Source organism: Phyllobates terribilis, unplaced genomic scaffold (assembly GCF_046119375.1).
Source record: "Phyllobates terribilis strain yellow unplaced genomic scaffold, ASM4611937v1 Scaffold_49__1_contigs__length_9717188, whole genome shotgun sequence".
NCBI classification, from domain to species: domain Eukaryota; kingdom Metazoa; phylum Chordata; class Amphibia; order Anura; family Dendrobatidae; genus Phyllobates; species Phyllobates terribilis.
This window is the reverse complement of record NW_027362809.1, coordinates 9,521,225-9,593,313: the sequence shown is the minus strand read 5'-3', so window position 1 is coordinate 9,593,313 and position 72,089 is coordinate 9,521,225. Positions and strand designations below refer to the sequence as shown.

Below are 72,089 nucleotides of genomic sequence, written 5' to 3'. Positions count from 1 at the left end.
TACAATAGGATATAGGGAATTATGCTGTACATAACTGGGATATAGGGACTAGGATATAGGGAATTATGCTGTACATAACTGGGATATAGGGACTAGGATATAGGGAATTATGCTGTACATAACTGGGATATAGGAACTAGGATATAGGGAATTATGCTGTACATAACTGGGATATAGGGACTAGGATATAGGGAATTATGCTGTACATAACTGGCATATAGGGATTAGGATATAGGGAATTATGCTGTACATAACTAGGATATAGGGAATTATGCTGTACATAACTGGGATATAGGGACTAGGATATAGGGAATTATGCTGTACATAACTGGGATATAGGGACTAGGATATAGGGAATTATGCAGTACATAACTAGGATATAGGGACTAGGATATAGGGAATTATGCTGTACATAACTGGCATATAGGGATTAGGATATAGGGAATTATGCTGTACATAACTAGGATATAGGGACTAGGATATAGGGAATTATGCTGTACATAACTGGGATATAGGGACTAGGATATAGGGAATTATACAGTACATAACTGGGATGTAGGGACTAGGATATAGGGAATTATGCAGTACATAATCAACAGGGAATGCTCAAATGGACCAACATTGATCCTATAGTAAATGATCAGTCTACAGTTTCCATATGTAGGAAGCTATTTAGATCACAGTTGGTAATTGTTTATATCCTAGTTAGTCCTATAGGACTTCCACCATCTCCTTCCTTAATCAGCAGTTCGCATCGGCTTTTACTGTCACCTCTACATCAGATCTCTTACACTTATGATCTGTAGCACTTATTGGTCATCCTGCTTTTCCATTGTCAGACGTCACTTGCCTCGGTTGTCTAGGAGGACGGCCGGACTATTCCTCGGTGCGGTTACGAGCATCATCCTATTCATATCGCTGTATTCACCTTCCAGACTGCGCTAAGCAAAAATAGCGACTCCTGCTATAACCAATATGTGGTAGAAGGACTCAGCCGCTGCACAGCAGAATTCATTCACATAGAGACAATATCGTAGGGGTTTCCTTAATCACGGTTTATCTCGACACTGAACAATAAAACACAATAATGAGTATAAAAAATGAAAATTAATCCAATTGAATATATTCCTGCTAATAGGCCGAATTGCATTCAGAAACTGAACAGGAAGGAGATTTACTGGATATAGAGACTGAACAGGAAGGAGATTTACTGGATATAGAGACTGAACAGTATGAAACCCCATGGATTAAATGAAATGTCTGAAGTGTTCCTTTAGATGTTAAGAAATCTACATATATGGTAATTTTGGAGATAGAAAGTCTGATGTGGAAGCTCCCTTAACATTAGTATTAATTGTAATAATTTAGATGATCTTTTAATAAGATATTTTATTGTAATATCTATTTACAACAATATTATCCATGATCTGTGACATGGTTTTATTAACCAATTGAAATAAATTAATTATTTTAGATAAAACCCTCGACCTTTCAGATTTTAATATTTAGTTCTTATATATATATTTCCTAGGATTTATTAAGATATATAATTATGGTACAATGATGATCTTTTAATATCCTATGTAGATTTTTTAGATGTCACAATTTTATCAAACCCCCGGACCATCAAGCATTTAGATCTCCATGAAGTGATTGTCTTTTTTTCTCAGAGTATAAAACTCCCCTCGTAATTCGAGTCACTACTGTTTTACCTTCCGAGAGAATCCATGTAGCAAGCACGGGATTCCTCTGATGTTCCCCGTCCTCTATTACCTACAGTCCCTGATAACGAAGGCTTGTAGTAAAAAGAAAGATCTCCCTGACCGGATCCCCCCGTGAGGTCACCGCTGCCCTCAGCAGATGAAATCCTTCCAAGTTAAGCACATGGCCATATATTTACTCCAGCGGCCGTATTCATGGACAGAGGTAAACCACACTCTCCCCATATTTCACCATCACATTGTATGAGAAACTAAGTAATTAAAAAAGGAAGCGTGGAAATAATTTATAATGATATTTATTTTCCCTCTGATAAAATTATACAGGAATTGATAAAACACACTGATATCAGTATAATGACACAAAATAATATTCTGACATATGAAACACGACAAATGGCCTGTAACAAATATAATAAACTAAAATAACATTTAGTGGAATTCGGATAAGAGCATTTTAGCTCATCAAAAAGACATTAAATAAAATAAAACAAGAATTTTTTGACATACAATGAACTACAAGTTTTTTACAAACGTTTCTCCTACCCTTGGATTTGCTTTTCTTTTTAATTGTCTGTTAATTCCTAAATACACATAGTGGCTTAACGAGTAAAGAACACAGGACACAGTGGTTTTCCCTATAGAGACATAGGTTCTAGCCCAACTCCTGCTATTAGAATAAGTGAATAAATACATTTATTTTAGCGAACATTTGAACTTATATATATATAATTCCTAAATAATGTTGAGTAGGTTTATAGTATATGAATTGTTATACATTTTTTTTAGGAGGTATTTCTTTGTATAATTGAAATACACACAATTTTGTTATTTTCCGATGTAATCGTTTGCCAATCCAGTGAACTTTGATACAACTCAGACAGTCATGTGTTGATTTGGTGTCTTAATTCAAACCTCAAGCCTTCACACTGTCTTGCAGGATTTTGTTTGTATGTGGTTGTTTCCTGAAGAAGAAGTGCTTGTCACTTTGAAGCGCATCAAATAAAAACAGCAATTTAATAAACCTTTCTGAATTGACGTCTTCAATAAACCAGCAGCCTGGGAAGCATCCACAAATATCTCCAGATCCTGATATTCAATGATCTACCCTGCCAAGTTAAGGGTGGTAGCCCGAGGTACTGTGCACTTTTTTTCAAGATTCATAAGCCCTTCACTGGCCGGATATAAATGAGAGGATCAAATATGAAATACACCGGGATCACATTCGGGATGTTACAAGTTGAAGATCCTGGGGTACAAACCCTAATTCTTCAAAAACACAGTGATCCGTGAGTATATGGGAAGAAGTGTGTCCCTGCTTGTTGGACAGTTCTCTATAAATGTTGTTGTTTCTTCAGGTCCTATTATGATTATATCACAGTCCTTATGTCTAATTGGGGTTGAATTATCCCCCAAGGAGACTTAAATTCTAGTCGAGATTCTCCCATATGTTCAACAGTGACTGACCCGCCATTTATTCTACTTTAAAAATGGAAATACTTCGCCCACCCGGAGAAAGGTGTTTTATATCTGCCTATTATGGTTGGGGTTTTATGGGTGGAGGTCTTTTTTATTTTTTGGGGTATGTTTTATATTGTCGACAATCTTGTAATATGCGCTTAACTAGCTATGTAAAATGGAAATGCTCTGCTGATAGGATATTGGAAAAGACATATAATACATTAAATATGGTGGGGTCAGTGACAATAGTTATCTGGAATGTAAGGGGTCTTTCTTCTAGTGATAAAAGACAGGTGATCTTTCAGTATCTTCAAATGGAAAAACCTGCCTTGATTTGTCTGCAAGAAACACATCTTACCTCTGAGAAACTTCATCTACTAAACAAGTAGTAGTTACAGGCCAACTATCACTCCACACACTATATTAGTTCAACCGTTAAACGGAAGGTGCCATCAAAAAAAAATATTTTTTCAACAATTGAAAAAATGTAAAGTATTAATGTTTTAATTTTTTTCAAAAAATATTATCATTTGTTTTTAATGAAGTAAAATATGAAAAATAATTTTAAAAGGTTTGGTATTGCCACTTTTAAACACTAGGGGGAGCAGCTGCTGAGATTTGCCATGAAAACCTAGTGTACAACTAGCTCACATTACGGACTGCAGTAAATGTGGGCTGGATCTGCTCTCATGTGTGTGATGTCGCTCCTCTCCTCCCCTTCTGGGTGTTTGTAACAGGATAAGTGAAGATGAAGTTTAGGGTCACAGTGTGGAGCCATTTTGTTGGTGACTGCCAGTGATATTGAGGAGTACTGTGTCACTAAGGACGGCTGGCAGCACCAATTCTGTTAGATGGTGCTGCTAGCTGTATCATAAACTGGGATTAGATATGCGGAGTGTATTGTGTGTGATTATATACGCTTAGAGTAACACGCTGGGAATAGATGCAGGTCTCAATGTAGTGTATCACATGCGGCTGATGTGGGGCCTGTGAGCCGGGTGAGGGGAGGGGCCCAGCTCTGGTTCCCCCGCCCGCCCTCACAAATTGAACTGTATCGACTTGTTGCCGATACGGTTGAAGCAATGTTGAGTGAGGGAGCGTGACGCTCCTATCAATCCCCCTCTGCGTCTTACGTCACTGATGAAGGCACTGACAGCGGGGGCTATGACGTGACTACATGGAGTCCACGGTGCTGAGATGTGTGGGCGTTCGCTATAGAGACCGGAGCAGCGGGAGAACAATGAGGAGTTCATTATACTGTATAGAGACCGATGGGGAGTGCATTCTACTCTGTGGAGGCCAATGGGGAGTGAACTCTACTCTGTGGAGGTTGATGGGGAGTGCATTCTACGCTGGAGGCCGATGGGGAGTGCATTCTACTCTGTGGAGGCCGATAGGGAGTATCGCGCATGATGATGGAATTGGCTACATCGGTTTGGGGAACAACGCAAATGATGATGGGATGAGATACACCAGTCTGTGGAGTATCGCGCATGATGATGTGATTAGATACACGGGTCTGGGGAGTATCACATGCAGGGATTAGATAGCTTTACACTGTATTTCTTACTTGAAGTTGCGATCATCTGATCTCTACTATACATAGCAAAATACACATGCGCTCATACAAACAGCAAAATAGAAAAATTCTCACACACAGGAAAATGTGCACACTCACACACCCAGAAAAATGCACACGCAGGCTCACACACAGAAAAATACACATGCACGCTCATACACACAGGAAAAAACACATGTACGCTCATACACACAGAAAAATACACATGTGGTGTAATACATGACCTCGCTCTGTCCACTTCTATGGGAGCTGTGGTGTAATATGTGACCCTGCTCCGGCCAGTTCTATAGGTGCAATAGTGTAATAAGATAGAATAGATAAATGTCCTGTAAATATATAATTTCACATGCCCCTTTTGGTCACCAGCCAAGGTAAAGCAGACAGCTGCAGGTTTATATTATCAGGCTGGAAAGGTACCTGGTTATTGGGCCCTAACCAGCCTAAAAATAACATCCCGCAGCTGCACCAGAAGTGTTGCATCACATTTGATGCGAGAATTCTGGCACTTTGTCCGCCTCTTCCTGATTACCCTGGTGTGGTGGCAATCGGGGTAATGGTAGTTGGGGTTGATGACAGCTGTGATTTGTCAAAAATCACAGCTGCCATCAACAACTGGGGTTAGTAATGGAGAGGCGTCTATCAGACACCCCCACTACTAACACACTAATGGAAAAAAAACAGAAAAATAAATGTTATTTGAATAAAGACTCCCCGATACTTTACCTGGTTCACCAATTTATTTTTTTTTAAAAAAAAACCCAAGCAGGTCTGTCATAGTCCATGGTGTTACCATGATGATCCCCGAAACCGAAGTCCAAAGGCTATGGAGCCTTGTTCAGAGAACGAGGCTTTATAGGCCATTGCAGCAGCCACTCCAAGGCCCACTGCGCTCCATGAGACCCGGCGGCTGTGATGAGCAGTGACATCAGTAACTACACCGCTCATCAGAGTCACTGAGCCCTCTGTATAAAGGACCCATATAGTGCTCCACAGTCTAATGGCCCCATATAGTCCTCCATACAGAATAATGGCCCCATATAGTCCTCCATACAGTATAATGGGAACACATAGTCCTCCATACAGTATAATGGTCCCATATAATGACCTACGTAATAATGGTCCCATATAGTGACTTACACTATAATGGCCCCATATAGTACACTATAGTATAATGGCCCCATATAGTGCACCATACTATAATGTGCCTCACATATTGCTCCACAGTGTAATGGTGTCATATAGTGCCCCACAGTAGAATGTGCCCCATAAAGTGCATCCTGGTGTATATGGCCCCCATCATCCTTCTCCCGGCATGTATGGCCCCATCATCCTTCTCCCTGCATGAATGGCCCCCATCCTCCTCCCTGCATGTATGGTCCCCATTCTCCTCCTACCTGTGTGTATGGCCCCCATCCTCTTCCTCCCGGCGTGTATGGCCCCCATCATCCTCCTCCCTGCGTTTATGGCCAACATCATCCACCTCCCTGCGTGTATGGCCATCATCCTCCTTCCTGCGTGTATGGCCCTCATCATCCTCCTCCCTGTGTGTATGGCCCCCATACTCCTCCTCCCTGTGTGTATGGCCCCCATCCTCTTCCCTGTGTGTATGGCCCCCATTTTCCTCCTACCTGTGTGTATGGCCCCCATCCTCCTCCCGGCATGTATGGCCCCCATCCTCTTCCTCCCGGCGTGCATGGCCCCCATCATCCTCCCGGCGTGTATGGACCCCATCCTCCTCCTCCCTGCGTGTATGGCCCCCATCCTCCTCCTCCCTGCATGTATGGCCCCCATCCTCCTCCTTAAGTGTATGGCCTCAATTTTCCTCCTATGTGGGTATGGCCCCCAACCTCTTCCTCCCGGCGTGCATGGCCCCATCATCCTCCCGGCGTGTATGGACCCCATCCTCCTCCTCCCTGTGTGTATGGCCCCCATCCTCCTCCCTGCATGTATGGCCCCCATCCTCTTCCTCCCGGCGTGCATGGCCCCCATCATCCTCCTATCGGCGTGCATGGCCCCCATTATCCTCCTCCCAGCGTGTATGGACCCCATCTCCCTGCGTGTAAGTGTCCTGCTCAGACACTTACACCCCCACCAGATTAAAATGGCAGCCCCCAGTGGCTGAAATAAAAATTTATAAATAAAAAAAACTAATAAAGTAGTACATTTAATTTTGTATTAAAAATAATTGATTATATAATTATAATATAATAAATATTAATACAAAATTAAAAATCGTGGCTCCTCTTTCAGACACTCCCAATGTGAGCATCTTAATAGATAATAGATGCAGAGGATCAGTACATATATTTGTTCTGCAAGTTATTACTAAATCTCTATTAATAATCTATCTACATACCACCACCATATTCCAGGAGAATCATACACAAAATTCTCACTATTATTTCTGGCTTCTCACAAATCCCCTATATCAGGGTTCCCCAACTCCAGTCCTCAAGGCCCACCAACAGGTCATGTTTTCAGGATTTCCTTAGTATTGCACAGGTGATGTAACTATTGCCTGTGCTGATGATGGAATTATCACCTGTGCAATACTAAGGAAATCCTGAAAACATGACCTGTTGGTGGGCCTTGAGGACTGGAGTTGGGGAACCCTGCCCTATATTATAATAGAGGACTTTAATAATATACCGGACTCTCATTGGGATAGAGGGAGACATGAAGCTAAGAGGGTAAAAGGCAATTGTATCCCTTTTGGTCACTTAAGGAGACAGCTGTAATTGCTCTTTGGAGAGCCCGTCATCCTAATGTATACCAATACTCCTGCTTCTCATCCACATTCTCCTCTTTGTGGAGAATGGATTTGGCTCTTGGAAATGAACGGATGAAGGGTCTTATATCTGACATCAGCTTCTGCGCAGAGCGCTATCCCATCATTCTCCTCTGTGTCTCCCTAAGCTTAATCTCCCAATGCAGTACAGACCCACAGGGAAATGAACCCCTTTTGGTTGCAAGTTATAGACCTTAAGGGGAAAATTGAAGGGAAACTAAAGGAGAATCTTGTGATTAATAAAAATACAACTTATTTTTTCTATGTATGGGAAGCCATGAAGGCCGACCTTAGAGGATTATTTATAAAAGAAATCTCAGCTGCTGAATCCGGTCTAAGCAGCAGGATCCATTGGTGTTTCAGGAATTGGGAGATGCAGAGAGTGCGATGATTACAGATCCAACGCCGGCTGCGCAAAACAGGCTGAAAGCAGCTCAGGACACGAGGAATCAGGGAACATTGCCGCTGCAGGAAGGAAGAAGATGTTTCACAAGATGCAATATTGTGAAGAGGGGGATAAAGCAGGTCACTTATATCTGTGATAGCTGTCACCCAGAGGGACTCTGCCTTTATATCCAGTCTGCAGACTAGGGAGGGTAATGTGGTACAGTCCACAGTGGACATACTGAAAGTGTTGGAGGAATATTATGCAAAGCTGTATACTTCTCAGGTTCAACCCTCTGAAGAACAGACCCAGACCTTCATAGATAAAGCTCAGCTCCCGATCCTTCCTTAGACTCTCAGAATTTATTAGATGAACTACTTGATATAGAAGAGCTGGAATGGGAACTGAGCTCAACGATAAAGCACTGGACGGTCTTCCAGTGGGTTATAAGCGATATAAGGAAGTATTACTACTAGTATTATGGGAGGTATACAATTCAAAGGAGGATCATTGCCACATCCATGCACGAAGCCATAATTACAGTGTTACCTAAACAAGGCAAGACCCCCAGCTTGCTGGCATCCTATAGACTCATCTCTCTTTTAACAGTAGACGTCAAACTTTTTGCTAACAGACTCTCAAAAGTAATCTCAATTAAACACCCCGATCAGTCTGGGTTCATGCCAAATTAGTCCACAGGGATCAATCTCAGAAGGCTTTATATTAATATACAAGCAAAGGCTGATAATATTGGTCATAGGGGGATCCTGTCTTTGGACTCCGCTAATGCCTTTGTCAGTGTAGAATGACAATATTTGTGAGCTACATTGCGGTAGATGGGTTTTGGTGACAAATTTTATATAATGGGTGCAATTGTTTTATTCGGACTCAAAGGCCAAAATAAGATCGAATGGTTCTATGGCTAATCGATTTTTGTTGCACAGAGGTACAAGACAAGGATGCCCCCTGTCTCTCTTATTGTTTTCAATAGCAACTGAACCTCTTGCAGTAATTAGTAAAATGTCTGAGATAAATGGATTTAAATATGGGACCAAGGAAGAGAAGGTGGCATTGTTTGCCGATGATTTACGATTATTCTTTGGGGATGCTCGGGGGTCTCTGGAGAGCATGATGATGACTATCTTTAGCTGACTTATTCCTTCCAAAGACCATACTAAAGACTAAGGAGAACTTATTACTGGTGGAGAAATGGCCATTCGGGCAAACAGGAAAGAGAAAGGAAAATTAAAAAAAATGGGGATGATCACCATAATTACAATTAAACGGCGAGGTTCCAGCAGACTGACTGATCCGACTGTTAGGCCACGGCTCCACGGTCAGTATTTTCCCTCGGGAGTGGCAGCCAAAACCAGGTGAAGAACAATCAGAGAAAAGGTATAATAGAAACAAGTCACCAATTCTACATTTATCACCCACTCCTGGTTTTGGCTCCCACTCCTGAGAAAAAATACTGACCACATACTAATAGTGGGGCGGTGGCCTTAAAGGCAAACCCAGCAAGAAGTAAGAATGAAGTCGCAACAAAACAATAAGCTGCAACAAAACACCTTAAAATTTGTTACAGAGATTGATTAGTCCTTTCTGTCTGACCATTGGTTTCAGGGTGGTAGGTACAGGAAAATAAATGAATTCCCAGTTTATTACAAAAAGCTCTGCAGAATTTGGAGACAAATTGCACTCCCCTATCAAACACAATGTTAAGAGGAATCCCATGTAGCCTTACTTTATGAGAAATAAAAAACCTGGAGAATGTCTCTGCATTAGGTAATCCTCTGACAAAGGAACAAAATGAGCCCGTTTAATGAATCAGTCAACGACCACCCAAAGACAGTCTTCCCACCAGACAGAGGCAAATCCGTGATGAAATCCATGGACAGATGACTTCACTGTCTTTCTGGAATTGCAATGGAGCCAATACTCCAACCGGACTGTTATGACAGACTTTAGCGTGTGCGCAAACTACACAAGCAGATACAAAATCTTTAATATAATTATTTATAGATGGCCACCAAAAAAGCCTAGTAATAGCTTTCTGCATAGCTGTGAACCGCGGATGACCACTCATGATTAAATCATGAAACTCCAGCAATAGACACAATCTTAGGTACCCAACTACAAATAATTTGGACCTGGGTGTGGAGAAAGGAGCAAACGATTGGACTTTACGGATCTCAGCTTCAACCTCCAAGGATATCACAGAAACCACAATGCCCTCAGGGAGAATGGAGGTTTTGAAGGAGAAACAGAACTAAAACTGCTTGGACCCCGGCCTGAAAGTGATAGAGAAATTGAATGTAGAGAAAAAAAAGCACCCTCTGGCCTGTCTAGGAGTTAGCCATTTAGCTGATTCAATATACGCTAAATTCTTCTGGTCAGTGACCACAGTGATTTCATGAACTTCTCCCTCCAGAAAATGTCTTCAAACCTTAAAGGCTAATTTAACAGTGAGTAACTCACAATTCCCAACAGCAGAATTTATTTCAGCAGATGAAAATTTTCTTGATAAAAAACCACATGGCCGCAAATTGGTCAGAGTCTTGGAATACTGACATAAAATGGCCCCTACCCCGACCTCCGAAACATCCACCTCCACAATGAATGGTTCTTGGAGATGGGGTTGGATTAGAACAGGAGCAGACAAACACTTCTTCAATTTCTCAAAAGCCCTCAGGCTGTGTGCCCACGTAGCGTTTTTCAAGCGTTTATGCTGCGGAATTTCCGCAGCGTAAACGCTTGTGAAACGCTAGGTAATCCGCCCCCCATGGTCCCCAAGGGGATTCCGCATGTTCTATGCACATGCTGCGGATTTTTCCGCAGCGTTTATGCTGCGTACAAAAATCCGCAGCATGTCATTTAATTTTGCGGTAGCGCAGCGGAACTCCCGCCATTGACTTGCATTGAGACACATAGAAACCGCGACTGTACATTTGTACAAGCGGCTTCTATGCGTCTCTATGTGCGGATGGTACCCAGTTCTGGAGGAGAGGAGACTCTCATCCAGACCTGGGTACCATTGTACCTGTAAAAAAAGAATAAAATAACAAATAAAGTTTATACTCACCTTTCCGAAGGCTTCTCTGCATGCCGGCATCGCTTGAGGACCTGCGGTGACGTCACAGTCATGTGACCGCAGGCCCTTCACCGCTCTGTCTCGCGATATGCCGGCAGCCGGGAACCAGCCAGGAAGCAGCGCTGCAGCCACGCCGGGGCCTCGGGGGTGAGTATAGCTTGATTTGTTTTAATTTTTACAGTTCACACTGTATAAATCCATGCTGTTTGCATGGATTTATACAGTGTGACCTAGTTGTCAAGCACTTTCCAAGTGATGCTATCGCCTGGAAAGCGCTTGTCAATCTGCATGCGGAAACGCATGTGAATCCGCATGTGGATCCGCATGTATTCTGCAGGAAAACCATGCACAATCTGCATGTACAATCTGCATGCGTTTTTTCTGCCAGGGAGATGCAGAAATGCTGCAGAAATTTTCTGCTTCATTTCTGCATCGTGGGCACATCGCCTAAAAGCATCCAGTGGCCAAACCTTGAGATCTGCCCCCTTACGTGTGAGGCCAGTAATCTGAGAAAAAAAACCTAAAGAATTTCCTATAATAGTTGGCGAATCCTACAAAATGTTGCAACACTTTCAGGTCACTAGGTTGGACCCAATCTATTATGGCTTTCACCTTCCCAGGATCCATCGTAAACCCATCAGCCGATAAAATGACCCGGGAATGAAACTTCCTGAACAGAAAAAAAAAACATTTTTCAATTGTAACAAACAAAGAATTCTCCCTCAACCTTTCTAATACAACACGGACATGTTCCTGGTGAGAATCCAAATCAGGAGAGAAAATTCTATATCATCAAGGAAAATCACAAGAAATCTCCCAATGTAATCAGAGAAATATCATTCAGAAAGTTGTGAAATCCTGTTGGTGCATTGGAGAATCCAAATGGGAGGACGAGATTATCGAATAAAACCTCCGCTCTGTACACCTCGTACACACACGGCTCTGCTAAGTACACCTCGTACACACGCGGCTCCGCTCCGTACACCTCGTACACACGCGGCTCCGCCCCGTACACCTCGTACACACGCGGCTCCGCTCCGTACACCTCGTACACACGCGGCTCCGCTCCGTACACCTCGTACACGCGCGGCTCCGCTCCGTACACGCGCGGCTCCGCTCCGTACACCTCGTACATGCGCGGCTCCGCTCCGTACACCTCGTACATGCGCGGCTCCGCTCCGTACGCCTCGTACACGCGCGGCTCCGCTCCGTACGCCTTGTACACGCGCGGCTCCGCTCCGTACGCCTCGTACACGCGCGGCTCCGCTCCGCACACCTCGTACACGTGCGGCTCCGCTCCGCACGCCTCGTACACGCGCGGCTCCGCTCCGTACGCCACGTACAGGCGCGGCTCCGCACGCCTCGTGCACGCACGGCTCCGCACGCCTCGTACACGCGCGGCTCCGCTCCGTATGCCTCGTACACGCGCGGCTCCGCTCCGTACGCCACGTACACGTGCGGCTCCGATCCGTAAGCCTCGTACACGCGCGGCTCCGCTCCGTACGCTTCGTACACGCGTGGCTCCGCTCCGTACGCCTTGTACACGCGCGGCTCCGCTCCGTACGCCTCGTACACGCGCGGCTCCGCTCCGTACGCCTCATACACGCGTGGCTCCGCTCTGTACATGCGCGGCTCCGCTCCGTACGCCTCGTACACGCGCGGCTCCGCTCCGTACGCCTCGTACACGCGTGGCTCCGCTCCGTACACGCGCGGCTCCGCTCCGTACGCCTCGTACACGCGTGGCTCCGCTCCGCACGCCTCGTACACGCGCAGCTCAGCTCCGTACACCTCGTACACACGCGGCTCCGCTTCGTACACCTTGTACACACAGGGCTCCGCTCCGTACACCTCGTACACACGCGGCTCCGGTCCGTACACCTCGTACACGCGCGGCTCCGCTCCGTACACGCGCGGCTCCGCTCCGTACACCTCGTACATGCGCGGCTCCGCTCCGTACACCTCGTACATGCGCGGCTCCGCTCCGTACGCCTTGTACACGCGCGGCTCTGCTCCGTACGCCTCGTACACGCGCGGCTCCGCTCCGCACACCTCGTACACGTGCGGCTCCGCTCCGCACGCCTCATACACGCGCGGCTCCGCTCCGTACGCCACGTACAGGCGCGGCTCCGCTCCGCACGCCTCGTACACGCACGGCTCCGCACGCCTCGTACACGCGCGTCTCCGCTCCGTATGCCTCGTACACGCGTGGCTCCGCTCCGTACGCCTCGTACACGCGCGGCTCCGCTCCGTACGCCACGTACACGTGCGGCTCCGATCCGTAAGCCTCGTACACGCGCGGCTCCGCTCCGTACGCTTCGTACACGCGTGGCTCCGCTCCGTACGCCTCGTACACGCGCGGCTCCGCTCAGTACGCCTCGTACACGCGCGGCTCCGCTCCGTACGCCTCGTACACGCGTGGCTCCGCTCCGTACGCCTCATACACGCGTGGCTCCGCTCCGTACACGCGCGGCTCCGCTCCGTACGCCTCGTACACGCGCAGCTCAGCTCCGTACACCTCGTACACACGCGGCTCCGCTTCGTACACCTTGTACACACAGGGCTCCGCTCCGTACACCTCGTACACACGCGGCTCCGGTCCGTACACCTCGTACACGCGCGGCTCCGCTCCGTACACGCGCGGCTCCGCTCCGTACACCTCGTACATGCGCGGCTCCGCTCCGTACACCTCGTACATGCGCGGCTCCGCTCCGTACGCCTTGTACACGCGCGGCTCTGCTCCGTACGCCTCGTACACGCGCGGCTCCGCTCCGCACACCTCGTACACGTGCGGCTCCGCTCCGCACGCCTCATACACGCGCGGCTCCGCTCCGTACGCCACGTACAGGCGCGGCTCCGCTCCGCACGCCTCGTACACGCACGGCTCCGCACGCCTCGTACACGCGCGTCTCCGCTCCGTATGCCTCGTACACGCGTGGCTCCGCTCCGTACGCCTCGTACACGCGCGGCTCCGCTCCGTACGCCACGTACACGTGCGGCTCCGATCCGTAAGCCTCGTACACGCGCGGCTCCGCTCCGTACGCTTCGTACACGCGTGGCTCCGCTCCGTACGCCTCGTACACGCGCGGCTCCGCTCAGTACGCCTCGTACACGCGCGGCTCCGCTCCGTACGCCTCGTACACGCGTGGCTCCGCTCCGTACGCCTCATACACGCGTGGCTCCGCTCCGTACACGCGCGGCTCCGCTCCGTACGCCTCGTACACGCGTGGCTCCGCTCTGTACATGCGCGGCTCCGCTCCGTACGCCTCGTACACGCGTGGCTCCGCTCCGTACACGCGCGGCTCCGCTCCGTACGCCTCGTACACGCGTGGCTCCGCTCCGCACGCCTCGTACACGCGCGGCTCAGCTCCGTACACCTCGTACACACGCGGCTCCGCTTCGTACACCTCGTACACACAGGGCTCCGCTCCGTACACCTCGTACACACGCGGCTCCGGTCCGTACACCTCGTTCACACGCGGCTCCGCTCCGTACACCTGGTACACACGTGCAGCTCCTCTCCGTACGCCTCGTACACGCGTGGCTCCGCTCCGTACGCCTCGTACACGCGCGGCTCCGCTCCGTACGCCTCGTACACGCGTGGCTCCGCTCCGTACGCCTCGTACACGCGCGGCTCCGCTCCGTACGCCTCGTACACGCGTGGCTCCGCTCCGTACATGCGCGGCTCTGCACCGTACGCCCCGTACACGCGCGGCTCCGCTCCGTACGCCTCGTACACGCGCGGCTCCGCTCCGTACGCCACGTACAGGCGCGGCTCCGCTCCGCACGCCTCGTACACGCACGGCTCCGCACGCCTCGTACACGCGCGGCTCCGCTCCGTATGCCTCGTACACGCGCGGCTCCGCTCCGTACGCCTCGTACACGCGCGGCTCCGCTCCGTACGCCACGTACACGTGCAGCTCCGATCCGTAAGCCTCGTACACGCGCGGCTCCGCTCCGTACGCTTCGTACACGCGTGGCTCCGCTCCGTAAGCCTCGTACACGCGCGGCTCCGCTCCGCACGCCTCATACACGCGTGGCTCCGCTCTGTACATGCGCGGCTCCGCTCCGTACGCCTCGTACACGCGTGGCTCCGCTCCGTACACGCGCGGCTCCGCTCCGTACGCCTCGTACACGCGTGGCTCCGCTCCGCACGCCTCGTACACGCGCGGCTCAGCTCCGTACACCTCGTACACACGCGGCTCCGCTTCGTACACCTCGTACACACAGGGCTCCGCTCCGTACACCTCGTACACACGCGGCTCCGGTCCGTACACCTCGTACACGCGCGGCTCCGCTCCGTACACGCGCGGCTCCGCTCCGTACACCTCGTACATGCGCAGCTCCGCTCCGTACACCTCGTACATGCGCGGCTCCGCTCCGTACGCCTCGTACACGCGCGGCTCCGCTCCGTACGCCTCGTACACGCGCGGCTCCGCTCCGTACGCCTCGTACACGCGCGGCTCCGCTCCGCACGCCTCATACACGCGCGGCTCCGCTTAGTACGCCACGTACAGGCGCGGCTCCGCTCCGCACGCCTCGTACACGCACGGCTCCGCACGCCTCGTACACGCGCGGCTCCGCTCCGTATGCCTCGTACACGCGCGGCTCCGCTCCGTACGCCTCGTACACGCGCGGCTCCGCTCCGTACGCCACGTACACGTGCGGCTCCGATCCGTAAGCCTCGTACACGCGCGGCTCCGCTCCGTACGCTTCGTACACGCGTGGCTCCGCTCCGTACGCCTCGTACACGCGCGGCTCCGCTCCGTACGCCTCGTATACGCGTGGCTCCGCTCCGTACGCCTCATACACGCGTGGCTCCGCTCCGTACACGCGCGGCTCCGCTCCGTACGCCTCGTACACGCGTGGCTCCGCTCTGTACATGCGCGGCTCCGCTCCGTACGCCTCGTACACGCGCGGCTCCGCTCCGTACGCCTCGTACACGCGTGGCTCCGCTCCGTACATGCGCGGCTCTGCACCGTACGCCCCGTACACGCGCGGCTCCGCTCCGTACGCCTCGTACACGCGCGGCTCCGCTCCGTACGCCACGTACAGGCGCGGCTCCGCTCCGCACGCCTCGTACACGCACGGCTCCGCACGCCTCGTACACGCGCGGCTCCGCTCCGTATGCCTCGTACACGCGCGGCTCCGCTCCGTACGCCTCGTACACGCGCGGCTCCGCTCCGTACGCCACGTACACGTGCAGCTCCGATCCGTAAGCCTCGTACACGCGCGGCTCCGCTCCGTACGCTTCGTACACGCGTGGCTCCGCTCCGTAAGCCTCGTACACGCGCGGCTCCGCTCCGTACGCCTCATACACGCGTGGCTCCGCTCTGTACATGCGCGGCTCCGCTCCGTACGCCTCGTACACGCGTGGCTCCGCTCCGTACACGCGCGGCTCCGCTCCGTACGCCTCGTACACGCGTGGCTCCGCTCCGCACGCCTCGTACACGCGCGGCTCAGCTCCGTACACCTCGTACACACGCGGCTCCGCTTCGTACACCTCGTACACACAGGGCTCCGCTCCGTACACCTCGTACACACGCGGCTCCGGTCCGTACACCTCGTACACGCGCGGCTCCGCTCCGTACACGCGCGGCTCCGCTCCGTACACCTCGTACATGCGCGGCTCCGCTCCGTACACCTCGTACATGCGTGGCTCCGCTCCGTACGCCTCGTACACGCGCGGCTCCGCTCCGTACGCCTCGTACACGCGCGGCTCTGCTCCGTACGCCTCGTACACGCGCGGCTCCGCTCTGCACACCTCGTACACGCGCGGCTCCGCTCCGCACGCCTCATACACGCGCGGCTCCGCTCAGTACGCCACGTACAGGCGCGGCTCCGCTCCGCACGCCTCGTACACGCACGGCTCCGCACGCCTCGTACACGCGCGGCTCCGCACGCCTCGTACACGCGCGGCTCCGCTCCGTATGCCTCGTACACGCGCGGCTCCGCTCCGTACGCCTCGTACACGCGCGGCTCCGCTCCGTACGCCACGTACACGTGCGGCTCCGATCCGTAAGCCTCGTACACGCGCGGCTCCGCTCCGTACGCTTCGTACACGCGTGGCTCCGCTCCGTACGCCTCGTACACGCGCGGCTCCGCTCCGTACGCCTCGTATACGCGTGGCTCCGCTCCGTACGCCTCATACACGCGTGGCTCCGCTCCGTACACGCGCGGCTCCGCTCCGTACGCCTCGTACACGCGTGGCTCCGCTCTGTACATGCGCGGCTCCGCTCCGTACGCCTCGTACACGCGCGGCTCCGCTCCGTACGCCTCGTACACGCGTGGCTCCGCTCCGTACACGCGCGGCTCCGCTCCGTACGCCTCGTACACGCGTGGCTCCGCTCTGTACATGCGCGGCTCCGCTCCGTACGCCTCGTACACGCGCGGCTCCGCTCCGTACGCCTCGTACACGCGTGGCTCCGCTCCGTACACGCGCAGCTCCGCTCCGTACGCCTCGTACACGCGCGGCTCAGCTCCGTACACCTCGTACACACAGGGCTCCGCTCCGTACACCTCGTACACACGCGGCTCCGCTCCGTACACCTCGTTCACACGCGGCTCCGCTACGTACACCTGGTACACACGCGCAGCTCCTCTCCGTACGCCTCGTACACGCGCGGCTCCGCTCCGTACGCCTCGTACACGCGTGGCTCCGCTCCGCACACCTCGTACACACGCGGCTCTGCTCCGTACACCTCGTACACACACGGCTCTGCTCCGCACGCCTCGTACACACGCGGCTCTGCTCCGTACACCTCGTACACACGCGGCTCCGCTCCGTACACCTCGTACACACGCGGCTCCGCTCCGTACACCTCGTACACACGCGGCTCTGCTCTGTACACCTCGTACACACGCAGCTCTGCTCCGTACACCTCGTACACACGCGGCTCCGCTCCGTACACCTCGTACACACGCGGCTCTGCTCCGTACACCTCGTACACGCGCGGCTCTGCTACATCCACACTGTAAACCCCTCCTGACCCCACACATAAACTTCAGCTCATCCAGCACCATGACAACCAGCACAGCAGAGTCCTGCATCCACTGAGGCCCCTGATCATGTGACCCCTGACTCCTCCCCTCCTGTGACCTCATCACAGCTCCTGTGCGCACAGAGCAGCCATATATGTGGTGGCGGCTCTGCAGGTGGAGGTATGTGGAGACCCCCATTACTGGGCGCAGGGGGCATTAACCCCTTCAGCACGGAGACTCTTTTGGGGTCTTGTGTTGCCCCTTTATAAGAATCATAAGGTTTTTGTTCTGTTTCCTGTAATAGATACATACGACCCAACTATGGAGGCAGGAAGTGAGGAACCGTATTGTCCTCATAGTACAGGGCCCTTTCTTGGCCCCACGTAGTGTAATGTTCCCATAGTACTGCCATCCCCCCACACAGTATAATCAGAGGTACAGCTAAGGTCTGATGGGACACGTTGTGAGATTTCGACCACCCCCCATCCTGATATATACAGTGGGTACGGAAAGTATTCAGACTCCTTTACATTTTTTCACTCTTTGCTCATTGCAGCTATTTGGTAAATTCTATAACGTTCATTTTTTTTCTCATTAATGTACACTCTGCACCCCATCTTGACTGAAAAACATGTAGAAATTTTTGCAAATTTATTAAAAAAGAAAAACTGAAATATCACATGGTTATAAGTATTCAGATCCATTGCTCAGACACTCATATTTAAGTCACATGCTGTCCATTTCCTTGTGATCCTCCTTGAGATGGTTCTACTCCTTCATTGGGTCCAGCTGTGTTTAATTAAACTGATAGGACTTGATTTGGAAAGGCACACACCTGTCTATATAAGACCTCACAGCTCACAGTGCATGTCAGACCAAATGAGAATCATGAGCTCAAAGGAACTGCCCAAGGAGCTCAGAGACAGAATTGTGGCAAGGCACAGATCTGGCCAAGGTTACAAAAGAATTTCTGCATTACTCAAGGTTCCTAAGAGCACAGTGGCCTCCATAATCCTTAAATGGAAGAAGTTTGGGACCACCAGAAGTCTTCCTAGACCTGGCCGTCCTGCCAAACTGAGCAATCGTGGGAGAAGAGCCTTGGTGAGAGAGGTAAAGAAGAACCCCAAGATCACTGTGGCTGAGCTCCAGAGATGCAGTAGGGAGATGGGAGAAAGTTCCACAAAGTCAACTATCACTGCAGCCCTCCACCAGTCGGGCCTTTATGGCAGAGTGGCCCAACGGAAGCCTCTCCTCAGTGCAAGACATATGAAAGCCCGCATAGAGTTTGCTCAAAACATGAAGTTCTCCCAGACTATGAGAAATAAGATACTCTGGTCTGATGAGATGAAGATAGAACTTTTTGGTGATAATTCTAAGCGGTATGTGTGGAGAAAACCAGGCACTGCTCATCACCTGCCCAATACAATCCCAACAGTGAAACATGGTGGTGGCAGCATCATGCTATGGGGGTGTTTATCAGCTGCAGGGACAGGACGACTGGTTGCAATTGAAAGAAACATGAATGCGGCCAAGTACAGAGATATCCTGGATAAAAACCTCTTCCAGAGTGCTCTGGACCTCAGACTTGGCAAAAGGTTCACCTTCCAACAAGACAATGACCCTAAGCACACAGCTAAAATAAAAAAGGAGTGGCTTTAGAAAAACTCGGTGACCATTCTTGACTAGCCCAGTCAGAGCCCTGACCTAAACCTAATTGAGCATCTCTGGAGAGACCTGAAAATGTCTGTCCACCAACATTCACCATCCAACCTGGAGAGGTTCTGCAAGGAAGAATGGCAGAGGATCCCCAAGTCCAGGTGTGAAAAACTTGTTGCATCATTCCCAAGAAGACTCATGGCTGTACTAGCCCAAAAGGGTGCTTCTACTTAATACTGAGCAAAGGGTCTGAATACTTATGACCATGTGATATTTCAGTTTTTCTTTTTTAATAAATTTGCAAAAATTTCTACATTTCTGTTTTTTTCAGTCAAGTGGGGTGCAGAGTGTACTTTAACCCTTTAAAAGCCGAGGGCGTACTAATACGTACCTGCACCCTGGGCTTTAAGAGCCAGGTATGTATTAGTACGTCCTGTGGATTTCGCCCGCACACAGGCTGTGCAGGCGCGATCGCCGCCGGGTGTCAGCTGATTGTCACAGCTGACACCCGATGCTATGTGCTGGGAGCTCCCGGCACATTAACCCCCGCAATGCGGCGATCAAAGTCGATCGCACCATTGTGGGGGCAAGTGGAGGTGATCGCCGATACTCACCTCTCCTGCCGGCGTCCAACGTTGTTTGCCGCGGCTTCCAGGATGTTGCTATGACGACCCGATGCTCAGGGGAAATTGCACAACAAATTTTGGCGTCCATTTTTTCCTGTTATCACTGCGAGAAAAAAAAAAAAATTGGGTCTAAAGTAACATTTTTGTGAAAAAAGTTAAATGTTAATTTTTTTCTTCCACATTCCAAAAATTCCTGTGAAGCACCTGAAGGGTTAATAAACTTCTTGAATATGGTTTTGAGCACCTTGAGGGGTGCAGTTTTTAGAATGGTGTCACTTTTGGGTATTTTTTGTCATAAAGACTAGAGATGAGCGGTGTTCGACTCAAACTGTTTGCCAATCTCAAATTCGAGCTGTTTTGGGCGGTCTTCGAGCCGTTCGACGAACCCGAACGATTTGCAAAAAATTCGGCTGTTCGAGGTTATGTTCGATAACTGTTCGTGCACCAAAATCATAACTGGATTTTTTCATAGTAATACTGTTAATCAATGTTAATAGACAGTTTCAGTGTAGAGTGGGCGGGGGGAGGGGCAGGGGATGGATCTCTGCAGAAATAAAGCCGATCTCCATTTTTTCTTCTTTCCCACATTTACAGTGGCGCGGTGCAGTCTGTCAGCCTATCAGCAGCGCACACACGCAGCGAAGTGCTTTTTTTTCACACAAGCAAGGGCATGTGTCATTGGCTGTGTATGTCACATGTCCTTGCCCTGTAAGACCCAGCCATTTTCCCCGTCGCCACCATTTTCTCACTGCTGCAGCTGAGTGTTAGACGGCACCACTGCTGCTGTGAGAGCTATACAGTATAACTGTGTGAATTGGGAGCGAATTTGCTGTTAAATAGAGAGAGAGGTTTAGGTAGTAGGGACTAGTTGTAATTGCAGCCCTTTTGAGGGCTAGGTTACAGCAGTTCCTAGCACTTTTTGCCAGGCAGGTCTGTGCCAGTGCTGTGCCAGTGTTTTTCACAGCATTTGGCTAAATGTAGCTAAGCCAATCCTTTTGGGCCTGTAGAAGTGTCTGTTAGTCATTGGAGTAGCCCATCTGAACCAAGCTACACCACCTGTGTATCTAATGACAATTTTTTACTGCATCTAGCCCAGTAAATCTTTTTGGGCCTGTAGCAGTGTCTGTTAGTCATTGGAGTAGCCCATCTGAACCAAGCTACACCACCTGTGTATCTAATAACAATTTTTTACTGCATCTAGCCAAGTAAATCCTTTTGGGCCTGTAGCAGTATCTGTTAGTCATTGGAGTAGCCCATCTGAACCAAGCTACAAAACCTGTGTATCAAATAACAATTTTTTACTGCATCTAGCCCAGTAAATCCTTTTGGGCCTGTAGCAGTGTCTGTTAGTCATTGGAGTAGCCCATCTGAACCAAGCTACACCACCTGTGTATCTAATAACAATTATTTACTTCATCTAGCCAAGTAAATCCTTTGGGGCTTGTAGCAGTGTCTGTTAGTCATTGGAGTAGCCCATCTGAACCAAGCTACACCACCTGTGTATCTAATAACAATTTTTTACTGCATCTAGCCCAGTAAATCCTTTTGGACATAGTAGCAGTGTCTCGTAGTCAGCGGAGTAGTCCAACTGTGAAGCAAGCTACACCTCCTGTGTATCTAATGAAATTGTTTTACTGCATCTAACCCAGCCAATCCTTTTGGCCTAGTACCACAGTTTGGCCACTCAGCTCTGCTCGGTTTCCATCCATCGTTTTTTGTGCAAACAACTACAGAGTTGCCAATTAGTTAACCACCAAAATGAGTGGCAAAAGGCCTGCTGCTGGTGGAAAGGGGAATAGGTGTGTTGGAAAGTGAAAAAAAACTTGTGTCCGTGGGGTAGGTGTTAAAGCAACAGTAACATGTGCAGAAGAAAGACCATCTTCCAGCCAAACTAAGATGTCTACTTCTTTTCGTGGACAATGTGATACGATCCCTTTCTTACGAACACGCCCATCGCTACAAATTCCAGATGAGGCACAAAAACAGCAGGTGCTTCAACGGATATCAAGTGCTCCTTCAAGTGGGCTCTCCTCCACCTCAACTTCAACATCACAAATACTCCAGTCCTCAGAGGTGTCACCCCAATCGAACTTGCTTCCTCACAGCTCCCAAATCTACAGCTGCCCGTCTGAGTATGGGGTAACACAGATGGTTGAGTCTGCAGAGCTGTTTACTCATACTATAGCCTGGGAACCAGAGCTTCTGTGAATCCAGACGAGGAAATGATCTGCACTGATGCCCAGAATGTTTGAGTCGGATCCAGGCCCAGATGAAGAAGGTTCTGAGCATAATGTAGACCCTCGTTCCCAAACTGTAACTCCTGTTGGTGGAGACAATGAGGAAAATGATGATGAGACTCAGATACCTGATTGGAGCGACAACTTGACTTTTCGGTCAGGGCAGGAAGAGGTTGGCTCTGAGGACGACGGGTGTGAGAACACACAGGGTGATGATGACGAGGTTAGAGATCCCACTTACTGTCAACCCACAGTCAGCCAGTCGATGAGGTCAGCAGAGGAGGTGGAGGAGGATGCTATTGACGACGAGGTTAGGTTGCGCCTTCCTGGACAGAGACGGAGTACTGGAAGCACGTCAACAACTGCATCCTCAACCACAACTCTGCCTCTGACCTCAAGTTGTGGTGGCTCTTCAGGTCGCATGAGCTCTAAGCCTTGCATAGCCTGGGCATTTTTTCAGATCGATAAGGATGACCCAACTCATGTTATCTGTAACAGTTGTCACCAAAAGCTAAGTAGAGGCCAAAAAATCCATAGTTTGAGTCCTTCATGCATGAACCGTCACATGGATATGAAGCATAAGTTGCAGTGGGAAGCTCACTATGCTACAATGCGGCCTAGCGAGCCGGGCCAACCACCGTCTGCCCTATCTTGTGCATCCGCGGCCTCTTCATCCTCTGTGACTGGGGGGACAGCAGTCACACATGTGTTTGGACGCAGACCTGCCACCTCTTTACCCGCAACATCCAGTGTGATTGGCAGGTCATCAGTTCATTTGGAAGTGGAAACACCAGCTGGTGTTGAGCCCTCTCCGACATCAAGAGCACCACCTTTGGATCAAGGCAACCTAACATGTCTGCCTGCATCTTCCTCACAGACCGGCAGTTTGCCGGGGACACCCTACTCAACCCCGTCTAATTACAACAGCCAGCCCTCGGTCCCTCATCTGTGGACAAGTAAAAGACCATTTCCTCCTAGCCATGACAAAGCTAAGAGGTTCAATTTCACCATCTGCAAGCTGTGGGCTACAGAAATACTGCCTTTCCGCCTGGTGGACACAGAGGATTTTCGAGACCTTATGTCCGTCGCAGTGCCCCAGTACCAGATGCCCAGTCGCCACTACTTCTCAAAGAAAGGTGTGCCTGTGCTACACCAGCATGTCGCACACAACATCACGGCTTCTTTGAGAAACTCTGTGTGTGACAGGGTGCATTTCACCACACACTTGGACGAGTAGGCATGGACAGGGGCGTTACATGCCGCTGACTGGGCACTGGGTAACTATGGTGACAGCAGGACAAGGGGCTGCTGTCCAAGTCTTGCCATCCCCACGAGTTGTGCGTCAATCCTTTTTCTCTAGAAGTTCCTCCACTGCTTCTGCCTCCTCAACCTCCTCTCGGTCCTCCACCTGCACCCAAAGCCTGTCTGGTAATGCTGCCCGTGTTCTAACTGCGCAGAAGGAATCCTGAACACCTCCTTACTATGCTGGCAGCAGGGCTCAACGGCATCAGGCGGTGTTTACTTTGAAATGTCTGGGAAGTGTGAGTCACACAGCTGAGGAGTTGTGGTCAGCTCTGGAGACCGAGTTTTATGAATGGTTGGCTCCACAGGACCTGCAGCCAGGGAAGGCCATGTGCGACAATGCTGCAAACCTGGGTGTGGCCCTTCGCCGGGGCAATGTCACACACGTGCCTTGTATGGCTCATGTGTTGAACCTGGTTGTCCAGCAATTTTTAGCCCACTATCCCGGACTAGATGGCCTTCTGCAGAGGGCACGGTCGCTGTGTGCTCACTTCCGCCGTTCGCATCTCGCAGCTCTACAGAAGTCGTTGGGCCTGCCAGTTCACCGGCTGAAATGCAACGTGCCGACACGGTGGAATTTAACTCTGCACATGTTGCAGCGATTGTGGCAGCACCAGCGATGAAGATGTTTAGTGCTGAGGATGCCATTATCAACATGACTATTCTGGTCATTTACATGCTGGAGAACACGTTAAACAGAATTCGGAGTCAGGTAGTGGGATAAGAGGAGGGGGAGGAAGTGGAGGAGGAGTCTTATGCTTAAGGGATAACATCTCCAAGGTCCAGACGGTCGGCAGCACCAAGGCAGCAGGCATGGGAGGGCAGGGGAGAGGGATTAACGAGGGCGCATGGTAGCAGCCAAACTGTTGAGGAAGGTGCAGGAGCTGAGGAAGAAGTGGAGGACGAACTGGCGATGGGCATGGAAGACTCATCAGATGCGGGAGACCTTGATCACATTTCTGTTGTGTGAGGTTGGGGGGAGAGGGCAGAGGAAGGAAGCATGATTCTTACCTCGCCACCAACACAACAAGGACTTGGTCCTCCTGGATGCGCAAGACTCATGAGTGCTTTCTTGCTGCAGTACCTGCAACATGACCCTCGGATTGTCAGAATTCGAAGTAATCCCGACTACTGGGTTGCCACACTCTTAGATCCACTGTACAAAAGTAAATTTGCCAAAATAATTCCTGCCATAGAGAGGGATTCACGCATGCAGGAGTATCAGCAGAGGCTGTTACAAAATCTTACATGCCCTTTTCCACAAAACACCAGTGGTGCACGTAGTGAATCTCACAGTTCTAACTTGCCAACCGTGGGACTGTCGAGTCTTCATCACTCAAACCGTAACAGTAACACCGTATCTGCTGGTAACAGCAATTTTGTGGAATCGTTTCACCAATTTTTTTTAGACCATCCTTTGCAAGGCCACAGGAGACAAGAAGTCTGACACGTAGTCAACGCCTAGAGAGGATGGTATAGGAGTATCTCCAAGTGAACATCGAAGCCATAACTGTGTCACTGGACCCTTGCTAATTTTGGGCTTCCAATCTGGAAAAATGGCCTGAACTCGCCACTCACGCCTTGGAGATCTTGTCATGCCCCGCAGCCAGCGTTCTCTCTGAACGTGTGTTCAGCGCTGCTGGTGGTGTGCTGACAGATAAGCGCACGCGGCTGTCCACTGACAATGTAGACAGACTCACGTTCATAAAGATGAACAAATCATGGATCCGCAAAGACTTTTCTACCACTGTGTCATCCTGTGGAGACTAAAAGCTTGAGGATTTGTGAAAATCACCTCACCAACCATTTTAAGCAACTCTGGGGCAATTGATGCCACTTAAGTGGTGTCTGTGCCACAATTTTTGGAAAAAATGGAGACTCTTTTTGGAGTCCCCTTGCTGTGTTTTACATGACGTTGGCATCGTCAATTCCAGGTGGGTCGGGTCGCCCCCCCCCCCCCTTTAACCGTAAGAAACTACATACACTATGGCTTGTGGTAACACAGATGGTTGAGTCTGAAGAGCTGTTTACTCATACTATAGCCTGGGAATCAGAGGTCTGCTCCAAAGCTTCAGTGTCTGCTAGTCAGCGTAGTAGCCCAGCTGTGAAGCAAGCTACACCGCCTGTGTATCTAATAACAATTTTTTACTGCATCTAACCCAGCCAATCATTTTGGGATAGTAGCAGTGTCTCGTAGTCAGCGGAGTAGCCCATCTGAAGCAAGCTACACCGCCTTTGTATCTAATAACAATTTTTAACTGCATCTAGCCCAGGCAATACTTTGGGCGTAGTAGCAGTGTCTGCTAGTCAGCGGAATAGCCCAGCTGTTTTGCAAGCTACACTGCCTGTAGATCTAATTAAAAATTTTTAACTGCATCTAGCCCAGGCAATACTTTGGGCCTAGTAGCAGTGTCTGCTAGTCAGCGGAGTAGCCCAGCTGTTAAGCAAGCTACACCACCTGTGGTTTGGACACTTAATTTTCTCAAAGGAAATGCTTCGGGCCCCGGGACACTCAGTGAAGAGCATCGGGGAGGCGCCCGAAGGAAAAGGGGCTGGGACTGGCGGTAGCACGCCTTGCGGCGGACCGCCAAGCTCGATTCTCATAAAAGCTTTTTAACTGCAGCAGCTTTAGTGGACGCTACTGGAGCTGGAATTACCGCGGCTGCTGGCACCAGACTTGCCCGCCAATAGATCCTTGTAAAAGGATTTAAAGTGTACTCATTCATATTACAGAGCTTAGACCTGCCTCCACCGCAGGGGGTCTTGACCCACCAGTGGACAGGCACCAGTATTAGGAGAGTGGGACTGGCCGTCAGGGTCCACCGCGGCTCTGGCACAAACCCAGCGACACGGAGGTCGCATGGGCAGGCGTGTCGGCTTCGCACTCCAGCGTAGTCCCTCTGCCCGCTCTTGCCCGTAACCTCAAAGGGATGCGCAAGCGGCTTTTCTTCCCAGGGCTGTTCCCCGCACAGTAGGAGGAACGTGGGGGAGCTCAGGTCGGCCTTCCACCGTACTCCCTTACCTCCTTTGCCCTCTTTCCTTCTTCCGCTCTCCATCTAACCCCTCGGCTCTGTGGTGTCCGCTCTCCCTCCAGCTCTCTCCTTCTCACAGGTGGACTACCACGTGTATTTACACTGTGGCAAATCTTTTGGGCCCAGGCACAAGAAGTCATCGAGCTAATGGATAATATATGCCCCCTTAGAAACGTCCATGACGACCCATTCGAGGAAGCAACTAAGCGCCTCAAATAGTGAGCAGGATCTGGAGCACCCCATGGGCAAACAGCGATCTATATAGTATGCTCCTTCCCAGAAGCAGCCCAATAGGCGGACACTATTCATAGGCACAGGTAGTAAGTAACCAGAACGCCCCCTCAATGTCTGTTTTGGCCATTAGGGTGCCCCTTCCCAACTTCTTGACCCACCTGATTGCCTTGTGAAAGGATGTACAGTATATACTACTGTACTTGGTTCTGCGTCGATGTTGTCGTTTACTGACCTGCCCCTTGGATATGACAAATGGTGGATTAGTCCGAATGTATTGGGTTCCGTTTTTGGCACAACTCTCAACGGGGATACCACTACGTCTTGTAAGGAAAGTGTTCTGAATGGAGCCGCCATTCTACCTAAAGATATTTATTTTTTTAATTTTCTTGTCACGACGTTTGGGTGTTGGTAGGCTGATTTTAGATTTTTAATCCAGCCTTTCTTGATTTTAGAAGGGCATGACATGCCTATATCTGTGTCTCCTCCTCCTTTTACTCCTCCACCTCTTTTCTTTTCGCATGACTATATGTACTTGTCACTTTTTCATGTGTTAGTTGTGTCTTCTGAGCAGTTTGTCAGCTTTTGGACACCTTTGAAGGTGTTTTCTATGTGTTTCTATGTCTTTTTGTTTGCCTGCCATTGGTTTTAATGGTGTTCGACGAACAGTTCGGTGAACATACCGGTGTTCTACGAACCGAACCCGAACACTACAGGGGTGGCTCAACTCTAATAAAGACCCCTTAAAGTGACTTCAAATGTGTTGTGGTCCCTAAAAAAATGGTTTTGTAAATTTTGTTGGAAAAATGAGAAATCGCTGGTCAACTTTTAACCCTTATAACTCCCTAATTAAAAAAAACATTTTGGTTCCAAAATTGTGCTGATGTAAAGTAGACATGTGGGAAATGTTATTTATTAACTATTTTGTGTGACATATCTCTCTGATTTAAGGGCATAAAAATTCAAATTTTGAAAATTGAAAAATTTTCAAAATTTTTGCCAAATTTCTGTTTTTTTCACAAATAATCGCAAGTGATATCGAAGAAATTTTACCACAATCATGAATTACAATATGTCATGAAAAAAACAGTCTAAGAATCAGGGGGATCCGTTGAAGCATTCCAGAGTTATTACATCATAAAGTGACAGTGGTCAGAATTGTAAAAATTGGCATGGTCATTAACGTGCAAACCACTTTGGGTTGTAAAGGGGTTAATGAGAAAAAAAAAGAACTTTTTTGAATTTACCAAATGGCTGCAATGAAACAAAGAGTGAAAAATTTAAAGGGGTCTGAATACTTTCCGTACCCACTGTATATGTATGTCCCTTATCCTTGACCCCAACCTGGTATATGTCCTCCGTTCTGCCTCTGTTCTTTAGTGTACAGAAAAAAATAAACTATTACACTCACCAGGGGCAAACATAGAAGTGATGGGGCCCCATAACAGAAGTATAATGCACTCCCCATAATCCTCCATACAGTATAATGCACAGCCCATAGTCATCCATGTAGTATAATGCACAGCCCATAGTCATCCATGTAGTATAATACACAGCCCATAGTCATCCATGTAGTATAATGCACAGCCCATGGTCCATACATGTAGTGTAATGCACAGCCCATAGTCCATACATGTAGTGTAATGCACAGCCCATAGTCCATACATGTAGTATAATGCACAACCCATAGTCCGTACATGTAGTATAATGCACAACCCATACATGTAGCATAATGCACAGCCCATACATGTAGTATAATGCACAGCCCATAGTCCACACATCTAGTATAATGCACAGCCCACAGTCATCCACTTAGTATAATGCACAGCCCATAGTCATACATGTCGTATAATGCACAGCCCATACATGTAGTATAATGCACAGCCCATAGTCCACACATCTAGTATAATGCACAGCCCACAGTCATCCACTTAGTATAATGCACAGCCCATAGTCATACATGTAGTATAATGCACAGCCCATAGTCCGTACATGTAGTATAATGCGCAGCCCATAGTCCGTACATGTAGTATAATGCACAGCCCATACTCTTACATGTAGTAGTGTGGCCAAGGGCACCGTGTACTCGCTGATTTAAAAAAAAACAAAAAAAACATTATACTCAGCTTCTCTCCACTCCCTCGCCTCACGGTGTCTTTTTGCTGGAGCTGCCAGCTGACTTCAGCCCCTAATGACGTACATGCCGATGTCAGCTGCTGGCCTCTGATAGGTCAGCAGCGTGTATTGTGGCACTTCAGCGGAATGTCAGTCCGAGAACACACATCCAGCTGAAGCAGGGGTTGGTGTTGGCTGGGCCCGGTCGCAGGAGCGACTGCGGTCATTAAGCCTCTCAATATAATGCTCTCATACATAGGCGGATTATAATGAGGGCAATCCAGGCTCTTCGGCCGGGCCAGCACTGCAGCAGTTAACTTCCCTGTGCTGGCCCGGCCGCGTCACAGCTAGGAGACACAGCCCTGTGCGCGGCTGTGTCTCCTAGCTGTGACGTCACGCAGTGCGCGCCCGGCCTGCACTGCTACTTACCACTGGAGAGGAGCAGGAGCCAGGAGGGCTGGAGCCGAGCCGGGGGATGGTGAGTGTGTGTGTCTGTGTGTGTGTGTCTGTGTGTGTGTCTGTCTGTATGTGTGTCTGTCTCTGTGTGTGTGTGTGTGTGCAGGCAGATATCATTGTGTGATGTCTGTTTATATGTATTTTTGTGTTTCAAATGTGTTTATGCGTGTATGTATATGTTTGTGTGTGTGTGTGCGTGACTGCGTGCGGCCTCCTGCTGAGTATAGATGGCGCCGTGCGGCCTCCTGCTGTCTCTGGGGGGGCGCCGTGCGGCCTCCCGCCGTCTATAGATGGCTGCGTGCGACCTCCTGCCGTGTATAGATGGCTACGTGCAGCCTCCCGCCGTGTATAGATGGCTACGTGCGGCCTCCCGCCGTGTATAGATGGCTACGTGCGGCCTCCCGCCGTGTATAGATGGCTACGTGCGGCCTCCCGCCGTGTATAGATGGCTACGTGCGGCCTCCCGCCGTGTATAGATGGCTACGTGCGGCCTCCCGCCGTGTATAGATGGCTACGTGCGGCCTCCCGCCGTGTATAGATGGCTACGTGCGGCCTCCCGCCGTGTATAGATGGCTACGTGTGGCCTCCCGCCGTGTATAGATGGCTACGTGCTGCCTCCCGCCGTGTATAGATGGCTACGTGCGGCCTCCCGCCGTGTATAGATGGCTACGTGCGGCCTCCCGCCGTGTATAGATGGCTACGTGCGGCCTCCTGCTGTGTATAGATGGCTACGTATGCTCAATATTGAGACATACAATTAATGTAAGGCTATGTGCCCACGATGCAGAAATGCTCCGGATTTTTTTTGAGCATTTCTGCATCTCCCTGGCAGAAAAAACGCATGCGGATTGTACATGCGGATTGTACATGCGTTTTTCCTGCCAGGGACATGCGGATGTGAAGCGTTCTTCACATGCATTTCCGCATGCGGGTTATCAAGCGATTTTAGCATCACTTGGAAAGTGCTTGACAACTTGGTCACACTATATAAATCCATGCAACCGGCATGGATTTATATAGTGTGACCGTAAAAGAATGGTAAAACATAAATATACAATTACCTTCTGATAGCCTGCCGACGTCAGCGGTCGCGTGACCCATCACATGACTAAATGACGTCACGGCGGGTCCTTTTCAGACCATCGTGAGCTGCCGGCAAGCCAGGACGCATCGGATAAAGACACTGGGGGCCATCAGAAGGTAAGTATGATATTTATTTTTTATTTTATTCTTTTTTTACAGGTTCCATGGTACCCGGGTCCAGAGGACAGTCTCCTCTTCTCCAAACCTGGGTACCATCCGCACATTGAAACGCATGGATTCTGCATGTACAGATGCAGTGATGCGGATTCCATGTGTTCCAATGCACGTCAATGGCAGTGAAAGCGCCGCGCTTCCGCAAAATAATTGGTAGTGCTGCGGATTTTTCCACAGTGATAATCCGCAGCGGAAATTTCCGCAGCATGTGCACAGCACATGTGGATTATCATTGGGGAACATGGCAGACCTTCTACCAAGCGTTTTTTTAAGCATTTCTGCAGCGGAATTGCCGCTGCGGAAATGCTTGAAAAGCGCGTAGTGGGCACACAGCCTAAAAAAAATTATTATAATTAATATTGTGCCAAATTAATTTCACGTGAACTATCACATGATCTATCACAGGGGATCATGTGACATGTCACGTGATACATCAGGTGTGTGTGTGTGGGAGGGGGGGGGGCCCGCGCCTTCTAAACTGCCCGGGGCCCTTGCTACTCTTAATCCACCCCTGCTCTCATAGTACCTCTATTTCCCCACACCGTATAATGTTCTCACAGTACCGCCATCTTCCCACATACAGTATAATGTACCCACAGTGCCGCAATCTTCCCACATACAGTATAATGTTGTCACAGTCCCGCCAACCCCCCATATACAATAATAATATTCCCATAATACCACCATCCCCCCCACATACAATATAATGATCCCACAGTACCACCATCCCCCCACATACAATATAATGATCCACAGTGCCGCCATCCCTTAATTTTATTTTATGTTTTTACACTTGGTTTTCTTTTTTTTAGTGTTTTTCATGTAATATATGGAAGCTAACATAAAAATGCTAAAAGAAACATAATATCCAGGAAAAAAAACACTGTACAAGGAGACATTAGCATCAAATAACTCCTGTCTTGGTGTTCTTACAAACAAGCTCTTATAAATGAGATGTAACGTGATAAAAGATTACAACCTGGGAAAGACGGGAAATATTCATCCAGACAGCCGGTGATGATGTAGTTAGTGACGGACTCTGGTCAAATTTGTTTCTAGAGCCGTATTAGAAGATGAAGATCTCATCCTCATCATGAAGTTGTTATTTCTCATGCCATGTGTAATGTACAGTGGTGGCTAAAAGTATTGGCACCCCTGCAATTCTGTCAGATAATACTCAGTTTCTTCCTGAAAATGATTGCTATCACAAATTCTTTGGCATTATTATCTTCATTTAATTTGTCTTCAATGAAAAAAACACAAAAAGAATTGTCCTAAAGCCAAATTGGATACAATTCCACACCAAACCTAAAAAAGGGGGTGGACAAAAGTATTGGCACTGTTTGAAAAATCATGTGATGCTTCTCTAATTTGTGTAATTAACAGCACCTGTAACTTACCTGTGGCACCTAACAGGTGTTGGCAATAACTAAATCACACTTGCAGCCAGTTAACATGGATTAAAGTTGACTCAACCTCTGTCCTGTGTCCTTGTGTTTATCACATTGAGCATGGAGAAAAGAAAGAAGACCAAAGAACTGTCTGAGGACTTGAGAAACCAAATTGTGAGGAAGCATGAGCAATCTCAAGGCTACAAGTCCATCTCCAAAGACCTGAATGTTCCTGTGTCTTCCGACTAAAGAACCTCGACTAACATCCAAACAAGTTCAAGCTGCCCTGCAGTCCGAGGGTACAACAGTGTCAACCCGTACTATCCGTCGGCGTCTGAATGAAAAGGGACTGTATGGTAGGATACCCAGGAAGACCCCACTTCTTACCCCGAGACATAAAAAAGCCAGGCTGGAGTTTGCCAAAACTTACCTGAGAAAGCCTAAAACGTTTTGGAAGAATGTTCTCTGGTCAGATGAGACAAAAGTAGAGCTTTTTGGCAAAAAGCATCAACATAGAGTGTACAGGAAAAAAAAAGAGGCATTCAAAGAAAAGAACACGGTCCCTACAGTCAAACATGGCGGAGGTTCCCTGATGTTTTGGGGTTGCTTTGCTGCCTCTGGCAATGGACTGCTTGACAGTGTGCATGGCATAATGAAGTCTGAAGACTACCAACAAATTTTGCAGCATAATGTAGGGCCCAGTGTGAGAAAGCTGGGTCTCCCTCAGAGGTCATGGGTCTTCCAGCAGGACAATGACCCAAAACACACTTCCAAAAGCACTATAAAATGGTTTGAGAGAAAGCACTGGAGACTTCTAAGGTGGCCAGCAATGAGTCCAGACCTGAATCCCATAGAACACCCGTGGAGAGATCTCAAAATGGCAGTTTGGAGAAGGCACCCTTCAAATATCAGGGACCTGGAGCAGTTTGCCAAAGAAGAATGGCCTACAATTCCAGCAGAGCATTGTAAGAAACTCATTGATGGTTACTGGAAACGGTTGTTCGCAGTTATTTTGGCTAAAGGTTGTGCAACCAAGTATTAGGCTGAGGGTGCCAATACTTTTGTCTGGCCCATTTTTGGAGTTTTGTGTGAAATGATCAATGATTTGATTTTTGCTTCATTATCTTTTGTGTTTTTCCCTTGCAAGCAAATTAAATGAAGATAATAATACCAAAGAATTTGTGATTGCAATCATTTTCAGGAAGAAACTGAGTATTATCTGACAGAATTGCAGGGGTGCCAATACTTTTGGCCACCACTGTATATGACGAGAATTAGCTTTCTGGAAGATGAGTCTATAAGAAATGTATTCAGCTGCAGACTCCGAGGAAGAAACTGCTTGTTGTCTGTGGCCTAAAATATATAGGTTTTATTAGTATGTCAGGGACAAAAGCAGAATGTTGTAAAATAATAAAAATACCATTGCTGATTGGGTTTCTGGGTGATTCTTACTGAAGCAGTGGCCAACTTAGTCAGTGATTGGAAGTATGGAAGAGATGTCTAAGTCAGCCAATCAACTTATATTCCACTCCATAAAAGATTAGAGAATACAACACCTACACATTCTATCTTCTGATATATTTCCCTTATTGTCTCCAGTAATTGTATTAATACACAGAATTCTTTACGATGTTCCATCGGCTCATCTTCTCCTCATTCAGGTCTCTACAATATCGGATCCTCTCAGTGAAGATATTCTATATTAAGAGAATTTTTCTGAATCACCTATCAAGGATGGATATGGACAGAGACAAGATGGCGGAGCGGATATTACACCTCACCCTAGAGATCCTCTTCCGGCTTACTGGAGAGGTGAGAGATTCTGATGACGTCACATTACATCATTCTTATCTATGGGAATAACAGATGGACAGAACTGGAGAGGTGAGGACTCTGGAAATGTCTGGAGGGAGATTTATTAATGTGTCTCTCCATAACCAGGATTACACAGTAGTGAAGAAGACCTCTAGTGATCGCTATCAGGACCCTGTGTCTGAGGGATGGGGAAGACCCCTGAGCTCAATCACAGGGCCCCCACCTCACCCCCTGATACATGAGGACATCAATGACCAGAAGATCCTAGAACTCGCCTACAAGATGATTGAGCTGCTGACTGGAGAGGTGACACTGCTGGGAATGCTGGGACATTATACAGTAACGCTATGAAGGGATCGGGGGGATGACGATATCATTGTATGTGTCAGGTTCCTATAAGGTGTCAGGATGTCACTGTCTATTTCTCCATGGAGGAGTGGGAGTATTTAGAAGGACACAAAGATCTGTACAAGGACGTCATGATGGAGGTTCCCCAGCCCCTCACATCTCCAGGTAATAGACAGGACTAAATACACACAGCCTATAATTATCTTATCTAATTATATGTAAAAAATTAATTCAGTCCCTGTATGTTTCCTCCAGATATATCCAGTAAGAGGACAACACCAGAGAGATGTCCCCGTCCTCTTCTTCCACAGGACTGTAAACAAGAAGATCCCAATGTTCCTCAGGATCATCAGGTAGATGGAGAGAAGGTGTCATGAGATCTCCCCTATGATGTATAGACGGCTGTGATTGTCTTGTGCTCAGTCTTGTTTTATCCACCAGTATTATATGTTTTATACTTGTGTAATGAGAACGGTGGAGATGGCAGGATTAGAGCTGATCATAGATGTGACTTCTCCATCATCTGTCTGTGACTTTTACAATATTTGTTTCAGGGTGAAGATCTGACCCATATTAATACTACAGAGACATATGTGAGGGGTGATGAGCGGTGTAAAGAGGAGATTCCTACATATGACTACCCAGGTGAGTAGTGACCACTAAATGCAGAGAAGTCACAGATTCTTCTCAGTCCCCGTCTGTGGCTGTTTTATCGGTGGTGTAGTCCGGCCGTTTCACAATCGTGTGATCACCATTTTACTTCTAGATCACAACATTTTAGTCCATCCAAAAATGTTCACATTACTTTGTGTAATTGTAAAAGACCTTTTCTGTAGAACTTACAACCTGGAGGATCCACCTACCCCGTGGGATTAGGAAACGCTGACCGTTACCTGCCCAGATCTGTAAACTACAAAGCCAAATGGCAGCATACGTAGAATGTGCTGACAAGTTAGAAGATCACTTGACGAAAAATTATAATGGACCTCTTAGAGAAAGCGGAGGGTAATGATGGTGTTGGCTTCCTAGATCCCTGATATCTTATTGGATGAATCTACCTTCTCTCCCTTCTGTGCTGCTGAATGTCCTCATATGGTCCCTACAAGACCAGGTCCAGTCTTTCTGGCCAAACTTCACTTTTATTATCGACAACATTAAATGTGCAGTGAGGGCCAAGTGTGAATTTCTGTACAATAACAACAAACCTTCCCTTTATCCTGACTTTTCAGTTTCTTATCAAACCAACTAACTTCAATAGTATTGCGATAAACTACATAAAAAACATTACACCTGTGCCATGATACATATCTAAGCTGTGCGTGGCTGATGGCTGTAATATACATTTATTCACGCCTGCAGGAGATGTGTTGGCATGGCTCCAGCCCTGGTTTCATAGATTCACTTCACGCCATAAATTCCATTATGTTTTCAGTCCTAAAGAATTCAGATTACTGCACAATCTCTCCTGAAATGGGGGCACTAATACTTTCTCTACTGTTCTGGTCAGAACTCATAGTAGCTCCAATGGTCCACCATAAATGAGTGCAATTCCGGTTTAGATCTGAAGTTCTCTCCCCTGATAAATACGTTGTTGTTAGGGATGTAACATATCTTTTATTCTGTATTTTTTTCCAGGTTCATTTTGTATGATAGCTTTAATGTGGTGGGATTGGCCTCTGTAACTCCCTTTAAAAGAAGGTCTCCATTACGTCTTCTCAATACCCGAGGGCTAAATTTAAGACACCTCGGCTCTGCACTATTATAAAAAGTTCTCCTTCAATGTCTAATATTTCTTCTTGAAACTCGTCTGACAGAAAATTTTGGCCATTATCATAGTTTAGATTGCCAAGAGCCACCGAGCCCCATACTCTAATTACCCCAGAGAGGTTTCACCACTAGTTACTCATTTTTTACTGATGGAGACTGTTGAGTTTGATCATTTCAGTAGATGTGTTATTGTCTATACTCATAGTTTTTGACTACAGTAGTTAGTGCCCAAAATACTCTGATTTAACCCCTTCCTGCAGTTTTGTGTTCCTAATCAGGCCCCATTTTTTAAATCTGACGTGTGTCACTTTATATGGTGATAACTTTGGAATTCTTCACAAATGATAATAGGAAACAAATGGACCTTACAGATTATTTTCCAACTTCTCTTGAATCTGACAATCCCCTATATACGGTTGTACACTACTGTCTGGGCACAAGGCAGGTTAAGAAGGGAAGGAGCGCCATTTAGCTATTTGAATGCAGATCTTGCTGGAATAGTTTGCGGACACAAAGTATTGGGGGCACTGTTCATGGTCACCTGGCAGCGCAAAAGATGGCCACCACGAACAGGCTTGGCTCTATCTACTCCAGATCCCAGGGATTGCCTTGCTCATCACCCTTTAACGTCAAGAAGAATAGTCAGGTAGCCGGGTCAGAACCAGGAGGGCAGAGAAAATACAAAATCAGAAGACACCAGTAGTCAGTAAACGGGCCGATGTCACAACTGGAAACAAATACACAAGCCGGGAGCTGAGCACAGAGGACTGAACCAGAGGAGAACAAGGCTGTATCTGGCAGCCCCCAGCAATATGCTTCCAGCTTTAGTAGGGTGCGGTGCTCTCCAAATGGCTGAAGCAGGGAGCAGATTACTCCAGCTGGACAGCACACACACCCATACTGCCAGACTGGAGGGTACTACTGGTCCCAGCAACCCTAATCTTAGTGGCTGGACAGAACCTGCGCTGCCCAGAGCTTCTGGTTCTGACGTCTCCTCCATCACCAGCGCCGCCTGCAGAATGAATAAGACGCTTCCTGGTGACAGAAGCAGATGTCTCAGGAGCAGATCCCACAGGAGATGGGACATACCATTTGCGGAAGCCCTAATATAACAAAATGGTAGAAAACCAGAGCAGTAGAAATCCTCATAAAGTGACTCCATTTTGGAAATTATAACCCTCAGTGAATTAATCTATAGACGTAGCGATTATTTTGATTCCACAGGCACTTTCCAGAAATTAGCACCCAGTGGATGTTAGAGAGTGAAAATTGCACATTTGCCATTTCATTACCCAACACATTGTGCCCAGATTGTGCTCCAGGAGACACACACCGTAAATTAAGTGGGTTCTTCTCACTATAGTAATGCCAAATACATGGATGCTGAATGTGTTTTGGACGCACTGCAAGGCTCAGAAGTGAGGGGGAGATCTGACTTTGGGAGAGCGGATATTGCTGGATTGGTTTATGGAAGTGACGCGCCCCCTGGGCCGTAGGCTACTAGGTAGCCGTCCTGGTCGATGCTGGGAGAGGTCACGGTGGTGGTGACCCGGTCCGTGACCCAGGGTGGTCAATTAAAGGGGAAAAGTAAAAGGGGAATAAAGTTTTTAGAGATAATGTTCGTGACGCCACCTGTGGTATGCGGCTATATGGAGCCGCCGCTGCGGTGCAGATCCTCTGGAGCTGATGGTGACGCAGCAGAGTTGGTTCAGCTCTCCACAGGCAGAGCTTAGCTCCAGGGCAGTAGATGGGGATTTTATGAGGTAGATGTTTGTTGGTGCAGTGTAGTGCAGGGCTGGTGATGGCGCAGCAATTATTCAAGGACACAGTGGGGTGCAGTCTTCAGATTTTACTCACAGTTGTTAAGTTCCTCAGGTTGCACTTTCCGGATTATAACCGCCCATACCGTCCTGTGTCCTCCGGGGTAGTGATCCAGCAAACTCTCAGGTATTTCAGGATAACTTGCACGGGACCCCGTTCTATGTACCTTTCCCGGTTGTCTCACTGCTCTGGCTCTCACCCTCCCGCCCTGCGCCTCACAATCAGTGTCCCAAGCCAGTAGCCTCGGGTCTTGCCGGGCGACGTGCAATCCCCTGGACCCTATGTGGCCACCTTTTCGGCGATGTAATTGTGGTTGTTGGCTGCAGCACCTTGAAAATGCAGCAGCCTCCGGTTATCTAGCTGAGCCTGGTTGTTCTCTACTAGTTTAGGGGCCAGTCCCCTCTCTGCGGCCTGATCCCTCCACGTCCGTGTAGATTCGGGTGCACAGGTGGCATCCGCACTCTCCGTGCCCCTGGGATCCCCTCACTTCCTCTTGGAGCCCTCCTCACCGCTCCTCTCTTCTCTTCAGTCTCTCCTCCTGGGCCTCTCAGACTGGGCCCTGTTCCTTTCTCCACTCCTCTGACCTGAGCTCCTGCTCCCAACTCTCTCTCCTCTGAACTGGACTGACTGAACTCCTAGATGGTTCCCCTACTTCTTATACTCCTTCTGTCGGTGCTCCCTTGATCTACTTCCTCTTCCCATACCCACTACATGGTTCCACCCTCCAGCTAGGGACCAGGGACTGTGCTCTCCCTTAGGAGCAATCTCGCCCTTCCCTACTGAAGTGGAGTGTATTGGATGCGTGTGTGTGGGTCCCGGGTAGTACTCCCACCTTACCTGAGAGTGGGGTACCACACCTCTGGGTGAGATTCAGTACCTCTGTGGCAACTGAACCCGCAGGGGCGCCACAGAAGCCATGTTGATTCTCAAGACCCTTTGAGAATCTAATAATGTGGAATTTTTATTGGTATCATTTTTGCCTACTGTAAGAGGGCCGCCGGACATGTCCTTGAGGGAAGATATGTGTCGCTGAAGTTGGCAGCTTCAGTGATGTGAAACCGGGAAAGCATGCTCCAGCACACATAGTGCTGATAGTTTTAATAGGGCGTATCAGGGCCTTTTTTTTCGAGCAGTCATAAGAGATGGGGGGATTGGCTGCTCACATATCCCCGCCCCAGGGCGTGTGTATAAAATGGAGACCAAGTGTCTCATTCAGTGTCTGTGGCTGGAGGTGTGGAGACCTCCAGAGTGTTTGAGGGTAAAAAGACACTGATTGTGAGCGGGTGAACCCGCCATATTGGATGGACTGTTTCCTTTCTGTTTTGTTACACTGTGCTGAACAAGGTTTTCTTTTGTTTACTTCTGGAAGTGCGGTTTATGCAGCATAATAAACCTGCCTTGGACATTTTTAAAGAGACAGTGTCCCGTGCCTACCTCTAACGTGGCTAAGTGAGTACCGAACCCTACACTACATAACATTGTTTGGCTTTTTATTCCAGATTTTGGAGGCAGAATGAGCAAACAGTTGGACACAACGCTCTACTGGTTCATCCTATGAGGTTTTCTATTAGACTGTGAAATGTCATTCGGTCAATAACTTCCCATTTCTACAGACATTTTAAGTACAATTAACACAAGAATCCCATAGAAAAATAAATAAAGATTGCATACCACTTCTAAATCAATCTAAACAAACACATCCCTGGGCTACATGCTAGTCCAGGAAAATGAAGAGATATATGCTCAAGTTTAAAAATCTATTTAATTAGACACAAATCTAAAAAATAGAGGAATATTTAAACTTGAGCATATATCTCTTCATTTCCCTGGATTAGCATGTAGCCCAGGGATGTGTTTGTTTAGACATTTTAAGTAGAAATGTTCAAAAATATAAATTTCAAGGATATTTTATTCAAAATTAATAATTGTTTTTATCTTGGCAGATGACTGTACCAGGAGATCAGAGGGACAGGAGATTTTTAAATCTGACGATCTTGAGATCCCACAAGATACAATTGAAGTGAATGCCATTACTCCAGATATACCATCATCCCTTCACAGCAAACATCAATCATCTGATCCTATGAAACAGATCCTGTCTTCTGATTCATTACCGACTACTAAGGAAAATCAAAATAAAATAAGCATTAAAGAACAAACTGCTCCTAAAACAAAGAAATCATTTTCACGTTCAGAAAATGGAAATAGTTTTACCCTCGAAAAGTCTATTCTAAAACATCAAAAAATACACACAGCGGACAATAGATTGTTTTGTTCCAAATGTGGAAAATGTTTTAACCAGAAATCAGTTTTTGTTAATCACCAGAGATCCCACACAGGGGAGAAGCCTTTTTCATGTTCAGAATGTGGGAAATGTTTTAACCAGAAATCAGCTTTGGTTAAGCACCACAGAACCCACACAGGGAAGAAGCCTTTTTCATGTTCAGAATGTGGGAAATGTTTTAACCAGAAAGCATATCTAAATAACCACCAGAGAACCCACACAGGGGAGAAGCCCTTTTCCTGTTCAGAATGTGGGAAATGTTTTAACCAGAAATCAACTTTGGTTAAGCACCACAGAACCCACACAGGGGAGAAGCCTTTTTCATGTTCAGAATGTGGGAAATGTTTTAACCAGAAAGCGTGTCTAAATAACCACCAGAGAACCCACACAGGGGAGAAGCCCTTTTCCTGTTCAGAATGTGGGAAATGTTTTAACCAGAAATCAGCTTTGGTTAAGCACAACAGAACCCACACAGGGAAGAAGCCTTTTTCATGTTCAGAATGTGGGAAATCTTTTAACCAGAAAGCATATCTAAATAACCACCAGAGAACCCACACTGGGGAGAAGCCTTTTTCATGTTCAGAATGTGGGAAATGTTTTAACCAGAAAGCGTATCTAAATAACCACCAGAGAACCCACACAGGGGAGAAGCCCTTTTCCTGTTCAGAATGTGGGAAATGTTTTAACCAGAAATCAGCTTTGGTTAAGCACCACAGAACCCACACAGGGAAGAAGGCTTTTTCATGTTCAGAATGTGGGAAATGTTTTAACCTGAAAGCATATCTCAATAACCACCAGAGAACCCACACAGGGGAGAAGCCCTTTTCCTGTTCAGAATGTGGGAAATGTTTTAACCAGAAATCAACTTTGGTTAAGCACCACAGAACCCACATAGGGGAGAAGCCTTTTTCATGTTCAGAATGCGGGAAATGTTTTAACCGGAAAGCGAATCTTGATAGCCACCAGAGAACCCACACAGGGGAGAAGCCTTTTTCTTGTTCAGAATGTGGAAAATGTTTTAATCGTAAAATGAATCTTGATAGTCACAAGAGAATTCACACAGGGGAGAAGCCTTTTTCTTGTTCAGAATGTGGGAAATGTTTTAATCGTAAAATGATTCTTGAAAGTCACAAGAGAACCCACACAGGGGAGAAACCCTTTTCCTGTTCAGAATGTGGGAAATGTTTTAACCAGAAATCAGGCTTGATTAAGCACCAGAGAACCCACACAGGGGAGAAGCCCTTTTCCTGTTCAGAATGTGGGAAATGTTTTAATCGTAAAATGATTCTTGATAGTCACAAGAGAACTCACACAGGGGAGAAGCCTTTTTCTTGTTCAGAATGTGGAAAATGTTTTAATCGTAAAATGAATCTTGATAGTCACAAGAGAATTCACACAGGGGAGAAGCCTTTTTCTTGTTCAGAATGTGGGAAATGTTTTAATCGTAAAATGATTCTTGAAAGTCACAAGAGAACCCACACAGGGGAGAAACCCTTTTCCTGTTCAGAATGTGGGAAATGTTTTAACCAGAAATCAGGCTTGATTAAGCACCAGAGAACCCACACAGGGGAGAAGCCCTTTTCCTGTTCAGAATGTGGGAAATGTTTTAATCGTAAAATGATTCTTGATAGCCACAAGAGAACTCACACAGGAGAGAAGCCTTTTCCTGTTCAGAATGTGGGAAATGTTTTAACCAAAAATCAGCTTTGATTAAGCACCAGAGAACCCACACAGGGGAGAAGCCTTTTTCATGTTCAGAATGTGGGAAATGTTTTAACCAAACACCAGCTTTGATTAAGCACCAGAGAACTCACACAGGGGAGAAGCTTTTTTCCTATTCTATTTTTTTTTTTAATCCAATAAATTTTTATTGAGATTTTTTTCATTTTTTTTTTTACAAAACAAGAAACAAGGACATACAATAATAAAATAACATACCATAGGGATGACATACATGCATCTCTCCTGTATATCCTTTCAGCTTGCCCATTACCGTCTGATAACTTGCAATTACTATATCTTACAATTAACATTCCACATTCTTGAAATCTTTTATATAACCATAATATTGTAATAAACATTATAATCCTATACACATATAGGTGTGCTATATTACCCATACCACATGTTAAGGAATTCCAATGCACATTACAATGAAACATTAGACCTCCCAATACCCCCCTCCCCCATAAGTCATTGTCTCTCCAACAATAACCCCCTTGATGGCATTCCAGGTGTATCCAATCATAAGCCCCATATTTTCTCAAATGTATTCATTCAGTTTTGTTTTTTATCTGCCCCTTTTTCTAATCTAATAATATTATTTATCTTATTTTTGAGTTCACTCATTTCTGGAGGTGAGGGGTTAATCCATTTGGATGCAATATGTTTCCTAGCTTGAAATAAAATATGTGAAATCCCTATAGAAATTGGATCAAATTCCATATCATCTTCTAATATACCTGATAGGCATTTTTGGGTCTGGTTGAATATCTATTTTTATATACCCTCTTTATATTAGACAAAACTCCTTTCCAGTATTTACCGTATTTTTCGGACTATAAGACGCACCTTTTTCCTCCAAAAGTTTGGAGGAAAATGGGTGCGTCTTATAGTCCGAATGTTGCTGGGGGGGGGGGGTATAGTGTGTATGTGTGTGTGTATATATATATATATATATATATATATATATATATATATATACATATAATACTGTGGTGGAGGAGCGGGGCACAGGAGGCAGCAGCCGCCTGCTGCAGCCTGCACTGTCCCCGCTGCTGAAGAAAATGAAAATTCACTGCTCCCCACGCCCGTAGGCGCTCCTTAATAGCGGCACACAGTATATCAACAGCTCAGTGTCTATTCCCCTTTTTTCTCCCTTTCCAAAGTTTTTTTCTATTTTAATGGTCCAGATCTTATTATATGACACCACAAGTGGGTTATAAACTTTTCCCCTGTTTTTCCTTTTTGCATTTTTTTCTCTTTTGATTTAATGATTCTCAGGCTCCCTATGGAGTATTTTCGGGTACACCATATTTACTTACACCTTTGCTTTTGATGAGGCTTGATCATCACGCTGCATTGTACTATATCATTGAATATTGTATTACATTGTGATTATAGTAGAGATTATCCTCCACATGCTCTAATGAAATGATTTATTGTCCGTCTTTCCTGTATGATGTTTTTGAATTCTACCCTTTCCCTTATTTTTTATCCACATAATGTTTCTGTACATATATTTTGTTTTTTTGTATGCATTAGAGTCTGATGAAGGTCGTGGCTGAACGACCGAAACGTCACATGTTGTGGATTGCATTTTTCATGAATCTCTAAAGGAACTTTAATTATTTGATTAAGAATTATATTTCATACTACTGAATGAGTGCCGGATTCTATATTCACAGTGTATCAGCAGCCCGGCTCCTGCTGCTGAGCGATCGCGTGTGCCCGCTATTAAAGGGCATGAATATTCACCCCCTCTGCACGCCCATGATGGAAGGTTTGCACTCAAAATCTCACGATACATGGTCCCATTCATTCTTTCATATACACGGATCAGTCGTCCTTGTCCCTTGGCAGAGAAACAGCTCCAAAGCATGATGTTGCACCCCCATGCTTCACAGTAGGTATGGTGTTATTTGGATGCAACTCAGCATTCTTTCTCCTCCAAATACGACGAGTTGTGTTTCTACCAAACAGTTCTACTTTGGTTGCATCTGACCATATGACATTCTCCCAATACTCTTCTGAATCATCCAAATGCTCTCTAGCAAACGTTAGAGGGGCCCGGACATGTAATGGCTTAAGCAGGGGGACACGTCTGGCACTGCAGGATCTGAGTCCCTGGCAGCGTAGTGTGTTACTGATGGTAGCCTGTGTAACATTGGTCCCCGCTCTCTCATTCACTAGGTCCCCGCGTGTGGTTCTGGGATTTTTGCTCACCATTCTTGAGATCATTTTGACCCCACGGGGTGAGATCTTGTGTGGAGCCCCAGATCAAGGGAGATTATCAGTGGTCTTGTATGTCTTCCATTTTCTAATTATTGCTCCCACAGTTGATTTCTTCACACCAAGCTGCTTGCCTATTACAGATTCAGTCTTCCCAGCCTGGTGTGGGGCTACAATTTTGTTTCTGGTGTCCTTCAACAGCTCTTTGGTCTTCACCATAGTGGAGTTGGAGTGTGGCTGTTTGAGGTTGCAGACTGGTGTCTTTTATACTGATAACAAGTTCAAACAGGTGCCAGTACTACAGGTAATGAGTTCAGGACAGAGGAGCCCCTTAAAGAAGAAGTTACAGGTCTGTTAGAGCCAGAAATCTTGCTTGTTTGTAATTGACCAAATACTTATTTTACTCCAAAATTTGAAAAAAATTTCTTTCCAAATCAGACAATGTGATTTTCAGGATTTGTTTTCTCATTTTGTCTCTCATAGTTGAGGTCGACCTATGAAGTCAATTACAAGCCTCTCTCATCTTTTTAAGTGGGAGAACTTGCACAATTGGTGGCTGTCTAAATACTTTTTTCCCCCACTGTACATTAGTGCATTAGGAATCGCCAAAACACCAGATTCCTTGTCACTTTGTAGATATTCACATTTTATCCTAGCCGATTTCTTTTTCCATATAAGAGAACGAAACTTGCTATGAATTTTCTGAAAATGGGAATTATGGATCCAAATAGGGGCATTATGCAGAATGTATAAGAGTTGGGGCACCAATATCATTTTTAATAAGTTTCCCTCTTCCTACAGACGATAATGGTAATCTGCACCACACATCTATTTTCTTTTTATACTTTTCCAGAAGAAGATATAGATTCAGTGCAATGTAATCCGGAGTTCTTTTTGTTATATTTATACCAAGGTATTAGAATTTCTCAACCCTTTGTATTCGTGCATGTTCTAATATGCTGGAATTAGGGATATCATCAAATGGTAGAATAACAGATTTATCCCAAATAATGGACAGTTCTGACCATTCACCAAACTCTCCAATAATGTTCAGAATAGGATCAGTAGACTTCTGGATATCACCTACTGTACATATATAACAGTTTGTGTATTATACAATCACTGTATTTTATGTAGTGTGGGCACCCGCTTCTGCAGTGCCACCATGTAACCAATTGCTTGTGAAATAAAGGTTTTTGACCAAACTCATGTTTGGTGTTTCTGCTTTGGGTTTCTGATTATTCCCAAATGTTCTGCCATTCATATCCTAGTATAGATATGTCACCATCTTATTGGTACTAGACAATTGTCTGATACTTTTGATACTTTCCTTTGGTTTAATATATATTATTTGCTCCATTTAATTTTTGTTTTTGTTGTGTTAACCCCTTTACCCCCAAACGTGGTTTGCACGTTAATGACCAGGCCAATTTTTGCAATTTTACAATTCTGACCACTGTCACTTTATGATGTAATAACTTTGGAATGCTTCAACGGATCCCACTGATTCTGAGATTGTTTTTTCGTGACATATAGTACTTCATGATAGTGTTAAAATTTCTTCGATGTTACTTTGTGAAAAAATCTGAAATTTGGCGAAATTTTAATTTTCATTCGGTTAAATCAGAGCGATATGTCACTCAAAATAGTTAATAAATAACATTTCTCACATATCTACTTTACATAGTTCCTAAATAACAATTCCCACATGTCTACTTTACATTAGCACAATTTTTAAACCAAATTTTTTTTTTGTTAAGAAGTTATAAGGGTTAAAAGTTGACCAGCGATTTTTCATTTTTCCAACATAATTTAAAAAAAATTTTTTAGGGACCACATCACATTTGAAGTGACTTTGAGGAGCCTTTATGTCAGAAAATACCCAGAAGTGACACCTTTCAGGTGCTTCACAGGAAGTTTTGGAATGTGGAAGAAAACAATAAACATTTAACTTTTTTTCACAAAAATGTTACTTTAGAAATTATTTTCTTTTATTTTTGCAAGAGTAACAGGAAAAAATGGACCACAAAATTTGTTGTGCAATTTCTCCTGAGCACACCGATACCCCATATGTGGGGGAAAACCACTGTTTGGGCACATGGCAGGGTTCGGAAGGGAAGGAGCGCCATTTGACTTTTTGAATGTAAAATTTGCTTGAATAATTAGCGGACGGCATGTCACATTCTGGGAGCCCCTGATGTGCCTAAACAGTGAAAAAAACCCATAAGTGACATCATTTTGGAAAAAGAACCCCTCAGGAAACTTATCTAGATCTGTGGTGAACATCTTGAACCTCCAGGTGCTTCACAGAAGTTTATAACATTGAGCCGTAAAAATAACATTTTCACATTTTTCACACAAAAATGTTTTTTATCCCCCAATTTTACATTTTCATAAAGGTAACAGGAGAAATTGCACAATACCATTTGTTGTGTAATTTCTCCTGAGTAAGCTGATGCCCCATATGTGGGGCAAAACCATGGATTGAGCGCATGGCTGGGTTCGGATGGGAAGAAGCACCATTTGACTTTCTGAATGTAAAATTTGCTTGAATAATTAGCTGATGCAATGTCGTGTTTGGGGAGCCCCTAATATGCCTAAACAGTGGAAACCGCCCCATTTTGGAAACTAGACTCCTCAATGAACTTATCTAGATGTGTGGTGAGCACCCTGAACCCCTAGGTGCTTCACAGAAGTTTATAACATAGAGCCGTGAAAATAAACAAAACTTTTTCCACAAAAATGATCTTTTAGCTCCAAATTTTTTATTTTCACAAGGGTAAGAGGAGAAAATGGACCTCAAAAACTGTTGTGCAATTTCTTCTGAGTACGCTGATACCCCAAATGTGGGGAAAAACCACTGTTTGGACGCATGGAAGGTTCAGAAAGGAAGGAGCACTGTGTGACTTTATGAATGTAAAATTGGCTGGAATCGAGAGCGGACGCCATGTCGCATTTGGAGAGCTCCTGATGTGCCTAAACAGCGGAAACCCCGCACAAGTGACCCCATTTTGGAAACTAGACCCCTCAGGGATTTTATCAAGGGGTATAGTGAATATTTTGAACCCAGACATGCGACACAGAATTTTGATAACATTAGGTCATCATATTGAATAAGTTGTCATTAGTCTTGAGCACAAGTACTTGCTACTAGAGTTTGCATCGGGTACCTGGGTATGCACCAAGTATTGTGGGTGCGCAAGTGACATGATCGAATCCTCGCCCCGCATGTTTCACGGTTGTTAAACACCCAAATAAAACATGCGGGGATTGCTCATGTATGGCAGGCACCCACGATACTCGGAGCATACCCAAGCACCCGATGCAAACTCAAGTAGCGAGCACTTGCGCTCAACACTAGTCGCTATATCGTCATCATATTTTTCTTTACTTTTGAAAAAATCCCAGCCCTAACAAACCCTAACCTTAAAACAACCCTAATCCTAACTGTAACTCTAATCCTAACCCTAACCCTACCCCGAAGTATCCATTCACTATAAAGAGGCAGCAGAGTTACTCTGGACTCTATCTGGCCTCTGTTTAGCGGTGTCCTTTTTTTCAGAGGTTCACAAAACTGTGGCTAACGGCACTTTTATGCACATCTAATTAAAAGACAGACACCGTGGGATCACAGGCCAGACTGCGTCCACGGTGCCTCCATCTCACTCATTACAGGGAGTCTTCCGCCGGGGGTTCCGTCTCAATCACGTATTTCAGAGATTTACACAGAAACCCCGGTGTAAGGCCTCAGTGCACAATGCAGGATATGTGTGAGCCGAGCCTTACTTCGATCTTTGGGAGGCATAAAGAACAAATCAGCAGCAGGTGAAGAATTGATTTTATTTATTTTTTATGCCGTTCTTCATGATTAGACTACTTTATTCTTTGGGTCGGTGCGATTACAGTGATACCAGATTTATATCGTGTTTTTATGTTTGGCTGCTGTCACACACTAAAATACACTTATTTTTGCAAAGACTAGTTTTTGCATCGCCATATTTTGATGGCTATAATTTTTCCATATTTCGACCGACAAAGTCATGTGAAGGTTTGTTTTTTGCATGACAAGTTGACGTTTTCATTGGTACCATTTTCGGGCACACAACATTGTTTGATTGCTTTCTATTCCAATTTTTGGGAGGCAGCATAAACAAAAACCAACAGCTCAGGAATTGTTTTTTTTTGCACTGTTCCGCATGTAGGGTAACACCACTGAATTTAAATTTTTGGTGATACTGAACTTTTTTTGATATATTAATTATTTCTGTCGTTACAGAGTGTCCAAGTAAAAAATTGTTTGATTAAATCCAAAATGGATCATAACCCCTTAACAACATCTGACGTACTAATACGCGTCTGTGCCCTGGGCTTTAAGAGCCAGACCCGTATTAGTACGTCATGGCGATCGTGCACGCACACAGGCTGTGCGGGCGCGATCGCCGCCGGGTGTCAACTGATTGTCACAGCTGACACCCGATACTATGTGCAGGGAGCGATCCTGCACCGCTCCCAGCACATTAACCCCCGCGATGCTGCGATCGAAGTCGATCGCAGCATTGCGGGGGCAAGGGGAGGTGATCGCAGATACTCACCTCCTCTTCCGGCTTCCAGCGCTGTCTGCAAAGGCTTCCCGGGTGTTGCCATGACGACCCGATGTCGTCATGACAACATCCGGGTCACCAGACAGCAGGAAGATTGTTTGGACATGCGCAGTGCATCTCCAAACAATCATCTCCTTGTCCAACGCTGATAGCCTGCATGGCACAGGGATGGTGCTGCATTCCTGTGCCATGCAGGCGATCAGAGAAAAAAAAGTGAAAGTCCCAGAGTGGGACAGATTAAAAAAGTGTCAGAAAGTGAAAAAAAAAATTGCAAAAATATAAAAAAAAAATAAAAAAAATAATCCACCAAAAATAAAAATATAATGTACCCATCAATAAATATTATTATTAAAAAAAAACAAAAAAAACAATAAAAGTACACATATTTGGTATCTCCGCGTCCAGAACAACCTGACCTATAAAACTGTCCCACTAATTAACCCCTTCAGTGAACACGGTAAAAAAAAAAAAAAAAAAAAACGAAGCAAAAAACAATGCTTTATCACCATACTGCCAAACAAAAAATGGAATAACACGCGATCAAAAAGACAAATATAAATAAAAATGGTACCGCTGAAAACGTCATCTCGTCCCGCAAAAAACAAACCAACATACAGCTCCATCAGCCGAAAAATAAAAAAGTTATAGCTCTCAGAATAAAGCTATGCTAAAAAATTATTTTTTCTATAAAATTGCTTTTATTATGTAAAAGTGCAAAACAGAAAAACAATATAAATGTGGTACCGCTGTAAACGTACTGACCCGAAGAATAAAGCTGCCTTATCAATTTTACCACACGCGGAACAGAATAAAAAAAAAAAAAAATTCCTGAATTGTTGGTTTTTGTTTATTCTGCCTCACAAAAATCGGAATAGAAAGCGATCAAAAAATGTCACGTGCCTGAAAATGGCACCAATAACAACGTCAACTCATCCCGCAAAAAACGAGCCGTCAAATGACTGTCTGCCAAAATCTGGAAAAATTATAGCTCTCAAAATATGGCGATGCAAAAACTAGATTTTACAAAAAATGCGTCTTTTAGTGTGTGACAGCTGTCAGTCATAAAAACCCCATATGATTCTGGTATTGCTGTAATCACACCGACCCGAAGAATAAAGTCGTCTAATCATTTATACCGCACGAGGAACGGCGTCAAAAATAAACTCTTGGGTTAGGATTGGGCTAGGGTTAGGGCTGGGTTTGGGGTTAGGGTTGTGCTAGGGTTAGGGTTGTGCTAGGGTTAGGGTTGTGCTACGGTTAGGGTTGTGCTACGGTTTGGGTTGTGCTATGGTTAGGGCTGGGGTTGGGGTTGTGATGGGGTTGGGATTTTTTTCAAAAGTAAGAAAAAAAGATGACGATATGGCAACCAGTGTTGAGCGCAAGTTGCTTGAGTTTGCATCGGTGCTCTGGTATGCATTGAGTATCGTGGGTATTTGAGTGACATGCTCGAGTCTCTGCCCCATATGCTTCGCGGCCAAAAAAACTTTACGGGGATTGCCTGCCATGCACGAGTGATCCCCGCATGTTTTTTTTGGGGTGTCTAATAACCGTGAAACATGCGGAGCAGGGACTCGAGCATGTCACTCGAGCACACGCTGTACATGGTGCATACCTGAGTACCCGATGCAAACTCAAGTAGCGAGCACTTGCGCTCAAGACTAATGACAACTTATTCAATATGATGACCTAATGTAAACAAATTCTGTGTCGTACCTCTGGGTTCAAAATGTTCACTATACACCTTAATAAAATCCTTGAGGGATATAGTTTCCAAAATGGGGTCACTTGTGGGGGAGCTCCACTGTTTAGGCACATCACGGGCTCTCCAAACGCGACATGTTGTCCGCTAACAAATTGAATGGAAAATCGGCTCAAATTGTTAGCGGACGCCATGTTGCATTTGGAGAGTCCCTGTGTGCCCAAACATTGGAGCTCCCCCACAAGTGACCCCATTTTGGAAACTAGACCCCCCCAACGCATCTATCTAGATGCATAGTGAGCACTTGGAACCCCCAGGTGTTTCACAAATTGATTCATAAAAATGAAAAAGTGTTTTTTTTTTCACTTTTTCATTTTTACGAATCAATTTGTGAAGCACCTGGGGGTTCCAAGTGCTCACTATGCATCTAGATAGGTGCCTTGGGGTGTCCAGTTTCCAAAATTGGGTCACTTGTGGGGGAGCTCCAATGTTTGGGCACACAGGGGCTCTCCAAACGTGACATGGTGTCCGCTAACAAATTGAATGGAAAATCGGCTCACATTGTTAGCGGACGCCATGTTGCGTTTGGAGAGCTACTGTGTGCCAAAACATTAAAGCTCCCCCACAAGTGACCCCATTTTGGAAACTAGACCCCCCAAGGCATCTATCTAGATGCATAGTGAGCACTTGGAACTCCCAGGTGCTTCACAAATTGATTCATAAAAATGAAAAAGTGTTTTTTTTTTCACTTTTTCATTTTTACGAATCAATTTATGAAGCACCTGGGGGTTCCAAGTGCTCACTATGCATCTAGATAGGTGCCTTGGGGGGTCTAGTTTCCAAAATGGGGTCACTTGTGGGGGAGCTCCAATGTTTGGGCACACAGGGGCTCTCCAAACGCAACATGATGTCCGCTAACAATTTGAGCCGACAATTTGTTAGCGGATACCATGTTGCATTTGGAGAGTCCCTGTGTGCCCAAACATTGGAGCTCCCCCACAAGTGACCCCATTTTGGAAACTAGACCCCCCAAGGCACCTATCTAGATGCATAATGAGCACTTGGAACCCCGAGGTGTTTCACAAATTGATTCATAAATATGAAAAAGTGTTTTTTTTTCACTTTTTCATTTTTACGAATCAATTTGTGAAGCACCTGGGGGTTCCAAGTGCTCACTATGCATCTAGATAGGTGCCTTGGGGTGTCCAGTTTCCAAAATAGGGTCACTTTTGGGGGAGCTCCAATGTTTGGGCACACAGGAGCTCTCCAAACGTGACATGGTGTCCGCTAACAAATTGAATGGAAAATCGGCTCAAATTGTTAGCGGACGCCATGTTGCGTTTGGAGAGCTACTGTGTGCCCAAACATTAAAGCTCCCCCACAAGTGACCCCATTTTGGAAACTAGACCCACAAGGCACCTATCTAGATGCATAGTGAGCACTTGGAACCCCCAGGTGCTTCACAAATTGATTCATAAAAATGAAAAAGTGGTTTTTTTTTTCACTTTTTCATTTTTACGAATCAATTTGTGAAGCACCTGGGGGTTCCAAGTGCTCACTATGCATCTAGATAGGTGCCTTGGGGGGTCTAGTTTCCAAAATGGGGTCACTTGTGGGGGAGCTCCAATGTTTGGGCACACAGGGGCTCTCCAAACGCAACATGATGTCCGCTAACAATTTGAGCCGACAATTTGTTAGCGGATACCATGTTGCATTTGGAGAGTCCCTGTGTGCCCAAACATTGGAGCTCCCCCACAAGTGACCCCATTTTGGAAATTAGACCCCCCAAGGCACCTATCTAGATGCATAATGAGCACTTGGAACCCCCAGGTGTTTCACAAATTGATTCATAAATATGAAAAAGTGTTTTTTTTTCACTTTTTCATTTTTACGAATCAATTTGTGAAGCACCTGGGGGTTCCAAGTGCTCACTATGCATCTAGATAGGTGCCTTGGGGTGTCCAGTTTCCAAAATGGGGTCACTTGTGGGGGAGCTCCAATGTTTGGGCACACAGGGGCTCTCCAAACGTGACATGGTGTCCGCTAACAAATTGAATGGAAAATCGGCTCAAATTGTTAGCGGACGCCATGTTGCGTTTGGAGAGCTACTGTGTGCCCAAACATTAAAGCTCCCCCACAAGTGACCCCATTTTGGAAACTAGACCCACAAGGCACCTATCTAGATGCATAGTGAGCACTTGGAACCCCCAGGTGCTTCACAAATTGATTCATAAAAATGAAAAAGTGTTTTTTTTTTTCACTTTTTCATTTTTACGAATCAATTTGTGAAGCACCTGGGGGTTCCAAGTGCTCACTATGCATCTAGATAGGTGCCTTGGGGGTCTAGTTTCCAAAATGGGGTCACTTGTGGGGGAGCTCCAATGTTTGGGCACACAGGGGCTCTCCAAACACAACATGGCGTCCGCTAATTATTCAAGAAAATTTTACAATCAAAAAGTCAAATGGCGCTCCTTCCCTTCCGAGCCCTGCTGTGCACCCAAACAGTGTTTTTTCCCCACATATTGGGTATCTGTGTGCCCAGGGGAAATTGCACAACAAATTTTGTGGTCCATTTTTTCTTGTTACCCCTGTAAAAATAAAAAAAATTGGGTCTAAAGTAACATTTTTGTGAAAAAAGTTAAATGTTCATTTTTTTCTTCCACATTCAAAAAATTCCTGTGAAGCACCTGAAGGGTTAATAAACTTCTTGAATGTGGTTTTGAGCACCTTGAGGGGTGCAGTTTTTAGAATGGTGTCACTTTTGGGTATTTTCTGTCATAAAGACCTCTCAAAGTGACTTCAAATGTGATGTGGTCCCTAAAAAAATGGTTTTGTAAATTTTGTTGGAAAAATGAGAAATCGCTGGTCAACTTTTAACCCTTATAGCTTCCTAACAAAAAAAAAATTTGGTTCCAAAATTGTGCTGATGTAAAGTAGACATGTGGGAAATGTTATTTATTAACTCTTTTGTGTGACATATCTCTCTGATTTAAGGGCATAAAAATTAAAATTTTGAAAATTGCAAAATTTTCAAAATTTTCGCCAAATTTCCGTTTTTTTCACAAATAAACGCAAGTGATATCAAAGAAATTTTACCACAATCATGAAGTACAATATGTCACGAAAAAACATTCTCAGGATCAGGGGGATCCGTTGAAGCGTTCCAGAGTAATTACCTCATAAAGTGACAGTGGTCAGAATTGTAAAAATTGGCCTGGTCATTAACATGCAAACCACCCTCGGGGCTTAAGGGGCTAAAGCCAGAGAACTGGTCTGGCAATCTAAGGCTATAGAAATTTTTTAAAAAGGTAGTACATGTGGTTTTAGTGACACCTCCACTTCAAATAAAGAAACTATACGTCAATACAAAAATCTATTATTCAAGAAAACCAAACTTTGGTGGACCAAAACTTCACTTGAGATCTAGATCAAAAAATAATTCCTAGGAGTCTGAGAATCCAGCTTTTTCCCACTTTTGAACTTGAAGATGAAACCCTTGTTAGTAAATGGATCACAGTAGCAACTACATGTTCCATTTTGTTCATTAAGATCAAAGTGGACAAAAATACCTCTCTATTGGTGGAAATGGATAATGAGATTGAAAAAATAGAAAAAGTCATGCATAAAGATATGTCAACTAAGAATCTTGAAAAATGCCTAAAAGATACTGAGAAGGACTTGGAAAAATGGGAACATAATATAAGTCAAGGCAAATTGAAAAAATTCGCCAGAGATCAGGCGGATTATGAATCCAATAAAGTATACAGATGGCAATTCAAGAAATTGAATAGAAAAACATCCTTGACGCGAAGTATATCCTCAAATTCGCTGTCCTCAGCAGCAGAAAGCACATCATCCAATAGGGACCAGGATGGACCGGATGGTGCCAGTTATAGTGGTCAGAAAACGAGATTTTTTGATAAGAAAAAGAAATTTGGAGCACCTACCTAGGAGGAGGTAGAAACCAAAGGAATGATAAACTTAAGGTGATTAATCTCTTGACCTATATTCTCACAGAGGCACAAATAAATGTGTTAGAAAAATGATTAACCTTTTCTCCGTCTCAACCCTTAGACCCATTTCTAGCAATCAAAGATGTTCATTTCTTCGCCAGAAAACTTATATTGAAAAAACTTCATCATAAAACCAATAATGAAGAAATTTTTACCACTAAAGAAGAAATTGAGGCTTTACAGATCTTGGAATCACTAGCAGAAGAAAACACGACTATTGCAGCAGAGGTAAGTACTTTCCCCATACAACTTTTCAATAAATCCAAAAAATTTTCGGCTCTAAATTTATGTCCAGCAGTAGACATTTTCACCAAACTTGTATCAGCAGAAATTAGGCAACTTAACACTAAAAATACTTTCTCAAATTTGAGCAATGCAGACAGAACAGCATTAAAAGAAATGCAAGATTGGAGAGATGTTGTATTTAAGGGGGCAGATAAAGGTGGTAACTTAGTTATCTGGCCCAATACTGTGCATGAAAAACAGGCATATAAATTGTTGAATGATACCAACTGTTACAGGAAATTACCAGCTGAACCTATGTCGGCCTTTCAGATGGAATTGATCAACATTCTAGAGAGATCTTACCAAGAAGGAATGATCCCTAAAAAAATGGCCGATGTGATCAAAGAACTAAATCCCAGATTGCCAACTCTATATCTAATTCCGAAAATTCAGAAGGATCCAATGGATCCCCCTGGAAAACCCATTGTAGCGGGCAGTGGAGGCCTTTGTGATCTAATTGGGCAAACCATTGATTATTTTTAAAACCTCTGGTAACCACTTTACCGTCTTATATTAAAGACACCACAGCGGCTTTACGGAGATTAGACAACATGCATCTGACTGAGAACTTGATTATGGTAACAGCAGATATTGAATCTCTGTATACCTCCATTAGGCATACCGACGGGCTAACTGCAGTTACTTGGTTTCTGAGAGGGAGTAACATTGAATCTGACATGGCGGAACTAATCTTGATTCTCATTGATTTCGTTTTAACCCATAAATGTTTCATTTTTAATAATAAAGTGCATTTAAGACTGCAAGGAATAGCTACGGGGGCCACATGTGCCCCTTCATATGTGAACTTATTTTTAGGGGCATGGGAGCGAGAGATTTTTTTGGACGACTTGATACCGTGAATAGAAAATATACATCACTGGATGCGTTTTATTGACGATGTGTGGTTTATTTGGGAAGGGTCATTGTCCACCCTGAATGAAGTAATGTCCAGACTCAACAAAAACAAATTTAAATTTAAAACTTTACTTTTAAAACAGGTCGAGATGTGGAGTTTCTGGACATCAAAATCCACACTGAATCAGATGGAAATTTGTCAACGGAAGATTACAGAAAGAGTACTGCTACAAATTCATTACTTCGTGCCAGTTCATTTCATCCTAGTTCTACCATTAGGGGAATCCCAGTAGGCCAGTTTTTACGGATTAAAAGAATTTGTTCTGAAGAGAAAGCCTTTAAGGAAAAATCAAGACATCTACGATGTAGATTCCAGGCGAGAGGTTAAAGTCGGAGAAAAATTAACCAAGGCTATTTAAGAGCTAAGAAAATCTCTAGAAACTAACTTTTGTACCAAAATCAGAAAGTTAAGGATAGTGACATGGACAAAAACCAGGTACGATTGATTGCTAACTATAGTAAGAAATGGTTTGAATTTGTAGTAATTATTATAGGGAAAATATATATTCTTGTACTGTGTTAGCCAGTAGATAGAAAAATATTTAGATTTGAGAGTCCTCAGTGGTTGATACCTTTTAATGGCTAACTGAAAAGATGGTAACAAATTGCAAGCTTTCGAGACTACTCAGGTCTCTTCATCAGGCATAGTATACCACAAAATCTGAAGAGTCACATATCTTTACGCAATATTTTGTATAAATATGTGACTCTTCAGATTTTGTGGTATACTATGCCTGATGAAGAGACCTGAGTAGTCTCGAAAGCTTGCAATTTGTTACCATCTTTTCAGTTAGCCATTAAAAGGCATCAACCACTGAGGACTCTCAAATCTAAATATTTTAGTGATTATTAAAAAACATTGGCGAGTACTACAAGTTGATCCCGTTCTGAAGAATTAATTACCTGCAAACCCTGCAATAACAGCACGACGTTCCAAGAACTTGAGAGACCTACTAGTACACAGCCATTATGAGAGGGATCAGAGGAAAAAGAGTGCAACCGGCATGGATTTATATAGCGTGACCAAGTAATAGTTAAAAAAAAAAGAATAAGAATGGTAAAAAATAAATATTATACTCACCTTCCGATGGCCCCCGGTGTTTTTTCCGGTGCGTCCGGTGTTTTTTACTGCTCGCGGTAGTCTAAAAGGACCTGCGGTGACGGCATTTAGTCATGTGACAGGCCACGCGAGCGCTGACGTCGGCAGTCAAATGACGTCACCGCAGGTCCTTTTAGACCACCGCGAGCCGTACAAAAGACCGGACGCACTGGAGAAAAACACCGGGGGGCATCGGAAGGTGAGTATATGTTTATTTTTTATTTTAAATTCTTTTTTTACTGGTACTAAGGTACCTTGGTCTGGAGGAGAGTCTCCTCTTCTCCAGACCCGGGTACCATCCGCACATTGAATCGCTTAATATCCGCATGTGCACATGTAGTCATGCGGATATTAAGCGATTCAATGCAAGTCAATGGCGGCAATTACGTTGCGTGTCCGCAAAATTTATGGACATGCTGCATATTTTTCCGCAATGATAATCAACAGCAGAAATTTCTGCAGCATGTGCAAGGCACATGCGGATTATCATTGGGGACTATGGGGCACATATTACCAAGCATTTTTTTAGCGTTTTTGCAGCGGAAATTCCGCGGCAAAAAAGCTTGAAAAACGCATAGTGGGCACACAGCCTTAGGGTAAATAAAATGCCAAATTTGGTATTGATTTATTATTTCTAATGCAGGCTACATAAATTTGATTGAAAGACTCTGACTGTGTGTACAAACAAAGAGGAGCACAAGTATGATAATATAGTACATTTTTATATTTTTTCAGTTTTTTTTGTGTTTTATAACAATTCTTAATGATGACATTTACTCACTATATGGCATCAAAATACACAAGACCGGTAATCTAACAATAGACTGCAATGCATACAAAGCAGAGGTTTAGACAATGATTCAAAATCAGCGGGATAAGAAAAAACTCCTATTAGAACAACATGTGTGGAAGCCGCACGCTAACAATCACTGGGAATCTAAGGTGGAGACAAGTTGGCGTGTCAGCCATATGCTGGGAAGGAGAACAGATCATTCGGGGAGAGACAGACTTGTCACAGCGTGGATTTTCAGTAAACTTTTATACGGCCCCCATAAAGAACTGAGTTTTTCCGTATATAAAGATCCGAGGCCGCAGTGTTTCAAGGCAGATGGAGAGACTAATGGAGGCTCTAATCCTGGTGATCAAGAGATGGAGAACAGCAAATGATGATAAGAAGTGTGAGAGGAAGAGCAGGGTGGAGATGGAGATGTAATGGAAAAGCATGATGTCCCTTCTCAGATTTACACCATGCGGTACCCCGGTGTTTCGCTGACAGACCACCATGCCTCCCTGGTTCTCAGTATCTTCTCCGTATCACTACCTCTAAGGGGTTCATGTGTTTTCTCAATTACATAAATGATTAATGTGCCGAGATGACTTTGATGTTCCTGTATAAAATGTTTGGAGATTTGTGATATATTTCTATTTGTACCTTTGTTCTCGATATCATTAATACGTTCTCTGATTCCAGCCTGTAACCGGCGTTTTGTGCTGCCGGCATATTGTAGATTGCAGGCCGTGCGTCCATCATGTATATTACACTGCTCGTGTTGCAATTAAGAACATTTTGATCTGATCGGTGTTTTTGTTACTTGAGGCAGTAAAATTCTGACGTTTGTGGGAGTATTTGCATGTTTTGCCGGATGTTGTTCCACACTTGATAAAACCCTTAAAGTGTAGAAAACTAGAGGAAGCGGCTTGTGTAGTTGTCAAAACTAGAGGAGAGGCTCGATCCAAAGATGGTGCTTTTCTGGATACTACTACACCCACCTTTGATTATTTTAGCTATATCTGGGACCTCTTTCAAAATGGATAAATTATTATAATAGATTCTTTTAATTGTGAAAACTGACTGCTGTATTGCAGGACAAGTGTAGCGGAGACTTCCTTTTGATTTTGTCCTCAACTATTTTTTCGGCTCTATTTAGCCTCTAATTCCTATAACCTCTCTCGGATAGTCTATTTCTGATGTTTCTTACTTCTCTAATAGTCGCTTTCCTTGCAACAAATACGTTTTGTCCGGATTATCTCCCCTACAGGTATACCTCTAGTTGTGTGTCTTCTATGATGACTCTTTGTGTGCAGGATTGTATTACCTGCTGTACTTTTCTGAAAGTTGAGGTGATCACAGTTTTATAGGGAATGCCAACCAGATTTAAATCTAAAAAATCTATGTGTGTTCGTTCTTGATGGAAAGTAAATCTTAAGTTAAATGGGTTGCAATTGAAATTATCAAATTTTGTATGGCAGATACATCGGAATTCCATATGATAATCATATCATCAATGTATCTGCCGCATCACCATATAAAGTCTCTATATGGATTGTCCACGCTGTATACATACGACTCCTCCCACCAGCTCATAACTAAGTTGGCTAAAGAGGGGGAGTATTTTGCCCCCATTGAAACTCCATTGATTTGCATGTAATGTTTCATTAAACGAAAAATAATTGTTTTGTATGAGCAAATGTACAACATCCAAAACAAATAATTGTAAATCTGGTGAAAAATTACTGTATTTTTTCATGTGAAAAGTGAAAATTTAGAGCATAAGGAGCTATTTTGTGGGGGATCGATGTATTCAGTGAGAAGCTATCCAAGAGAGAAAGTCCGCACCTGTGCAACTGGTGAACAAATACCCTGGACCGCAATCCAAATGAGAGACAAAGAGAGCCCACAACTTCCAACAAGACCAGGTGCTTACCAATAGTAGAGTAAATATCCAAAGCAATGAAAAAAGAAAAAAAGGTAGCACTCACCGGTCTTCTTGTTAAAAAGCCATAAATTTATTATTCCATTAAAAATGGTACAGGGGGAGAATAGAATAATACATTTATGGCCTTTTAACAAGAAGACCGGTGAGTGCTACGTTTTTTTTCTTTTTTCATTGCTTTAGCTATCCAAGAAAAATTTGGACCGCTCCTTCACTGTGTCTTTTGCCGCCTCATCTTCCCTTCCCTTTATTGTCGGGGTCCCTCAAGGATCAGTCCTAGGCCCCATTCTTTTCCCCTTATACACTGCTCCTATTGGACAATCAACAGATTCGGTTTTCAGTAGCATTTCTATTCTGATGACACCCAATTATACACATCTTCTCCAGACATCACCCTTGCATTATTACAAAATACCAGTGAATGTCTTTCCGCTGTCTCTAACATTATGTCCTCCCTCTATCTAAAACTGAATCTGTCAAAAACTGAACTGCTCGTATTTCCTCCCTCCACTAACCTACCTGTGCCCGATATTGCCATCTCCGTTTCTGTCTCTATCATTACTCGCCAGCAACATGCCCGCTGTCTTGGGGTCATACTCGATTCAGATATTTGCTTCACTCCTCACATCAAATCACTCGCTCGTGTCTTCTACACCTCAAAAACATCTCTAGAATCAGAACTTTGCTTACCTTTGACTCGGCAAAAACTCTTACTGTAGCTCTTATTCTTTCTGTCTGGACTATTGCAACTCTTTACTTATCGGTCTCCCTCTTTCTAAACTTTCCCCTCTCCAATCCATCCTGAATGCAGCAGCCAGAATCATATTCCTCTCCGATACACCGATGCCTCTTCCCTGTGCCAGTCATTGCACTGGTTGCCCATCCAATACATAGTTCAATATAAACTTATCACTCTTACCCACAAAGCTCTCCACGATTCAGCACCACTCTACATCTCCTCCCTCAGCTCAGTCTACCACCCTTCCCATGCCCTCCATTCTGCCAATGACTTAAAGCTAAAATCCTCCTTAAACCAAACCTCCCACTCCCGTCTCAAAAATTTCTCACGTGCTGCGCCAATTCTTTGGAATGCACTACCCAGGACAATTCAATTAATTCCCAATACCCACAGTTTTATGCGTGCCCTAAAAACCCATTTCTTTAGACTGGTCTATCGTATTATCACACTTGTCTAACTGTCCCAGTTTGGCCCATATCAAAATTTTCTTCAAAATCATGTTCATACCATCCATGCACTGATTAGCCTCTGTCTGTACTGTACACATACTGGCTGGCGACCAGTTCATGTAGTGTTATGTATTTACCCTACTTAGCATATAATGGCTGTATTATACGAAGTATGTACATTTTACCTTTTGTGTCTCCCCTATTTCCTCATAGACTGTAAGCTTGTGAGCAGGGCCCTCACTCCTTTTAATATCTGAGTTATGCTTATTTGGTAATGTCTTTTTGTCTGTTCAAGCCCCCTCTAAAATTGTAAAGTGCTGCGGAATATGTTGGCGCTATAAAAATAAAAATTATTATTATTATGGTTGCCATATGATGTCACTCATGTCCTGCAACATGTCAGTACTATCCTGAAGGAAACCAGGTGCCCTCTGGACGAGGGACTGGAGGAGCCAGTCAACCCACTCCTCAAACCTCTCACCCAGAGAGCCAATGCCAGACACGATTGGTCTCATAGGGGGTGGATATATTTCTTTGTGGGCTTTGGGCAGAGCATACAATATTGGCATGACAGGAGTTTCTATTTTGAGATACTCCATTTTCTTTCTTTGAAAAAAACCCTAAACTGAAACCTTGTTCCAACAAAGTAAAAAGTTTAGTTTTAACAGACTGAGTTGGATTACCTGATAAACGCCTTTACACATTATTGTCAAACAGCATATCTTCAACCCAGTTCACATAATCCTTTTATCCGTGACAACCACTGATCCTCCTATGTCTGAGGTTTTGATAAGTTGTTATTGGTTCGGAGTTGTTGTAGGGCGCACTGTAAACTGGGTTGGATATTGCTGGTATAAATTCATCCATCTTGGAATTTTTCAGAAAGCGTCTTCAGCTCTGATTCTCTTATTTTGTAATTGATCCACAGCTGGTTTGTGTTTTTGTACTGGATATAAATTTGGATTTGGTACACTGATGACATCTTGTTGAGATTATCAGCAGTACTGTTATGAGACCTGAAGGCGTTTTCTGGATTCAATTCACCACAATGTACATTAATTCGATCATTGTCAGAATGCTTTCTAACAGGGATATTCCTGATGGATTTGTTGACATCACAAATTGTGGAAAAAAGGTCGAAATTGTAAGTGGGTACACAGTTCATACCATATGACGAGAGTCTGTGTTAGTCATCAGTTAAGGCTGTAGTAGATAAGTTACAGGGAATCTGTCACCCGCTGGGACTTATCTGACCTCTAAAATGGTGTAAAGGTGATAGAAATGTAAATCTATACCTACCTGTATGCCTCATATTAGAGGTCTTGTTGTAGTAATAAAAAAACATTTCACAGCAAGTTTCTGATGCGTTCCCGTCCCGGGGCCCGCAAGAAATCCTTTCTCCTGCGTGAATTACAATGTCCCCCCCTGCACGTCCGTGCCCTCTGACGTGCAGTTGCCGCGACCAAATCCAGCGCCTGCGCACTTCTTCTTTCACCCAAGGTGCACTTCTTCCTGCCATCTATGTTCACTGTACTGCAGGGATCTTGTGCGCAGGCGCCATGAAGTCAGAGTGACTACGTATTATTACGACATGGCGATCACGATCGCATAGAGGCTGTGGGGGCGCGATCACGCCCTATGGGAAAAGGTAGTTGAACTGTATAACACAGGCAAGGGATACAAAAAAATATCCAAGGAATTAATAATGCCAGTCAGCAGCGTTCAAAATGTGATTAACAAATGGAAAATCAGGGGCTCTGTAAAAACCAAACCACGGTCTGGTAAACCAACAAAAATTTCGGCCACAATTGCCAGGAAAACTGTTCGAGATGGGAAGAAAAACCCACAAATAGCATCAGCTGAAATTCAGGAGTCGCTGAAAACTAGCGGTGTGGCTGTTTCAAGATGCACAATAAGGAAGCACTTGAAGAAAAATGGGCTGCATGGTCGAGTCGCCAGAAGAAAGCCATTACTGCACAAATGCCACAAAGTATCTTGTCTACAATACACCAAACTGCACAGAGACAAGCCTCAAAACTTCTGGGACAAGGTAATTTGGACTGATGAAAATTGAACTTTTTGGCCACAACCATAAACGTTACATTTGGAGACAGGTCAACAAGGCCTATGATGAATAGGAACACCATTCCTACAGTAAAGCACGGAGAATGCCAAGAGTGTGCAAAGCAGTCATCAAAGTAAAAGGTGGCTACTTTGAAGAACCTAGAATATAAGACATATTTTCAGTTGTTTCATACTTTTTTGTTAAGTATATAATTCCACATGTGTTAATTCATAGTTTTGATGGCTTCAGTGTGAATGTACTATTTTCATAGTCATGAAAATACAGAAAAATCTTAAAATGAGAAGGTGTGTCCAAACTTTTGGTCTGTACTGTATATTGTACCCATAAATAAATATTTTTTATGAGGAAAAAATATAGAAAAAGTACACACATTTGGTATCGTCGCGTCCAGAACGACCCAACCTATAAAACTGTTCCACTAGTTAACACCTTCAGTGAACATCGTAAAAAAAATACTAAAAAAACAAGGTACTAGCTGTGGCCTGAGGCTTTATGTGAGCTCCCGCTCATAATCCTGTAATCCCAGCCTGTACCGACTAAAAGATTTATACCGCTAATCCTACCTCCTAACACACTCCGCTACCTGTGAGGAGTTGATATCGGGGGTCCCCGAGGAGACTGACCCGTCAAAAGAGCCGCACTGGCAAGGAGGACAGCCAGTCCAACATGGCGCCGGCCGAAGAAGCACAACAGGGGAGATAAGATGTCGGAGGCCGCATCTCATCTGAGATGCTTTGCCCGTGTGACAAAGGCAGCCGTAGAGGATTCTCTTTTAGGCTGCGTGCACACGATGCGTTTTTCATGCGTTTCCGCTGTGGAATTTCCGCAGCGGAAACGCATCAAAAACGCATGGTAATCCGCACCCCATGGTCCCCAATGGCATTCCACAATGTCAATGCACATGCTGCGGATTTTTCTGCAGCGCTCATAAATCCGCAGCATGTTCATTAATTTTGCGGAAGCGCCGCCATTGACTTGCATTGAGACGCATAGAATCCGTGTCTGTACATTTGTACAAGCGGATAATATGCGTTTCAATGTGCGGATGGTACCCAGTTCTGGAGGAAAGAAGACTCTCATCCAGACCTGGGTACCATTGTACCTGTAAAAAAAAGAACAAAATAATAAATAAAGTTTATATTCACCTGTCCGGCGGCCCCCGCAGCGCTTCTCCTTCCAGGACCTGAGATGACGTCGCAGTCATGTGACCGCAGGCTGTCTCGCGAGATGCCGGCAAGCCAGGAAGGAACCAGGAAGGAGCGCGACAGCTCACGCGGCGGGGCATTGGAGGTAAGTATAGCTTTATTTTTTTATTTTTACGGTCACACTGTATAAATCCATGCCGGTTGCATGGATTTATACAGTGTGACCTAGTTGTCAAGCACTTTCCCAGTGATGCTATCGCCTGGAAAGTGCTTGTCAGTCCCCATGCGGAAACACATGCGTTAACGCATGTGGGTACGCATGTGAATCCGCATGTATTCTGCAGGAAAAACACATGCACAATCTGCATGCGTTTTTTCTGCCAGGGAGATGCAGAAATGCTGCAGAAATTTTCTGCTTCATTTCTGCATCGTGGACACATAGCCTAAGGTCAGCCGGGGGAGGAACAGGAGGAGCAGGGAGAACCGTGTGCTCCCGATAAAGAGCAAATGATGCAGCAAAAATATTCAGCAGCAACTGTCCAGGGCATAAAGTGAAGGAATTTACTTGGTGCCGGCAGTAAACATAGAGCATACCACAGACCAGGAACCCACCATGAGAGATGTGCTAACTGTGGTCAATATGTCCAACAAGTCCCTGCAAAGGGCGTTTGAAAGAATTAAAGAAACAGAGGGCAGAATTAGTAATATTGAGGATCAATTGTCTCCTATGCAAAGGATATGAAAACATACAAGCAAAATCTGATTACCCTGCTTAATAAAACAGATGATTGGAGAAGAGACCCTGTAGAAAAAATCTACTCCTATAAGGAGTCCCAGAAAGAGCTGAAGGCAAAAACCCAGTTGAATATATGGCGACCTGGCTCAGGGATGTGTTTGGAAGAGAGGTTCTGTCTCCCATGTTGGCAATAGACCGTGCTCATAGGGTGCCTTTCAGACCCCCTCCACCAGGAGCTCCGCCAAGGCCCTTTGTATTGAAGTTACTACACTATAGAGACACAATCCTTCGCAAAGCACGTGACTGTCCTAACTTATCCATTGAAAAGACCAAGGTGGCCATCTTTCCTGACTTCTCTGCTGAAGTGCAGAAACGCAGAGCACAATTTACACCTGTAAAGAAAAGACTGCGAGACTTACTACTCCCATATTCTGTGATGTATCCGGCACACCTGAGGATCGTTGTCTCAGGAAAGGTGCTCATCCATGAATCTCCCCAGGAAACTACACAATGGCTGGACATCAGCGAAGCTAAATTGAAAGCGGAAAAATCCGGACCTCCATAAACATCAACACTTTCGCTTTGGCCTTAATGCCATTTGATATGGACCGCGGGAATCTCTGAAAAGGTTTTGAAGGAGAGCTTTTCTTTTTAAGTCAGGCTTTGGACTTATAAAGGCTCCCAATCTCCCCTCCGGAGAGAAATGTCTGTAATGTTTGATTGGTTGTATAGCAATGTTAGAAGTTATTTATGTTATGTGTTAAAAAGGGGTACATGCAAAAAAAGAAGGGAGGGTGGAGGAACAGCTCAAAACGGTCTACTGGTTATTCTGTTTCCTTGCGCACATATGGCTAAGCTTGTAAATATTATAGTGTGGAAGGTGCGGGGCATGAGAGACCCAACCAAGAGGTGGCTGTATATACTGGCTACATCAATACCAACCAGCTGTTGTCTGTTTGTTGGAAACACACTTGACCCATGAAACAAAACAAATCATTAATAGGTCGTGGATAGGCCATGCTTTTCATTCAGTATTTTCTTCTCATGCCGGAGGGTTATCTGTTTTGATTCATAAATCAATCCCATTTAAATGCCTTAAAACTGTCATGGATACTGAAGGACGGTATATTGGTATAATAGGCTATATATAAGGAATTAAAATCATTTTAGAAGCTTTATATAAACCTCCTCCATATAAGGATAAATTATTAAAAACGTATTATACTTTACATTGGAATCTCCTACGACTCCAGTTTTGTTGGTTGGAGATTTCAATAATTATTTCCACCCACATTGGGATAGGCTGCATACGGGTAACATACCTGACCCGGCCTCCTCTATGGGGATGGCTAGATTATTTTCAGAAATTGGGTATGTGGATATTTGGAGACAGAGAAATCAATTAGACAATATCCATGCTACTCAATGTCACACCATTCCTTGTCAAGGATTGACTTGGCAATTGGACCAGAATCTCTGAATCTGTTAATTCATTAAGTGAAATATTTACCCAAGGGAATCTCAGACCATTCTCCGATATGTGCGCAATTGAGAACAGGGGGAATAGAAGGGGCAATGAAATACCCGTGACGATTGAATCCATATTGGCTAATGTTGGTGGGTAATTCTTTAAAATAGGATCTGATAGAACTTTTTTAAATAAACGAGGGATCAACATCAAAAATCAAGATGATGAGTTGATTGAGAAATTTCCTCTAAGCCCTAATCAGACATTGCAATTGTAACAAATTAGACACTATATAATGAGTCACCTGAAAGACACCTCCCTAGAAATTACTACTAATGACTTTGATTGCTTAGTGAGGGCCACGAGGACGTCATCATCTATCTTTCTGCAATGAGGGATGTGATGTTGGGAGTAAATACTGAATTTTTTTTTCAAACACTGGGAGAAACAATTTAATGATCAAGACATTGGAGTTAAGATAAGAGAAGGTTGGGGAAAAACAGTAAAGCAATAACTAATGAGATGTGGAGGGAAACCCAATTTAAGATCATTCATAAAGCAAGATACGCCTTTGATCTCCCCAAAATGCCCCTTAAACCTGATAGAATTAGTTATTGTCCTAAATGTAAAACCCCTTCTACGGACTTGTTACATGGACTTTTGGCTGTGTCCAAAACTACGCATCTTCTGGGGGCTATTCTAGATTGCATTAAAGAAATGTGGAACTTTAAAACACAACTCCCTCTTACGATGATATTGTTTCACTACTGGCCTAGAGATAAAACGAAAGAAGGAAGTTCCTCGTTTAAGATCCCCCCATTATTCTATGTTTTGGTTCTATTGGCAAAGCGTATGTTACTAGGCTGCTGGTTGGAACCTTCAATCCCGACTTTACAGGATTTCACCTTACAATTAAAAAATCTATTATATCTAGAAAGAATAGAAGCAGAAAAAAATAAACTCATGAGCAAATACTTTGTTAAATGGAAAACTTTTATTGGAAAACACTGTAATCAAGGAGAAATCACATATTGTAACGTCGTGTGTTAACTCTGTTTGGTGTCATGCTGAGAGATTGAGAGGGTCCCTAAGAAAACTCCTACAAGACCCAACAGATGATTCTGCAAATATTGTTTGATACATAAGAATCTATTGGGAAAAGTAATAGATATTAGAACTAGTGTTGAGTGAGTATGTTCTATTAACCCTTTCGCCGAGTACGCTCGGGCCGAGCTCCGAGTATTTATAGCTGCTTGGTGATATGGTTGAATCGCTCCCGTGTGTATGATTTGTGACTGTTTGACAGTTTTATTACATGTGAGGAATGTCTATTTCTTACACATTCCTCACATGTAATAAAACTGTCAAACAGTTGCAAATCATGCACACGGGAGCGATTCAACCATATCACCGAGCAGCTATAAATACTCGGAGCTCGGCCCGAGCATACTCGGAACAGAACATACTCGCTCAACCCTAATTAGAACACATAATGAGAAACCAACTTGCATAAAGGTGTGAAATGGTTAGACAAAGATTAATAATCAATAGCATGTAGATCAGGGAAAGGAAGGAGGAGGAGAATAAGAACAAATTAGAAAGGAAGGATTGGTCTATGTCACAAGGTATGGCTGAAAGCTCAAGAATCAACAGCAAGACCCATTTGGATTGATTATTTCTTGTGTTTATGTTTGGATGTGTTTTGTATTACCTTTACAATAAAACCAATAAAACGTTAACAAAAAAAAAATAAATAAATAAAACTATGGGAGGCCATGAAGGCCGATGTTAGAGGAACACTTATAAGAGATATTATTAGATACAAAGATAAAACTAAAGAATTCACACAAGATCTCCAAAATGGGGTGCAACAGGCTGAGGTGCAATACACCCTAAACCCATCAGCTGGTAATGGCCGGGAGTAAGAGGCAGCTCAGAGATTATTTCATGATCATCTTATCTCTAAGGCGGAAAACAAGCAGTTCTTTACAAAGCAAAAATATTTTGAACAGGGGGAAATGTGGGGCATCTTCTTTCTACCGTAGATAAATCACAAGAAATAAATAATAAATAAAAATAAATAAAAGAGGGTCCTTCTGATGTCACTCAGCTGATTACAGAAAATGGAGACACCATAACGGAAAACAATAATGTGCTAAATGCCTTTCATACTTACTATTCTAATATTTATGAATTAAGATTTAGAGGTAATGAGGACGAACTTGGATTGTTTCTTGATATAAAATTACCTAAAGTTTAAAGAGGAAAGTAGCTCCTACCTAGAAAACCCACTGACAATGTCTGAACTTGAGGATGAATTACAGTCCACTACTAATGAAAAGGCACCGGCTCTGATCGACTGCTATATGAAGTTTTTTAAAAATACAAGGATCTCCTAATCCCTAAACTATTAGATACTTTTAATGAAGCATTGGAATCAGGTCACACACCAAAATCTATGCTGTCATATCGTCCCATTTTTCTTCTATCGGTAGACACTAAAATTATTGCAAAGGCCCTGGCAAATAGATTATTTTACATTATTACAGAGATTATTCATCAGGATCAATCAGGCTTTATTCCAAACTTGTCCACAGCAATGAATTTATTATAAGACTTTTTTTGAATATTCAGAAATCAGATGTAATAATAGGACATAAAGCTATTCTTTCTTTCTCTCTCTATGCGGCTAAAGCATTCGATGGCGTAGAATGGAAATACCTGTGGGAGGTTCTTACAAGGTTTGGGGTGGGTCCCAAATTCCTATTATACATACAGGTTTTGTACTCGGGACCTCAGGCTAAAATAAGAACAGTCTCTTATCTGCTTCAATCACGTTGGGGAGAGGCACACGGCAGGGATGCCCCGTCTCCCCTCCTTTCCGCGATAGCCATTGAACCTTTGGCCTGTATGTTGAGTGCTAGTCCGGATAGTGTAGGCTTTAAATATGGTATCTTAGATGAACGAGTTTCACTCTATGCTGACGATTTACTGATATATATACAGTTAAAAAAAGAAGTTTACATACACTATATAAAAAGACACATATGCATGTTTTTCTCAATATCTGACATTAATGATGAGCGAGGGGGCTCGTTTAACCCTTTAAATGAGCACGCTTGGGTACTTGCTGAGTAGTTTTGGCGTGCTCGGCGTTTCCGTTGCAGCCACCACGGCTGCATGTGTCGTGGCTGTTACACAGCTGTGACACATGCAGGGATTGCCTGTTTGTTAGCTCGCTCATCAGTATCTGACATGAAATCAAAATAAACTTTTCCCGCTTTAAGTCAATTAGGATTATCATAATTTTTAATATTTACCAAATGCCAGAATAATGAGAGATAGAGAATGTTTTAAGGCATTTTTATTACTTACTGCAAAGTCAAAAGTTTACATACACTACGATTACTATGCCTTTAAACAATTCTGGACTGCCCATATGATGTCATGTGTTTGGAAGTTTCTGATTGTCTGACAACATTTCAGTTAATTAGAGACACACCTATAAATGTATTTTCATGTACACCTGAAACACACTGATTCTTTGTGTAGCATCATGGGAAAGTCTAAAGAAATCAGCCAAGATATCAGGAAGAGAATTGTGGACTTGCACAAGTGTGGCTTATCCTTGGGTACAATTACAAGATACCTGAAGGTACCTCGTTCATCTGTACAAACACTTATACACAAGTACAAACAAGATGGGAATGTCCAGCGGTATCTCAGGAAGGAGACGGGTTCTGTGTCCTAGAGATGAACGTGCTTTGGTACAACATGTGCATATCAACCCAAGGACAAACGCAAAAGACCTTGTGAAGATGATGGCGGAAGCTGGTAAGATTGTGTCAATATCCACAGTGAAACGAGTACTGTATCAACATGGGCTGAAAGGCCACTCTGCCAGGAAGAAGCTATTACTCCAAAAGAAACATAAAAAGTAAGATTAATGTTTGCAAATGCACACAGGAACAAAGACCTTTATTTTTGGAGACATGTCCTGTAGTCTGATAAAACTAAAATTTAACTTTTGGGTCATAATGACTGTCATAAAAATATTAAGAAAATATTAATAATTTCGCACTCCCAGACCCCTCTTCATCCTCCCCTCCCCTATAGTATTTGTCAAAGGAGAAGAGATGACACTTTGGCCAGTAGCTTCTATGCAAATTAGCACACACATGAGAAGTGGCTAAGAGGCAGATGACAGTAAAAAGAGAGGTGGCAAACCCAATTAACATGAGAGTGTGTTTTCCAGTGATACAGACCTGAGATAAATTCACACCTGGAAGAGGAAGACACAGCTTGTTAAGTTCAAACACTACTCACAATAACCAGGACAATTCCCAGCTGCAATCTCCAGGATTTTCAGCACCGACATGAAATATGGAATATCTGCAGTTCCATATGTCCGATAATAATGGGGCCCATAGTTTTAGTGGCAGGGTCGGCCAAGGACCAATACACATCTTTTCCATAGCTGTATGCCCCTCCGGGGAGCTGTAGTGCAAAAGTACCAGAATAAAGGACTGCAGCTACACCATGTGTGGTCTCTACAGAAAAGTAAATTCATAATGGAAAATATGGCATCGCTTACAAGCTTCTGTGATCAACCAACGATAAGCTAGCCCAGAAGATAGAGATGATAATAAAAAAAATGAAGGCTGGAGCCCAGCCCACGTGAGGTCATCACAGGGGGTGAGTGGGCATGACTCCCCCTTCCGCATAAAATACGCAGCCGAAGGGGGGGTCAGTGTTCATTGCCAGGGGTATAGATTCTATAACGGTCAAATCAAGTGGAGCATCCCCCCTCCAGCTATACTGAATCGTCTCTGTGATCTGTCTAGTACGCAAGTCTTCTTTAATCCTGTTTATTCATTGTAACTGTATATTCTGTACTGTAAATGTCCATTTGTAAAATCTTTGTATAGTTTTCATAAACACTGCCTCCCTTTTGGATTAAAAATATAAAATTTAATAGTTCCGTTTCTTTTGCCCTGTAATCAATCGTTCCCTCCCCTGAAGCCATGCGCTACCAGAATGCAGGCGCCCGACCCGGCCTGTATTATATTTCAAATTGGGTCGGCGTGGCAGCGAATAATAATAATTGGGCTATCGTGAAGCTGTCAGTAACCGTACGGGGGTGTATACACATATTCCATGCGTTGGAATCCAGAGGTGTGTACGCCATACGCTTTCTGCTCGATTGCCGATAGCTACATAGTGAGTAATCGGGATCGTGTGTGAGCGAATCTCTGCTCAATCCTGACAAAGTGACAGTGATCTCCCTGGTGTCGTCACTGACGTCTCTGACAATGACCATCATTATGCTTGGAAGAAAAAGGAAGAAGCTTGAAAGCCTAAGAACACCATCCCAACTGTGAAACACGGGGTGGGAGCATCATGTTGTGGTGTTGTTTTGCTGCAGGAGGGACTGGTGCACTTCACAAAATAGATGGCATCATGAGAAAATAGGAATTATTCCTACCGTTAATTACGTTTCCAGGAGTCCATCATAACGGCACGACAGGAGTTAAGTCCTCTGTTCCTCTAGGGACAGGAAACACATGAGAGGTTAAAAGCCCCACTCCCCATCACACCCTCAGTGTTAGTACTAATCACCAAACCAGGATGGATGCAACTCTATTTTATTATATACATATACCAATGTTACATTCACATTAGTGTCAAGAGCGGGGCGGGAAATATGGTGCCGTTATGATGGACTCCTGGAAACGTAATTAACGGTAGGAATAATTCCTATTTTACCAGTACGTCCATCATAACGGCACGACAGGAGACATACCAAATCAAAGAAATGGAACTGTCAGGGTAAAAAAGAATATATATTTCT

The 72,089-nt window shown here is 44.9% G+C and overlaps 2 protein-coding genes across 2 annotated transcripts; both read left to right on the top strand.

The window, feature by feature from the left end:
* The first annotated feature begins 18,113 nt into the window (after positions 1–18,113).
* Positions 18,114–56,324, top strand: LOC141191659 (uncharacterized). Its single transcript, XM_073661605.1, has 8 exons — positions 18,114–18,180; positions 33,965–34,115; positions 34,245–34,424; positions 34,508–34,631; positions 34,722–34,819; positions 35,021–35,111; positions 54,664–54,830; positions 55,886–56,324. The coding sequence occupies exons 1-8, from the start codon at positions 18,155–18,157 to the stop codon at positions 56,033–56,035; spliced, it is 987 nt and encodes a 328-aa protein (XP_073517706.1). The 5' UTR covers positions 18,114–18,154; the 3' UTR covers positions 56,036–56,324.
* Positions 39,931–42,840, top strand: LOC141191656 (uncharacterized). The gene has a single exon (XM_073661599.1). The coding sequence runs from the start codon at positions 40,138–40,140 to the stop codon at positions 42,046–42,048; it is 1,911 nt and encodes a 636-aa protein (XP_073517700.1). The 5' UTR covers positions 39,931–40,137; the 3' UTR covers positions 42,049–42,840.
* Positions 56,325–72,089: the final 15,765 nt, after the last annotated feature.

Coding starts and splice junctions, on each gene's coding strand:
- LOC141191659 (XM_073661605.1), top strand. CDS start 18,155: ATGTGGTGGCGGCTCTGCAGGTGGAG. Junction 18,181..33,964: donor TGGCGGCTCTGCAGGTGGAG/GTATGTGGAGAC, acceptor CTCCTCATTCAG/GTCTCTACAATATCGGATCC. Junction 54,831..55,885: donor ACACGACTATTGCAGCAGAG/GTAAGTACTTTC, acceptor CTTTTAAAACAG/GTCGAGATGTGGAGTTTCTG.
- LOC141191656 (XM_073661599.1), top strand. CDS start 40,138: ATGAAACAGATCCTGTCTTCTGATTCATTACCGACTACTAAGGAAAAT.